Genomic DNA, 72089 nt, shown 5'->3' on the forward strand with positions numbered 1-72089 from the left:
CTTCTCCTAATCATCAATAAATTCATTACAAAACTAATACAGTACATATGCTATTTTGAATAGAGTTTATAGTTCATGTTACGTACACTTGTAAAAGGCTTACGTACTTAAATGCTAATAATGTACCCGTCAATATTTTCAAGAGAGATAGCAACCTATCGTATTTTCCACAACTCTTACAAGTTACAAGACTTAATCGGCTCAATTTGCATTTCTTCAACTTCATGTACTTCTTTTTGACCATTTATAAGGACCACTTGATTATTTCGACCTTCAATTATGACTTTGAAATCGATAAAGAAAAACACACAAATCTTTTATAAATAAGTTTTTAATCGAGTAAACGGTTAATTTCTTTTCAGAGACGGATTGAATAAAGCTTGTTAATTTCAAAAGGATGGACTTTGTAGTCTAAAAATTTGTTTTAAATTTAATAAACAATAATGAGTTAGTACGTTTGCTAATAAATTGATTGATTACAAGATACATAAATCCAAGATTAAAACTTTCAAAATGATATCACCAAAAGGAAATGGCACACAAATTGATATAACGAAAGGAAACTTATGAAAGTGACATAAAATGGATCAATCATTTTATATTCAAAATGATCTTTTCTATAAGTAAATGTTTCCTTGTTCGCGTGGGACATATTTATCTGTATAGCGACATTGATTTTCGTGTGGGACATGTTTACATGTGTAGTGAGTCGTGACATTGATACATTTCGTGAATATTCACAACTGTATTTACTATGAGAAAATATAAACATGTGCCGACGGATTTATACATTTTGAAAAGACTTGTATACACCTCAGTGAAGGAAGACTAGGATATTTGTGATCTTTAGTTTGATCCTGAGGGTGCTCGGGTTTTACCACTAGTAGCCTTTGAGCGGGTGGATTTTCTCAAAACTGGAGATAACTTAGAAGCGCGTAAGGGCTTCGTATGGCTGGATTGGGCTAGCTGGCGGTGTCTTGCCGTTGGGGGTCACCTCGTACGGAGTACATATGCAATTTCCTGATTGTTGGTAGGGGTGTTTATTGGATCGAATAATAGATTGTTCGGTTTATTCGGTTCAGATTGTTCGGATTTGAAATTTTTAGAACCATATCTGAAATCCGATCCAATCCGAATTAGAGGTGTTCCTATCTGATCCGAATTAGGGGTGTTCCTATCCTATCTGAATCTGATTCGAATTGATCTCGGATGAATTTGGATAACACGAAATAAACCGTATAATAAACATTCAAACAAACGTCTAATTAAATAAAATACTAAACCGGAAAATTAAATAAAACGTATACAAACAAAAGTCAAACTTCAAACCAAAGTCTAAATAAATCTATGATCTATCGTAATTCTAAAAATGAAAATAGCACATGAATAAAAACAAAACATCAAATAATTAAAACACATTATTTATTCAGATGATTCGGATATCCGAATAATCCGAAAAATCCGAAATTTTTTGAAATCCCAATTCGAATCCAAATTAGTTATTCGGATCGATCTGATCCTAATGTCCAAATAAAAATTCTGAACGGATTATTCAGGTTTCAGATTCGGTTTGGATTTTGTTTTTTTTTTCCGAATATTGGATTTCCTAAACGCCCCTATTTGTTGGCAGTTAAAAAAAAATCATTTTCATAATTTTCACATAGAAAATTTAATAATAAGCCGAACCAAATCAGGTCTCTTTGAAGTTCTCCAAAACCAACTTCGATTATGCTCTTTTGTTTGACTTGATATGAAGGCTTGAACTTATGTCCTAATATTTTGCGGCTCTCTTGACCTAATCTATAATAATAATAATGGTATAATGCATCTCTACATGAATATAGACGTTATAAGATAAAGTATGTAACTCCTATATGAAAGTGATAATATAAAAATATTCTTTTAATAAAACAAAATGTAATAATGTAATTGGTGCATGACAAAGAAAGGAGCAGTGTGGTCGGGTGGTGAAGAAACACTAAGTGACCCCGGCAGATTACGGATAATCTTAGGGTTAAGTAGATGTTTCCCACGAGGTTAGGTCCGGCAAAGATGGTTATTCTTCTGATGACATGCAAAACAGACACCGTGAGCTCGTCACTGAGAAGGGGGGGTACCTCCTTGTGACCACCCTCCGGCGTGAGAATCAGACTAGATTGCTCTGAATATAAGTGTATATTAAGAGAAATAGCTAAAGAAGATAAGATAAGTGATGATGATACCGTTCCAAGGTGTTGGAGTATTTATAGCCGAAGGTAGGTTTCCAAGCAGGTACAGCCAGCTGTATAATATTCCTTTTCTACCAACTGTGGGCTACGCACGTGCCATGCTGGTGGTTGGTGGGTAGGCAGCGGCTGATAGTGACATGGCCGGCTGTGTACTATTCCTTTTCCACCAACTGCAGGCTATGTACGTGCCACGATGAGGGTTGGTGAGTAGGCAGCGGCTGATAGTGACATTTTGTACTAGAGTGTGCTCCTCCTCGTACTGTTGTCAGTGAGCTGTCACCATGTGATTGGTTCATGGGCTGCTTTGGTCAGATCTTGTCTATTTTGTCCATACCTTGGCAGGTATAGTACAAAAGATCCTCCAGAAGCGTACAGACTGGCTCATTTGGGCGGGAGTATTCCCGCCTTGCTCATTCCTTCTTCAGGTGACATTACTGAATTATTGAGAGTTAGTGCCTTGTGCGTGTAGCCTTACTATTAGTGCGGGTAGCCTTCCCTGATGGCTTGTATCCGCAGCTGCGGGAACAGGCGGGGTACTTCACCATTGGGAGGCTTTTCCTGCGAGAACAGCTGGCGTACTGCGCGTAAGGTCTTCATCTCTCTGAGCATGGTGGGTCCTGCGGAACCAGTTGGTCTTTGCGCAGACGTCCCTCTTCAAGGTGAGTCTTGCGGGTCCAACTGGGCTCTGCTGGGACCTACCTCTTCAGGTGGCAAGGGAATGGGGGTGGGGTTGAGGTGCAATAAATGAGAAAATGCAGATGCGAAGTAGGTGTTTGTTGGTCGATTGGTATTCGGTGTGTCTTGGCTTCATGCATTTAATGCACCTCATAACACGTCCAAACCTCTTCTTTGTCTTCTTGAACATATCATTGGTTTAAGAATCCACAATGTTGTTTAACGTTAATGTGATTTGATCTTAAGATGGCTTAAAGATTGCACCGACGGATGTGTTTGCAAAATTTTATCTATTTTTTTAAGAACTAACAAGAACCAAAAGCATTTTTGGAGCAATGAGCATTCATCCATGCACGAAGCCTACATAGATAGGTTTGTAAAGACTAATGTATTAATGTATTATTATTGGCTTAATGAAGAACTTAGCGAGGTATTCACCCTCTAGTTTTCTATAACTTGTTTGATCTTTTGCAAAGTTGTTGGAATCTGAATGATTGTATGACCGAGAGTAATTATATAACTGGCTTAGTTGAGTCTATTTGAGCTGCCTCTATTTAAACATGTCGGTTGTTGGTTATGTATTTTTTTTTTCAGCTTTTAAATATACCATCATATAATAAACAAAAGGATCCAACTACAATAGAGAGGTGAGTAAGCGGACAACAAGCTGCGCCGCCACCCCCTTTTGAATGGCAAACCCGGTCCTACTGAAAACAAAGTTATAGTTCTTTGGCGTCGATAAGTTACTGTGCACGACCCGTTGAACTCTTTTAAGAAACGTAATAGCTTCGGGGGCAAGGGACTCAAATGTATCAAAAACATATTTTATTAAATTAACCAACGAAATAGACGTGATGGTTGGCATTGGTTTCACTTTTTTTCCTTTCCAAAATCATATTTATTTATTCATTTGCTAAGTCGGGCATACTTCATATATTATTTATTTCAGACTTCATATTTTGCTAACATTATAAATACAGACCAAAAGATAAATTAGTTAATTTTATTTTAAATAATATGGATGTAATATATACTATATCATTTAGATTTTTGAAACTGATAAATGATATATTTCATGATTAGTATGTCATAAAAACATTATATATTTTTCTAACAGCTAGCTTATTGAAACAACGACACTAGCTAGGTGCTAGAGCAAAAACTGGACACAGAGAAACAAAAACAACAAAAGGCTAATGGCTAACAAACACCATTTAAGCTAATACATTCGTTGTACCTTCGCCCAATTTACCTCCCACACAAACGTATTGATCTTGATATATTTCAAATCTTCTTCGCATTCACTGTTTCATCAATGATTCAATGAATAGAGTCGTGCCACGGGCCTTCCATATCCACCAATATAAAGAAAGTATAACCATAAACACCATCTATCTTCTTATTGTCTTGTGCACAACTTTCAAAACGTGCCGACACTACCACAAGTCACAACAATGTACGAAAATATTTCAGTTATTATAAAATTATTTTGAGACCTTTTTGGTTCGAACATATGTAGGATTCTTTATCAAGGTGACATATATAGAATAAAATTATGTATCACAAAATAATATTGAGACCTTAATTCCAGATTCCTCCCTAGTAATCTTACAATCAAAACGCAAGTTCTCTTGAGACTTTTCAACTTTGCGGACTTCCCTTTTACTATGAGTTTTGAGATTCAAAGGTTCACTTTGACAATTTGACGGTCCCATCTGGTTTAAACTTTGAACCGCTAATGAAACTATCGATTGTAACTCCTGCTCTATATATAAGTTATGCATATTTATCATAGTCGTGAACAATCTTTATAATTTAACATTTTTAATGCGAGCTACAATTAATAAAATAACTTAAATAATCAGTTTAAACTAGCAACACTAAATAGTAAACCACCATATCGGTAACACTGGTTCGTGTGGCCCACCCAACTCACATGTATATATAAATTATATTTATTTAAAAAAGATAAAATAAATAAAAAAGCAGTGCTTATGAATAAATACAAATAACTAAAAAACTATTACCCCAAAACACGTAAAATCATACAATATGTGTTCATTAGCTTCTCGGTCGTTAATGACTGATACATAGTCGCTATTGACCTTGCTTTATGTGAGGTTACTGTTTTTTCTCATGCATCACACTACCACAAGTCACAACGCTGTCAATGCATAGCCTAATGGGACATTGTGATAACCGGATCCAAGATCCAACATTTAGGTTGTAAAAGAAGTTACTCCTAAAATAAAGCAATGAATATGCCTTGATGTTCGGTTGCAAGTAGGGGTGTCCAAAATACCCGAACCCGATTAACCCGACCCGAACCAGGATAAGCAAACTCGGGTCGGGTTAAATAGGGTCAAAAAGTATTAATCGGGTTATTCGGGTTAACCCAAATAACCTGAATTGTTAATAGGGTTAGGTTTCGGGTTCACTTTTGGAAAAAAGTCGGGTTAACCCGAATAACCCGATTAGTGGTGATACTTAACTTTAAATACAATGATCAGAAGGTGAAATAAGCACTATAAAGGCAATAATGTAAGCTTTATAGAGGAGTTAATTATCTTATTTGTTCATGAACCGTTCAACGAAAATTTCATTTATGGTGTGTTCATTTATTAAACGAACGACCATGAACACATGTTTCACTCGTTCATCTATGTTTGTGAACGTTCAATTATGATCGTTCATTTAAGTTTGTTTACATTCGTTCATGTTCGTTTACATATTAATAGAAAATTATTAAATACTATCTACATTTAGTAATTATATCACCCTAATATGTTTTATATTTGTTTGTTTGCGTTTATTTAAATGTGTTCATTTATGTTCGTTAATGTATGTACATATATGTTCCTTCATGTTTGTTTATCTTTGTTTAATTATGTCCATTTATGTTCGTAAACTCTTCGTTTAGATTTTAAATGAACGAACATAAACAAACACGAACATGCTTAGTTTTTAACTAACTAATATGAACACAAATATTTGTTCAATTAAGTATTCGTGTTCATTAAAAGTTAAATGAAAGAACACGAGCATACCTTTGTTCATGTCCGTTTGATTCGTTTACAAGTCTATATATGTAATTATAAGATAATTGCTTGTAAAAGAAATTGAAAATTGAGTGGAATGAGAAATTTTGCGACATACAAGTTACAAACATAAAAAAATGACTTAAAATTATAAAGTAACATGGTTAACCCGATTAACCCGACCCGACAAACCCGAAACCCGACTAACCCGAACCCGACTAACCCGAACCTTAATAGGGTCGGGTTGCGGGTTAGATATTTTTTAAGGAAAACCCGACTAACCCGACCCGATTAACCCGAAACCCAATCGGGTTGACCCGATGAACACCCCTAGTTGCAACCATTAAGCTTGACTTACGCTGTGATCACGCTAAAAGCAAGTACAAGTACTTGGTATTTTATTTTCAAGTAATGCATTTGCTTTTAATTTAATACTTGTAGTAATGATTTTTGATAGCATTTATCGTGTAAATATTATTAAATTGTTTGTAATAGATAATTCTTATTTTAACTGTACTATTAACATTGGTTAGACTCGATTTTGATCCAATGATTAGGCGGTAACTACATCATATGTAAGTAAAAAATTATTTAGAAACGATAACTAGATACAAATTAAATTCTCACCCATAAAATATTAAGATCATTTCTAATATAAAATTTGACGTTTTTGAAAGGAAAGATAGTGAGTAGAGAGAGTGGTGTGGAGTCCTTGTGCAAGAATGCTATAAAACGAGTGTTGATACGAGAACAACTGGAAAAAAAAAGAAAAAAAAAATCCCACAAACACATAGAGTTTAGGTAACATCCAAACTTTATTAAAAAAATATAACTCAAAGAACTTAATATATGACTTTCTCTCATGTCTCTTATGCAACCTTTACTCGGTATAAACTATTAATAACCTAATATAACTTAGCTCACAAGTAATCTTAATACACCCAAACTTATTAATAAATGAGAAATTTACTGTTTGAGTCCTTGTGGTTTTAAGGCGGAGGCATAATGAGTTCTCGAAACATTTTTTGAACTAGTTAAGTCTCCGTAGTTTCAGAAACGAACCATTTGAGTCTCTGCCCTTACTTAACTTTCAGGGTAAAACTTTCATTTGACTGAAACCACAGGGACTCAAATTGTTCGTTTCTGAAACCACAGGGATTCAAATTGTTTGTTTCTGAAACCACGGGGACTCAACCAGTTCAAAAAAATTTTTGGGGACTCATTGTGTCTCCGCTCTAAAACCACAGGGACGCAAACAGTAATTTTCTCTTAATAAATCGACCAACACCTTAAGTCACGCCTTGAGCCCGCTTATTAAGGCCGGACAACAATTAACCGACACACCATCTTAACATATATATATTTTAGAACGATGACTTTCTTGTATTTGGGCTACCGGACTCTCTAAATTTGGAGATGCCTGATGCCCTACTCCGTCCAGACTATGTTATCTTAATTGGGCCCACGCTGGTTTCAGAGTTTGGCTTGGGCGTTCCCTCGGGAATCATACCGCCGACTGCCACTTGACAGTCATTGTGCCACCAAAAGAGCAGAACTCTCTGGCGTAGCACACGGTGGGACAAAAACACAGACGGGCTCAGGGTTCGAACTGACAATCTTTACATAAGGCCTACCTCAAATCCTTCATTGTCAATATTCACCCAAATATGACACAAGTGAGATTCGAACTTAAGTTTTCAATGAAGAACTCTTACCACTGGACAATAAGTGGGGCTCACCAATCTCAGCATATAAACGTATTTATAATATTGAATGAATTTAATACAAAAGATAAAATAAATTATAGTGTTCTTTCTAAAAGAGTTAGTTTGGGTAACGTGGTCCATTTGGGCTCTCATTTTAGTCTTGTTAACTTCAATTATTTGACACGAACTTCACTTTTCCATGGCTACGCATCTCTTTTCACAATTATTTGTTTGTTTGTGGATTTTGTTATTGAAATAATTCAAATACACGTCACTAAAAGATATGATTAGTACTACAAAATAATAATTATAAATATTTTTATTTTGTATAAGAAATAAATCAATCAAACATAAGTTTTTAAAATTATTTAATTTATTTAAAATACATAGGCATGTGAAACTCACGTAAAATGCCGGTTGCTAGTATAAGCAGCCATGTATGTGATTTTCGTTGAATGTTATGCAATTTTCTTTTATTCAAATGAGATGACATGTTATGTTGGCAAACTTTGAATATTTTAAAGGATAGTCAAACACGTTTAATAATTCAAACTACATATACTTCTTTTTTGAATGGCTATTTGGATAATTGACTAGCCATTAACCAATCCGATCATCTTCATTCCTTAAGTAGGGAACTGTGGGGTGCTAGGTTGGCACGCCCCGAAAAGATTAAGGAAAAATATTAATTAAAATTAGGCTAAAGAAGATATTTTCAAGCAGCACAAGAAAAGATTATTATGTTAAGAACTAAAAGAAAACATTCTCACTTTGAATAATTACTTTACTTTCCCATTTCATTTTCAATAACACTTTTCATGTTTCATGTCGATCGGGAGATTCTCTCTCTTATCCTTTTATGGGCCCACATTATTAATCATTAAGTTCATAAAAATCGTTAAAACAACTTTTTTTCAAATGATACGGGATTTAATATCATACAAGTTCTTATTATATATACATATTAAATAGCAATTTACAGTTATCTCACAAAACCACACTATTCATAATATAAACCATATTGTCACACGTTGTAAAGCATTACAAGTTTTAAGATTGTAGATAATATGACAAGCAACTGAAAGTCTGAAAGTATACATAATTTCATTTAATTTGTTTATATATGTTTAAAAAAAAATAATATTTGTACCTTTACCAAGTTGCATGCCACGTGTATGCTTTCTCTCTCTTTTAGTTTGTTTATATATGTTGTTTAAAAAATATAACATTTGTTTTACCTGCTTTGTTTGATGGCGGTACAAAACGGTAAACATCACAGAGAAATAAATCGATTAAATTTGAGGAGAATTTAACTTAATTTGAAATTTAATTTGATTTGTAATAATCATAATTATGGGTTGAAAAGAACCTGCATTCATAAATAATACGCTTATGTCCATCACATTTATGAATTTACAAACTCAAACCCGAGTTAAACCCGCCGTGAAGCACGGGTAATAATACTAAACCCGTTGTGATGCACAGGTAATAATACTAAACCCGTCGCGAAGCACAAGTAATAATACTAGTTTGATATAAGAAATAACTTATTTTAGTATATCAAAATCTTTTAACCTTTGATTAAAATATACCGTTTTGTGAAACAATAGTAAACATTTTTTCTCGTCCTATCTCCTGGGGTAGAGGACATTTTTGTTCTCGTCTTACTATTCACACATTATCTGTAAATTGTTATAAGTGAGATTTTTCTAAATTCATTTGTCTGTCTTCTTAATTTTGTGAAAACAATAGTAAACATTTATTACTAGCGTTAAGCCATGAAAATATGAAATTGTATATACAATATTTTACAAAAATCTTATAAAAAGGTTTTTAGTGTAAAGGGAAAAAAATATTTTGAACATTGTAGCGATGCCTCGAGTTACTTTCTAACTACTCCTGTACATGTATAAATATGAACTCGGGAAAAGTTTTCGTTAAAACATATATATTTTTTTTATATCGAAATAGTGGGCAAACGGTCAATAAGTTGTGCCGTTAGCCTCTTTTAGACTACAAAACCAACTATTTTATAAACTATATTGATAAATGTTTGAATCATGACATTATCATGCAAATTATCAAATGCAAAACAAATAAACAAGTGTTGGTTGTCAAGACACGCTTTCTCATGTTTGATCACTTTGCATAAATCATCTTTTAAGGCAGCCTGCCCCACAACAAAAACACGACTTCCCAAACTCATAAGAGGGGAAACTTCTGTCAGTTAAGAAATTTACAAGTGTTTATTTTTTTATCGATATCCCGGCACGCCTAAATATGTAAAAAAACGTCCGTAACCAAGTCGTCTCGATACTTTTAACCCCGGGGCCATGAGGTCCCTACAATCTGATAACAAGATTCCGACCCGAAATTAAGTAAAGTGACATTAACAATTTTTTTAAACCAGTGTGTCAATATCCTGGTTCTTTCACTTCATATATTTCCTACCTTTACTATCAACATTATTTTATAACGACCAATATATAGTGAAATTACTAGTATTAAAACCAAAATGAACATAACATGTAATAGCTTTCTTTTTATTATATTACACAAGAAAGTTGTGATAATTATATAGAATCTAAGGATAAACACTTATACCAAAAATCAAGATTCTTTAAAGTTGAAAAAGCCAAAATTTGGAGGTACTCCTATGGGAAAGATGGACTTTTTGATCTCCTATTTGTCTTGAAGTCTTCTATTATTTCCAGTTCCCTTTTCAAAGTCAATCTTCATAATTTCAAAGATAAAAGCCATTGACATTCACTTATAATATTATAGGATCAAAAACCTTTTTAACGTCTCACACGCAACCAATCATACTATTAAATCTATGTTATTATTGAGGGTAAATTCCCAAAACAAGTCAATCGATGAGAGAGAGTTTCAAAATAGTCCATTAAATTCAAAAATTCCAATAATAGTCCCTTGAGAACTCACAGCAACGATGCTTTTGGTTTCCCGCCGATGGTTTTCGTCCACCAATAAAACTGTGACGCGTGTAAAAATGCTAACCTCCGCCCATGAGATTTCAAAGGAAATTCGTCTGATCAGTGAGATTTCAAAGGAAGTCTGCCTGACCCGTGAGTTTTGATACCAAAATGTCTCCTCCGTGAGTTTTTGAAAAAAGTTGAATCCACCTCATTCCGCCATTGATTCACCACCAACACTACCACCGCAGCCGCTTGCCGGAAACCGAAGAAGACGACGAAGAAGACTGCAGAGTTGATGTTTGGAAGAGAGCAAGAACCCTAAAAGACCAATTCTTTGAATAAACAAAATGCATATACATCAATTATACAAACACCATCATATTAAGTGATCAAAGAACATGGTATCCATGTTATCTTCTCAAGAAACATAAAAACATGAATCAAAAGTATGAAAATTAACAGAAAAGGACCCTAAAGGAATATTGAATAGCCTATGAATGAATTGAAGAGATAAGATAGAAATGAATAAGTAATGAATGATATGGCAAGGTAAATTGAAGAATATGAATACCATATTGTAGCCATAATAGATGAACAAGAAGAAGATTACCAAATGGAAGGATAAAGGTAGAGAGAATCTTAAATGAAGAGAGGTGGTGGTGGTGGTGAATCAATGGTTGAATGAGGTGAATTCAATTTTTTTCAAAAGCTCACGGAGTAGACTGCTTTGGTATCAAAACTCAAGGTTTAGATGAACTTTCATTTAAATCTCACGGGTCAGACGAATTTCCTTTGAAATCTCACGGGTGGGGGTCAACATATTTACACGTGTCATGGTTTTATTGGTGGATGAAAACCATCAGCGGGAAACGAAAAGCAACGCCGACGTGAGTTTTCGAGGGACTATTATTGAAATTTTTGAATGTGATAGATTATTTTGAGACTCTCTTTCCTCAATTGACCTATTTTATAAATTTTCCCTATTATTTATTGTCGTAATTAAACTTTAAGACATCATTTCACCCGATTAGATACCTTTGGGTAAAAAATCCTTGAGTTAGAACATTCATAGTCCATTCTTTATTTAATTTAATATCCATAAAATTACACAAAACCATTACATTTTTTTTTCTATTTTTCTATTATATAATATTTTTTATACATTTATAATAATCTTTTCTCTCTCATCAATTCACAACCACTATCAGAAAAAATATTAAGAAATTATACGATCTAAAATGTGTATGTTCAAATTTAAATTTCCCATATAATATTTTCTCTCCACTTTACTTGCAACCACTCCTGCATTCTATGCTTTGCGAAACCCAGAGGTGGGCAAATAAACCAGTAGTTCCCGAAAACTGAACCGAAATCGAACCGGTTTAAAATCGATTATATAGAAACCGGTTTGGAACCGATTGAAACCGTAGGTTCGGAACCAGTTTGTAATTTTCTTCACCAAAACCGGTTCCAAACCGGTTAACCGAACCGAAATCGGCCAAAACCTGGCGAAAACCTGTCAAAAACCAAACCGAAACCGATCATAAACCAGTTTTGACTTTTGTTGACCAAACCGAACCGGTTTTAACCCAAACCGGTTTTGAGTTTTAACCCGGTTTGTGCACCTCTAGCAAAACCCACTCACAAAATATAGAAAGGGAAAATTCTGAAAATAGTCCTTTTTAGAAGAGAGAATCTGAAAATATGCTTTGAAATCTTCAAGTTCCCAAAACAATCAATCCAAAATCATCTGATCTGTGACATTGGAAATCCCAACGATAGATTTGGCCAGCCAATGAGATTATGACAAGTGTATATTACCTCACCTACCATGTGACTTTTGTGTTCAAATCAATCAGCCCATATAGTTTTTGTTAGAAAATCATCTCATCTAAAACCATCATCTCCCATATGAATTTTGATCTTCTTCACATCTCTTACGTGAGATTTCAAAAAAAGTTGAATTGTGTTTTTTGAAATTCATTTTCTCAGATGAATTTCAAGTGAATTTAGTCCTTTGACATAAAACCCATAACAATCTTCATCTTCCGGTCATGAACATAAAACCCACTTTCCGGCCACCGGCACCACCACCGTCACTCCACCGCCGGCACAAACCGACCTAAAACCACCACCACTCCACCCACCGACGAAAACCCACCACCACCACTCCACCATCATGACCTTCTTGCAAAATTCTTTCGATACATCCTGACCCATCTCAATTTTAAAAATTATCCAAATTGACCCAAAACAACCAATTTGGGTTTATTTTGCCACCCTTAATTACAATAAATGGTGAATACACTATCAAATCTTGAAAAAATAAACTTGCCAAGGTAGATGGTAGACGGCGGTGGAGGTGGCAGCTACGACTGGAGGTGGCGGAGCAGCGTGCGGCGGCGGTGATATCGGGAGAAAGGCAGCGGCGTCGGCTGTGGTTGGTGGAGGAGCAGTGGCGGTCAGCGGTTTCATAAATCGAATCCAACTTCTCAAACGCCGATTTTGTCCAAATAATAAACCTCCCTAAATGACCACCAGGAGCCAACTTCAACAAAATTCAACCTCTCAACATTCGCAATCTCAACTTCAGGTATGTTCCTAAACGCCTTCACAAGCTTCGTGCCTTCGGTCCTGTACACAATCAAAGGTCCTTTACGAGAGAGATACCTCCTGTTCCTTATCTTCCCTTTTCCCGGACGAATCCTGACCGAATCCTTCGCCTTTTCTGCATCTTGATACGCCCCGATCTGCTTCAAAACATTAATTGCATTCTGGGTTTTCTCCACACCTTCAACAGAATCGCTAACAACCAACGGTAGTTCCGGAACAGACTCAATACGGTGTCCACGCGCCATAACCAACGGTGGAGGTCGCGGTGGTGCGGCGCCAGTTGTGAAGGAGATGGTAGGGGAGGAGATGAGGGGGGGGGGAGATGGTAGAATGAAAGGGAGCTACGGTTTTGAATGAGATAGAAGACGCAGAAGACTTGAAAAGAGGAAGATCCATGTCTTCTAGGATAAGAGGGCGCGAAGACGTTTTTTAATGAAATGTCTTCAGAAAAACAAACAGTCTGCGACCTTAAAGGTCTGCGCGGCGCAAACATAAGAGGTCAGGAAGATCTTCAGACAAATAACAAACACCACCTAAGTCAGATGCATACATAAACTATATGCAACTATAAGAGTGTCTTTATAATAATTACAACGATACAACTAAACCCATATATATTTGAACGGGCCCATATACCATTATCTTAGTATATATGTATCCCATCCTGAAGACTTACCATTATTTGCATCCAAAAATCACTCTAGACAAGAACCAACATCTATGTAAGATGATTCAAACATTATAAACAATGTTTATCAAGCTTTTAGCAATACTTAAAGTGAGAAATTGATTGAGAAGAGAAATTGATTTCTTATGAATCGGCATAAACATCTCTTTAAATATTTGTTGTTTTATTCTTGTTTTCAAAGAAACTTAATTTGACGGCAACCATACAAATCGAAGATCTTGCGGTTTACTTCTTGCCAAACAACCACTTTTCATTAAAAGAAACAGCAATCTGGAAATGGGATATTCAGCTTGTACAAAAACAAATTCTAAATTTGGAAATGAATAAGTATTACTATTATTTTATTGAATAGTAAACTACGGTTTTTGTCCCTGTGGTTTGTCTTAATTTGCGTTTTTAGTCTAATAGTTTTAAAAATTTGTGATTTTCGTCCCTGTAGTTTCATTTCACTTACAATTAACCCGAATTCATTAACCCCGTTAATTATGGTCGTTAAACCCATCAGCATGCCCCTCACATGATGGGTAGTTTTGTCATTTTTCTTACCAAATAAACCCCGGTCCTAATTCGCAAGCTCCCTCACGTGAGGGGCTGGGGTGTCTTTGGGGGAAAAAGGACAAAACTGCCCCTCACGTGAAGGGCACACTGATTGGTTTAACAACCAGACTTAACGGGATTAGTGAATTTGAGTTTACTTGCAAGTGAATTGAAACAACAGGGAAGACAATCGCAAATTTGAAACTAGTGGACTAAAACCCTAGATTTAGACAAACCATAGGGGCAAAAACCAGAGTTTACTCTTTATTGAATTATTTATACCGACTTTTTTTTTATCGTAAACAAAATTATTCTTTATGATCAGAATTTAAAAAGAATTCTTTAAAAAATAAAAACCGTTTTTACCCTTATCAGGTTGGGCATAGAAAAAGTTCAACCGGTTGTACTGGGTGGCTCAATCGTGTTAACTAGGGGGTGTTTGAGTGAACTTTTAGATTTGCTTATTTGTTTATTTGAAAAGCAAACGCCACTTTTGAAAAGCTTCATCTTGAAGCTTTTGGAAGAGCTTTATTAAACACCTTTTGCTTTTCAACAAATAAATAGCAAATAAGAAAGTATTAAAAGTTCACCAAAACACCCCTAGTTAATATTATAATTTCATAAAAATACAATTTTAACTCAAAAAATAATACAAAAGTTCAAAGCTCTTCCAATTGATGCTATACAAACTGAATCGATGACAATGTTTTGGAACTAGAGTTCGATGGCCGCTAGGTTAAACATGGATTGGTAGGTAAAAACCAAATGTTTCGCCACCAAAAAATTTCAACTTTCAGTTGGACTTAGATTGGTACTCCGGTTCGAACCGGTAATGCTGTATTTCCCGACGGTTCAATCTTTAAGCCATTCGACCTATTTACTGGGTTATAACTTACCGGACACTACCCTGGAATCTGGATTACCAGTCGGTATATACCGGTTTTCAAATCATTGCTGAATAATAGAAAAACTTTAAAGAATATAAATTGCCACAATAGGTCGATGGCTGCCAAAGTAAAATATTGTTGATAACAAACTTTAAAGAATTAAAGCCAGTAAACAAGTAGTATAGAATACAGATAATGTGTAGTGAAGCTTGGGATTTTTTAAAATGTGTCACTAATATTCGGTGCATAGATGTGTATCATTCGATTATATAATTTTCGGACTGGTTCTATAGTTTGGGTCGGGTTAGATCACACCAAAAAAATATAATATCAAATCCGTTGGAATATATAAAACATAACACTACATTACGCTTACATAATATAAATATAGAATTAGAAAATTTATAACAAACAGACAATGTCCTTATAGTTGTTCACTATGGGGTTTTCATCATTTGAGAACTAACTATTATATTTTTCAAAACGAACATTTTTAAATAACTCTTTTCTGTGTAACGAACATATAAAACATAACACTAGTACTTTATTCCATTAAAACATATTTAACACTTTTCTTTTGGACTAGTAAAACGAATGATAACTACAATACAAGATAAACCAATTTTATTCTCTTCAACACCCAAACGCCTTTCCCAAATTTTTTGAGTTTATACGCCATTGTGATTGTTTGCCCTCTTTACAATTTTCATAGTATTATGTAACGACACAAGCAAAATCCTGTATTGATTTTTAAATTATATTCTGACCAAGTTTCATAATTATCAAAATCAAATGGACAAAAACATCTTAGTTACATTTAATCACTTGTGGAAAATCCTGACCTCTTGGTTAACAATTAACATGTACGGAATCTACCTATATATTAAAGCAACACATTCTTTTCACATGTCATTCAACTAGACCCTCCACATAGATGCCAAGTGTATAAGTTTTCATTTTTACAATTTCCATTTAATGAATGATAAAATGAAAAATATGTTGTTGGTGGAAATTGAACTCACTACCTCAATTTTAAAATATTTGTGGTTTATCAACTCAACTAGGATTAATTGATGTTAACTTTATCTTTTTCTTAATGCTTATAGATTCACAACCTTTCATTTTGATTTCTTTTAAAATACAAATATAAAATATTCTTACTAATATATGTATTTTAGAAAAAAAAATTATTTATATCTTATAAATCCATAAGGTATGTTATTATGTATATTATTAAATTTAACTTTTTTGTTTACTTTTTAACCACCCGTGTATCACACGGGCTATATCCTAGTGTACTATATATACAAACATGTGCATTTGATTTTGATCTATTTGGTTAAATTTATAAAGAGGAAGTTGGTATGCTATTGCACATTAATTATTCGCTAAACACAACTTTTCTTTGAAAGACCAATTATATTGGTAAAAAAGGATCACTCACAACGACCAAGGGGACCAAGATTACAAGAAAAGATATAAAATTAAACGAAAACTGACAAAATACCCAAACCCCAATCAATCATTTACACGAAGAAATTGACAAAGTTGAAACGGCTCCATTTATCCCACTCGGGTACCATTCTCTTGTTCCATTGAACCATAAAAGAAAAGATATGGTCTTGATATCGTTTATTACTCTCACTATTGAAAACACTTTGTTATTAAAAATCATGTCATTCCTCGTTAACCACATCGTCCACCATGTCACCATCAATATAGCTTATACCACCTCGGCTTATTCCTTTTTCCTTTTGCATTTACTTGGATATTCTAGTATCACCCTCTCAAAACCAAAGTGTCATATACCCGGTAACTTTACCCAATCAAGAATGATGGCCCAAACCCATCTCGCCACCCTACAATGAACCATCAAGTGCAACGATGATTCAGGCACCATATTACACAAAACACACGTTGTCCCACCGACACTTATACCCCTTACTAAACGCAACTATAGGATTACAAAACAGGCTACGTTTAATTAATTGGTTTGAGAACTTCACAACCACAAGCAAGACTCGGATAAAAGACACAATTAATTGGTTTTGTGTGATTTAATTGGTTGTGGGCTTTTTGTTGCAGCCCAGCCCATCCCAGCCAATTCGGTATTATGATCCAGAATCCAGGCATAACTATATTTTTATTATTTGAAATTTTGAATCAGTTGATTACTTAAATACATTTTCGTCAGGGCCGGCCCTTGGGGTGGCGGGTGGTCGACGGCCACAGGCCCGAGTGGCGTATAAAAAACCCGAACTCGGAACCGGACCCGAAAAATACATCCGGAACCAGTTTTTTTATACCCGGGTTTTTAATACCCGACCCTACCCGTAGGGTCCGGATAGGGTATGCATTTTAGTACCAATACTCGTACCCGGAAGATTTATACCCGGTAGTACCCGAAAACCGGAACCGGTTTCATACCTGGAACCGGTTCCATACCCGGAACCGGGTTTTTCCAATACCCGAAACTGGGTTTTTCAAATACCCGATCTATACCCGAAATTACCCGAAAAATACCTGAAAAATACCAAAAAATACTCCTAAAAATTGTAACCCTTTAAAAAAATCCAATCTATACCCGAAAAAACCCCAAAAAAACCCAAAAATAGGGTTTTTTCAATACCCGAAAATAGGGTATTTAAATACCCGGTTCTATACCTGACCCGAACCCGATGCTTAGGGTATGGTTTTTAGAGACAATACCCGGATCCGGACCCGAACCCGACCCCGGTATTACCAATACCTGATTTTCTAATACCCGGTCATACCCGAATCCAGTTTCATACCCGAACCCAGGTATTTGAAAAACCCGATTTGTGCACCTCTAGGCCTGGAATTTTTTTTTTTGAAAATAATTATATGTATTTTTATTTAACACAATTACATAACTACTAGCTTAGTCTAGTGGTAATTGGGTATTACTCACAACCAAGAGGAGTCTCATTTGAGACATGTTTAATTCTTTTTTATACAAAAGTTTTTTACACAACTCAAATTATAACCAAGTAAGCCTATATAAAAATTAATCTGTTTAAACCCAACAAAATACTCCTTTTACTTAAAGACAAAAAAAAAAATGTCGCCTTCGGCCCAAATGTTTTTTTGCTTTCTCGGAGCCAGACTTGAATTTTTCATGTTATATATATTTGTTTTTTTACATCAGTTCATTGTATTGTTAATGACATTTGGTTAGTTATATTTTAGATCATCTTGCATTTGATTGCATGCCTGACAGAGTTGATTAATTGCAATCACGTTATACATAGTATGTTATTCGGTTCAAAACTATGCCTAGATAGCTTACTAGTATACTAATTAAGCCATGTTACACATTGTATACGATTGCTTGTTTCCATTCTCGTATTTTTGTGGACTGCTTGTTTTGTCTTTCGTAATTTAATACAATTTGCGTTAGTTTAGTCCACACCAATCAAATCTTTGTGTTATACTTTTCACAATCTAATTATCTAAACATAAAGCAATTCAACAATCAAATAATATTTAATTATCTAAATTTGAAGCAACTAAAGAATCACTTAAAACACATGATCTTGAAACAACCTAACAATCAACACATAAATCCTACACAAAACATTATATTAGACTACTAGTTACAAAACTTAAACATATAGAAGAAGCATACAATAACACATAATCTTGAAGAACAATATTCCCCATGTCAAATCATACATTCATTCAAATGAGGTGACACCATTTCTATCAAAAAAGCACCCGGAAGGACCACCTTTAGGAGTCAACGCAACCTTAACCGGAACTTCTGCGCCGTCTTCAACACTCAATATCCCGGTATTATAGTTGATGTATGTTTTAACAAAGCCTGGACACACACAATTGACGGAAAAACTCGGGTATTTCTTGGCCAAATATCTTGTGTAAGCATTCATGGCTGCTTTTGAGATAATATATGCTGACATTAAAGGAGGCCAGCCTTTGGATTCTAACAACCCATCTTTGTAATCTTTCAAATATTCATCAATTACTTCATCTATTTTCTCTTCTGTTAAGCTTTCAATATCACTTAATATGCCTTTAGCCCATTCATTTTTTAAACCCTGAAACACAATAATAATAATAATAATAATAATAATAATAATAATAATAATAATAATAATAATAATAATAATAATAAAACAGGTAACCAAATGTTTTCTATGCGTGTGTCGTTTGGATAGCGTACCTTTGGCTTTCCCATGGACGAGGAAATGTTTACAATCGTTGGCGAATCGGATGATTCGAGAATAGGAATGAAATGATCTACCACTCATTTCGCTCCATAGTAGTTCGTTTGTATACATTGTACTGCCAACTCATAAGACTCGGTTAATATCTTATTCCACTCGATTTGGCCTCCTGCCGCCTGCATCAAACCAAAAATTATAATTATAACAACAACAACCACAACCACCACAACAACAATAATAATAATAATAATAATAATAAATTAATAATAATAATAATAATAATAATAATACAGTACAAATGATCCCCTTACTAAAAAACAATTACCTCTTTGCCACTAGTTCTTGAAGCCCTTAAAGCTTCTTCATCTGCAATAACACCACCAATTCCGGAATTGTTAACCTACACATTTTTTTTGTGAACGAGTGGTCAAAAATAAAAAATGTAATATTGATAGAATTGAAGAGCGCGGTTTTGGATCGTACCAAGATATCAAGTTTTCCAAATTGGGATTTCACAAATTGAGCTAAAGAAGCAACACTAGCAGGATCCACCACATCAAGTTGATGAAATGTAACAAGATTCGAAAGATGAGTCTCTTTGAATTTGGCAACTGCATCGGTCCCTTTCTTTTCGTCTCTAGCGGTCAACACTACTTTGATCCCATTTGAAGCTAGTTGCTTGCTGTAGGGGTATGGTACTAAACCCGGTTTTACGACCCTAAATTTATTATGTTTGGCTTATTTTATTATACGGACTAATACAATGTTATTGGGCTGAGGGGGTTTTGTGGAGGTAACCCTAACTGGGCTAGGCCCATTAGGGTACCATGATGGTGGCCATGAGGCTCTCTATATAAGGAGGTCTTCACCTCCTTATTATGGGGGCGGAATGCTCAGTAAGAGCCGCCATCATATATTTTTGTGTCTGTAAACAAGAGATCCTTGAGATTTCTTAGCAGTCACCTCCACACCCCCAAAAAGCCATTGCAGATCTCAAGCAACCGGAGAAGAAGATAAAGGCGTGGTTCGTTCATCTCAAAATCCGTGGAAACATCGTCATGGATCAGGTCAGATTCATTTCATGCTTCGACATTGGCGCCATCCGTCGGACGGCAACGAACTACCCTTCGATTTTCGTCTCGGTCCTCAGATCTCTCCCAAGAAAAACCCAGATCTGGAAGTTTACAGAAAGAGGCTTCAAGACTTGTTCTATTAAAGCTCAAAAAGATCCATAGATCTAAAAGAGGCTTCCATATTTGTGCAAAAATGAAGCTGAAAAGGATTTGTAGATCCAAAAAAGAAACTACCTGATTCGGATGATCAAACCTCCGGATCTGTGATGGTTTTAAATTCTCTCAGCTCCGAGCTTCAGATCTATCTAGATCTGATTTACAGATCTAGATCTGGATTACAAACATGGATTCTATGTTTAAAATTACAATCTAGATTATGGAGACTCCCGCCGCCATGCACGCGCGCCAGCGAATTCTCACTCCGCAGAAACCACCATGTGGGTTTTGCGCAAAAGACTCGCCGTCATGCATGCGCACTGCCAAGGAGCAAGCTTCGCCACCATGCATGCTCGCCCGCGAGTCACGACTCCGCCGCCATGCATGTGCAAGCCTGATTTTGACCTTTGCATACATGTTTCACACTTCCTTTTATTAATTTGAGCAATATGACAACATTATATTGACATCAAACTAAAAATAAAACGAAGTAAAACATACATGCGCGAGCTTCAAGCTCAAACGCGTTGACGAGTTTTAACTCTAAAACGTCAGGGCCTTAGCCCAATAATATGAGCCTTAGCTCAAATTACTCATAGCATCCATCCCGCGTATTGCGCGGCTCGACCATAACATACCTAAGAACAACTAAGGCAAAGCACATGCCAAAACACAGTTGTTGAGGTTTCAGGTCGGGGCCGCGCATGGGATTATAATGGATGCGCCAAATATAGACGCTCAAAGGCTAAAGAACTCATTCATAATTCCCTATAATAAATGCACGATAACGTCGCGCAAAAGAGGAGTAACGAAATGCCAAGACACGTGTTAGCATATTCAAAATATCGCAAAATAGCCTGAAATATGATAACTATTAAGGAGTACTTAATAAATTCCTTACAACCTTGTTCAAATTTCAACGTGTAAGCATACCTTATATTCAACAAGCACACGCGCGCGCTATCGTGCATGCGCCACCATGGTTCGATGTACCGCCATCACGCATGCGCCGCCGCGATTCAATACATCGCCACCACGCATGCGCCACCACGATTCAATACATCGCCATGAAGCAGCAGCGCGCATTCACTCATGCGCGCTAGCGCCGAGCACCGCACCACCGCGATCCAACACCAACCAACCACGTGCATTGACGATTCGTTTTCACCAGAGGGATGGAATCACGCGCAACGCGCGTGCAAGAAAAGAAAAAGAAAAAACAGGCCCTATTGAAAAAGCAAACTTGTCTAATATCTATCTTATCTCGCTCGCGCGAGACAAGACACATTAGACTGGGGGGCTTGAAGGGGGTATGCACCCGCCCTACATCGAGTGAGGCGGGTCAACCCACAAAATATAGACGAGGCTTAAAATCAGGATGTCATGAAGACACAAAGCCAAAACCTACACGTATGCTCACGCATATGCTCACGCATCACGTATGGTCACGCATAGGCTCACGCATCACGTATGCTCACGCATACGCTCACGCATCACGTATGCTCACGCATACGCTCACGCATCACGTATGCTCACGCATACGCTCACGCATATCACATCCGCGCGTGAAACATCTGCGCATGGCGCATATCACATCCGCGCGTGAAACATCTGCGCATGGCGCATATCACATACGCGCCAAACTTAAAGGTTGGGAATCCTCATAAACCCATAGGCCACGCGCCAAACTTAAAGGTTGGGAATCCTCATAAACCCATAGGCCACGCGCCAAACTTAAAGGTTGGGAATCCTCATAAACCCATAGGCCGCGCGCCAAACCAAAAGGTTGGGAATCCCCAAACCCATACGGCTACACGCCATATTCAAAGGTTGGGAATCCTTATAAACCCATATGGCGACGCGCCAAACTTAAAGGTCGGGAGCCTAATAATATCCCACATGGCTACGCGCCAGCTTAATTATTCTTATAGCTCGTAAGTCGCCTCTCGCGCAAGCTTTATTATTTTATAGCTTGTAAGTCGCCTCACGCGCCAGCTTTATTATTTTATAGCTCGTAAGTCGCCTCACGCGCCAGCTTAATTATTTTATAGCTCGTAAGTCGCCTCGCGCGCAAGCTTAATTATTTTATAGCTCGTAAGTCGCCTCGCGCGCAAGCTTTATTATTTTATAGCTCGTAAGTCGCCTCACGCGCCAGCTTAATTATTATTATAGCTCGTAAGTCGCCTCGCGCGCAAGCTTTATTATTTTATAGCTCGTAAGTCGCCTCACGCGCCAGCTTAATTATTCTTATAGCTCGTAAGTCGCCTCGCGCGCAAGCTTTATTATTTTATAGCTCGTAAGTCGCCTCACGCGCCAGCTTAATTATTTTATAGCTCGTAAGTCGCCTCGCGCGCAAGCTTAATTATTTTATAGCTCGTAAGTCGCCTCTCGCGCAAGCTTTATTATTTTATAGCTCGTAAGTCGCCTCACGCGCCAACTTAATTATTCTTATAGCTCGTAAGTCTCCTCGCGCGCAAGCTTAATTATTCTTATAGCTCGTAAGTCGCCTCACGCGCCAGCTTAATTATTCTTATAGCTCGTAAGTCGCCTCGCGCGCAAGCTTTATTATTTTATAGCTCGTAAGTCGCCTCACGCGCCAGCTTAATTATTCTTATAGCTCGTAAGTCGCCTCGCGCGCAAGCTTTATTTTTTTATAGCTCGTAAGTCGCCTCACGCGCCAGCTTAATTATTCTTATAGCTCGTAAGTCGCCTCGCGCGCAAGCTTTATTATTTTATAGCTCGTAAGTCGCCTCACGCGCCAGCTTAATTATTTTATAGCTCGTAAGTCGCCTCGCGCGCAAGCTTAATTATTTTATAGCTCGTAAGTCGCCTCGCGCGCAAGCTTTATTATTTTATAGCTCGTAAGTCGCCTCACGCGCCAGCTTAATTATTCTTATAGCTCGTAAGTCGCCTCGCGCGCAAGCTTAATTATTCTTATAGCTCGTAAGTTGCCTCCCGCGCCAGCTTAATTATTCTTATAGCTCGTAAGTCGCCTCGCGCGCAAGCTTTATTATTTTATAGCTCGTAAGTCGCCTCACGCGCCAGCTTAATTATTCTTATAGCTCGTAAGTCGCCTCGCGCGCAAGCTTTATTTTTTTATAGCTCGTAAGTCGCCTCACGCGCAAGCTTAATTATTCTTATAGCTCGTAAGTCGCCTCGCGCGCAAGCTTTATTATTTTATAGCTCGTAAGTCGCCTCACGCGCCAGCTTAATTATTCTTATAGCTCGTAAGTCGCCTCGCGCGCAAGCTTTATTATTTTATAGCTCGTAAGTCGCCTCACGCACAAGCTTAATTATTTTTATAACTCGTAAGCTGCCTCGCGCGCAAGTTACATTACATTATTATCGAGACGTGCACTCTATCTTTTATCAGGCACCACGCCACTATTGTTATGATGCGTGCTATATCTTATTCATGCTAGTGCACCATCATTATCATAAGGACCACAACATGTCACCATCATGGAGAAAACTCCCAAAACTCAAAGACAATAAAGACAAGGCCGAAGAAAAGGAAAAAAACCGCCTCACGTCCTAACACACCTTATAAAGTCCAGCGCTCCACCTAAACGCTTACACGCCTAGGAGCAACACTGGACTTGGGGGGCTTGTAGGGGTATGGTACTAAACCCGGTTTTACGACCCTAAATTTATTATGTTTGGCTTATTTTATTATACGGACTAATACAATGTTATTGGGCTGAGGGGGTTTTGTGGAGGTAACCCTAACTGGGCTAGGCCCATTAGGGTACCATGATGGTGGCCATGAGGCTCTCTATATAAGGAGGTCTTCACCTCCTTATTATGGGGGCGGAATGCTCAGTAAGAGCCGCCATCATATATTTTTGTGTCTGTAAACAAGAGATCCTTGAGATTTCTTAGCAGTCACCTCCACACCCCCAAAAAGCCATTGCAGATCTCAAGCAACCGGAGAAGAAGATAAAGGCGTGGTTCGTTCATCTCAAAATCCGTGGAAACATCGTCATGGATCAGGTCAGATTCATTTCATGCTTCGACACTTGCATATTTCAAATCCTATACCTTTGTTTGCCCCTGTTACCACTGCATATCTATATATACAACATTCAAAATTACAAATGCGACGTGTTGGTTAAGAATAACAAACATAAATGTAAACATAGAGCCAATGTGAATTGATCTGTGTATTATAAGTTTAGTCATTTTAATATAAGTAGGCATGTAAATCATCAAACGATTAATTGTTTTAAAATCAAAATGTAACTTACCTTAGAAAGGTTCACCTACAAAATTATGAGTTGATGGGAAAAATAAAATAACAAAGAGAAGTATGTTAAGTTATTTATAATTACTAGGTTGGTAAATATTTTGAAACCACGTCATTTGGTAAATAATTTTTTCAGCAACTTGTTTGCCTAAAAGCTCCATATGTTTAGTTTTGTACCTAGTAACATTATATAGCAATATTTTAAAATTGGAACTATATTAGTACATTGAAAAAAATTAAAATGATGAAAATAAATTACATATTTTCTGTCTCCCTACAATAACATAAGAACATTAGGAGAAAAAAAATGAAAGACATCAGACTTGAATTTATTAAAATTATTAGGATTCATTCAATTTAACTACTGCTTTGGTGGGGGTGGTAAGGTGGTTTTGGTGTGAATATTTAGCTGTTAGGCCAAGTATAGCTGGCGAATTGTTGGGGGTGACAAGGGGTGATTTTTGGAGGTACCCCCCCCCCCCCCCCCGGGATAAGGGGGCATACCTATGTCGCTGGTTTTATGAAGGAAAATAATAATAAAATAATAACATGATCGTTGGTAGCCCTCCACGTGTAAAAATCGCCCCTACAACATCATTACACCCTGAAAATCGTTCATTTGCTGATGTGGCGTCATGTGTCAAAAGTCACCCACATTTTATAGCCCTCGACTGAATGGTCTTAGAAAAAAATATATAAAAGGATTCATTCAAGTTACCAATCATGAGGGTGCAGAACTTGTTCCAAATTCCTATGATCCTACCTAGTATGTTGGTCAAGAAATCTAAAATTTATAGGCTATTTTGACTTTTTATAGTCACACAGTCTTATGCTACAAAAGTAGTATTAAATATTAATTACTGAAGAATTTGACAACTATATTAATATTGGAAAAAAAATCTTATAGTTGATATTGATTTAGAAGAATACTATCATTATGTTTAAAAGTTGATAATCAGGGTTATAAGTTATGAACAGATGAGATAGAACAGTGTGGTTGACTTGTCAAACAAAGAATATTAATAATATGCTAGGTTGAGGTGATGAACAATTGAAGAAACACTAAGTGACCCTGGCAGATTAAGGATAATCTTAGGGTTAAGTAGATGTTTCTCACGAGGGTTAGGTCCGGCAAAGATGGTTATTCTTCTCAACCTGCAAAACAGACACCGTGAGCTCGTCACTGAGAGGGGGGGGGTTCCTCCTTGTGACCACCCTCCGGCGTGAGAATCAGACTAGATTGCTCTGAATATAAGTGTATATTAAGAGAAATAGCTAGAGACGATAAGATAATATCAGATGATCTGTCCTTACCGTTCCAAGGTGTTGGAGTATTTATAGCCGAAGGTAGGTTTCCACCTTTAATAATATCATAAATAAAAAAACCATATTCCAAGCCATTATAAAACCATAATATACAGCCATATTCAACAATAACATATATTATTTAGCAAAACATGGAATTTATCATACAAGAATGCATTAGACGGGATGAAGGAGCGTTATAGCCTGTGGATTAATACTTGTGTAGATTGAAGAAACATGCTCAATAAATATTAGTTTAAATACATACTATTTAAGTTTTTGAATTGAAGATACATTCTCAGCATGCTTTATGGTCATTAATACATTGGGATGTGATAGATCCAATATTAATTGGAGTCTTGAGAACAACCGAACAATAATATGTAAGGTCACCGTGCTACTTCACCGCTAAACTACCCTATAAAATTAGGGATACATGCATTGATGTATTATACTTCGGGTTATTCGGGTCAACCCGAATCTGGGTATTTCAACCCAAATGCCGAACCGAATATTTTATCTCGGGTTCAGGTTGGGAGTTTAATCGGCCCGTGTGAATTCGGGTTGGGTTATTTGGGTCTCGGGTCACTTCGGTTTGGGTTTGTTATTCGGGTACGGTTAAAAAACACACCCCTACTTTAGACTCCTAAAATGGTTGGATCACCCCTGCCTGACTTGAACCTATCTGAATATTTTTATAACTAATTTGATATTGAAACATTGAAAAATAGTGAACCCTTTAAAAAAAAATCTTGAATCTGTTACTAGATGATAAAATATCATATTGGTTTAGATCACTCTTATTAGACCTTAAAGAAACACTAAGTGACCCCGGCAGATTAAGGATAATATTAGGGTTAAGTAGATGTTTCCCACGAGGGTTAGGTCCGGCAAAGATGGTTATTCTTCTTAACCTGCAAAACAGACACCGTGAGCTCGTCACTGAGAAGAGGGGGTTCCTCCTTGTGACCACCCTCCGGCGTGAGAATCAGACTAGATTGCTCTGAATATAAGTGTATATTAAGAGAAATAGCTAGAGACGATAAGATAATATCAGATGATCTGTCCTTACCGTTCCAAGGTGTTGGAGTATTTATAGCCAAAGGTAGGTTTCCAAGCAGGTACAGCTAGCTGTATAATATTCCTTTTCCACCAACTGTGGGCTACGTACGTGCCATGCTGGTGGTTGGTGGGTAGGCAGCGGCTGATAGTGACATGGCCGGCTGTGTACTATTCCTTTTCCACCAACTACAGGCTATGTACGTGCCACGATGAGGGTTGGTGGGTAGGCAGCGGCTGAGAGTGACATTTTGTACTGGAGCATGCTCCTCCTCGTACCATTGTCGGTGAGCTGTCACCCTGTGATTGGTTCATGGGCTGCTTTGGTCAGATCTTGTCTATTTTGTCCATACCTTGGCAGGTATAGTACAAAAGATCTTCCAGAAGCATACGGACTGGCTCTTTTGGGCGGGAATATTCCCGCCTTGCTCATTCCTTCTTCAGGTGACATTGCTGAAGTATTAAGAGTTAGTGCCTTATGCGTGTAGCTTTACTGTTAGTGCGGATAGCCTTCCTTCTCAGCTTGTACCCATAGCTGCGGGAACAGGCAGGGTACTGTACCAAAGGAGACTTTCCTGCGGGAACAGCTGGCTTACTGCGTGTAAGGTCTTCATCTCTCTGAGCATGGTGGGTCTTGCGGAACCAGTTGGTCTTTGCGCAGACGTACCCCATCAAGGTGTGTCTTGCAGGTCCAACTGGGCTTTGCGGGGACCTACCTCTTCAAGTCCCCCCAGTCCATTGTTCTTCTCATGAATTAGTGAGGTGAACTTTTGGACTTTAAGCAAGGGGTTTTGAAAGAGGTTTTTGTTTTTTAAGGTTTTCCGTGGGGATTCTTCCCGCGGTTTTCCTAATGTCACTTGCAGAAATTCCCGACTTTTCTGCCTGATCTTTGGTTATGATGCGGGTAGGTGTTTAACCTCTCCACAAGTCGGGAGCGTTAAGTTTCACTTGTATAGGCTCTCCACGAGGTTTTGGTAGTTTTGGACATAGTGATCAGTATGTTAAACCACCAATTCCGCCTTGAAGTTTCAAACAAGCTAGTTCTCAACGTTCTCGCTATGCGGAGGTGTTATTTCCATTTCCGCAAGCACGGCCCATAAGATCCTTCTTGGCTTCAATTCCCTGCAAGTGCTAAGTATGTGAAGGGTTTCGCCTTGACACTGTACCCGCACTTGTCTTATGGTTTTTTACTTCCCAAGGTAAGGGGGTATATTCCCTCTTATTTTTGAGTCTTTTTGAATCTTTTTTGAAATTCGAAGAGTTGGTGAAAGGATAAGAACAGTCCAAACTGTTGAAGGGACGTTAGCGTCTTCCGACGGTTTCTTCTGACAGTTTCAGGACATGCAGGAAGTTATGGCGACATGACATCATATGGTCATTCCAGACGCTTTTTCAGGCGTGTGGGCGCGAGTTTTCGGGCGCGTGGGCGCGAATTTTACGGCACGCGTCCTTACGGCACGCGTCCTGTCGACAGCTGTTGCCGGCTTGCTTTTCACGTGTCATCTTCTCATTGCTCCTGCGCTTTCCTCTCTCCTCCGCATTAAATTCATCGCATTCATTGCGATGAGTATATAAAGGGAGGAGAGGATGCATCTCAACTCACACTTTCACTTCCTTCTTCTTCTAAGCGATTTCCGGCGAATACTCTAACTTTTGTCGAGCATTCTCCTGAAATCGTTCTTCTTTCCATCCCCAACATGTCTTCCCTTCACGATCCAGAAGTTACCGCCGAAGAGTCCGACGTGTATATCGAGAACCCAACGTCCACTTCTGACAAGGACGATAAGAGTACTGCTGGCGAGTGCCAGTGTGCTCTTTCCGTCGACCTTTATCAGTACATCGTCAAGAAGTTCATGCTCGAGCCTTTCGAGCCTGAGTTTCCTGAGCCTCACCAGACGGTGTACGATGCCCCCAAGGGCAAGATAGGGGTGTATGCTGCATTCTTCATTTATGGGAATTTCAGGTTCCCATTGACGAAGTTTGTGTACCGTGTTTTGGAGAAACACGGTGTACACTTGACGGAGGTACACCCAATGGCGATCGCCAAGATCCGTCATTTTGAATGGGTGTGCCTCATTCTGGGTGTTGAGTCCCGCGTCGACCGCCTGATGACCTTCTACTCTTGGAGGTGCATCCAAGGCTGGTACACCTTGGTCACTCGGATCAAGGGTTTGAAGATCTGTGCTACCAAGCGCAGTCTTCGGTCTTGGAAGCGGGAGTTCTTCTATATCTCTGCCCGTGTCGTCCCTATTGCGATGACATTCAAGAACGGGAGAGCACTCCCCAACCTTCACGCCTCCAACTACCAGGAGGCGGAATGGTTTACCAAGATCTCCCGGATCCAGACTCCGGTTTACCGATTTGCGGAGTCTAGGATGGTGATGCTCGGTATGAGCCGGGTGTGGAAAGGTGCTGGGGCAGAGGCGCCACAGATTCCCATCGTCCTCGAATACGGTTTGAACTCTATCCCTTACGGTATGCTTCATATTATTTGCTAATTTAGGGTTTTTGCTCTAACCATTTCTTTCTTTTTATTTTCAGAGGGAAACAACTTGCAGTCGCTTCTGCAACCGCGTGAGAGCGGTGGTCCCGCTCGGCTAGGTACTCGTGCTCTTGATGAGAACGAGTTGCCCATCCTGGAGCAAACGGCGGATCGGTTTGTGGAGGTCTACCCGCCAGGCCACGAGATTCTGAGCGCCACGCGGCCAGGTAAGGGTTTCTTTAACCCCCGCCCTCTCCATGCTCAAACCTCTGCTGGAATTCCTCTAATTTTGTCATCTTCTGATGAGGAATCCGCAGATGGTCCTTTCTTCGTGAGGAAGAAGAAGGCTGCTGGCGCGAAGGGCAAGTCGAAGGTTGCCTCCACTGCCGATCAGGGGAACCGGTCTGACTCGGAGACCCAGAGCGAGGAGGCAGTGGGGAACCCTGGTGATGGTGAGACCACTGTTCCGGAGGTTGAGACAGCTGTCACATCCGGGCAGCCCAGTACGACGACGGTGACCGACATGAAGACCCCGGCTCCATCGGGTTCGTCCCCGCCTGTCAGAACCTTCAAGCTCAAGAAAATTCGTAAGTATAAATTATATTCAGCTTAACTGCATATCTTTCCGCCATCATACTTATATATCTTGTCTTCGTGCAGGCGTGGATGCAACCGCATTCCAGAGTGGAGCGGGAAGGAGCATCTCTGGACCCATGACGGTAGGTTTGGTCAACCTACCCGAGGCGATGACCCAGGCGGCTGCGCCTGTTTGCAGCATTGGTTTAGTTGCTCATCCCGTTGAGGCAACTGTTCCAACTGTAACATCACCTCCGCCGGCTGTCAGTGCCATCTTCACGGAATCCTTCACTGAGCCGGCGGTGGTATTCATTTGGTCATCTGACCTTCTGTTTTATAATATGTTTACAGAAAGGCGTTTTTGAAGGAACTTGCGTTATGGCAAAAGTTGCGTCACCCGAACATAGTGCAATTTCTTGGTGTTTTGAAAGACTCGGACCGGCTTATTTTCTTAATGGAATATCTAAAAAATGTGGGTATTTTTACTTTTGGGTTCATTGATTTAGCGTTTTACTTAAAAAAATGTGGGATTTTTTTAGGGAAGTTTGTATGATATTCTAAAAGAGAAAGGAAGACTTGATCCATTGACTGCTGTTTCTTATGCTTTGGATATTGCAAGGTATGTCATTTCTCACTTCTATTTGTTGTTAACCTCATTTAAGATTGTACACTATGACAAAATAATTGTACCAAATGCAATATTAAGATTTGAACATTCATTGTGGTTTTATCTTCATCCAAATTCATCCCAAAGAGTACAGTTTGACTTTTATGAGGTCAAACATATTGTTTTTTCTAACCCAAATTTGATGTGGAATTTCTTTTCAAACTTAACACCAAAAAGTTTTGAAATTTTTAGCTTTTATCAATTTCATTTTTAGCATCTACATTTTCTTGAAAAGTTGAAGAATCCGCTAAAATTTTTGAATTTTCACACATGAAAATCGATTTTGTATGATACAGGGGTATATGAATTATCTTCATCAGTTGCAGAAACTGAGGTCGAACTCTTTTACTATTATTAAGTACTTTATAATATTATAAAAACAGGAATTAAGGCGGTTTCCGACCGTGCAATCGGCTCTCGCTGATGCTGCAGGTAAAGCATTGGAAAAGTTTTGTGACGAGAGTAAAAGGAGTCTTCATATCTGACTGTCGATTTCTTCCAAAAGATTCCATATGAAGTCGACAAAACGGGGACTACTCCACCTGGTGACCGCATAAACCCACCTGGTCCAGACCCGTTAGTTGAACGATATGCAGAAGCACATTTAAGGACCGGGTCAAACATGTCATCTTATATTGGTATGGTATCGATACGCTCATGTGCACGATTCCCAAAGTGGTTGTTTATTGTCAAGTTAAAGAGGCTAAGCAAAATCTATTAAGTTACTTCTACACGCAAATAGGAAAGAGGGAGGTAATTATAGTCAAAGTCAATCAAACTTGTAATGTTTGACTAATGAAAGTCAAACTTATTCTTATGCGTAAAACTTTATAAGAAAACATTATTAAGTTCAAACGAAAAAGAAAACATAGTGTTCCGTGCATTTATCCAAAACATATATCAACTTACAAGAAGATTCATTAATACTAATGTTCAACAGAAAAGTGTTAAAAGTCGTGGACCTGTTGTCTCTTGGCATACGAGCAAGTACTTTCATTTCTGAGGACCGTCCGGCGTCCACTGTTTTTTTTGCATTGGCCTACCTAATAGATCCTAGAACAGAAAAGAAAAAATAGACTGACAAAATCAGTGATTATAGCAAAGAATTTTGCAGGTTAAGATTATCTTAAAATCAATAATCTCAAGATCATTTAAGTTATTCATCCAGTTATTTTTTTAGTTTAGTTAGGATAAGAGAAACAAATATCTTGCAAGAAATGTTTAAACATGCGCTAGCCAGAAATAAGTATAATATAATGTTTGAAATTAGATTAAATTCAAAGAAAATCACATTAGTTTGACTTTCCATGATGGTCAAACTGTGTTCGTAAGTTTAAATAGAACAGAAATTTTATGTATAAAAGAAGCTTTGAGCATAGAAGCAAGCGATCTGTGATTAGTTTAGCAAAATTAGATCATCTGAGCTAATTAAAAAATTATGAGATCAGCGACATTAGAAGCACAGGTAGCATGTTACACATTCAGATCGATTGCATAATATTTACAAACCTGCACCTTGCACCAGTTAAAAAATCGATCCAAAACTGAAAAACTGAAAATACCAAAACTGAAATAACCGAACCGAGGCAAAATCCATCGCCCGATTTGGTTTTGGTTTTGGTTTTGCGTGAAAGTAAAAGCGAAAAAACAGAACCGAACCGATTCACCGAACCAAACTAATAGATTTTTTATTTTTCTTTTAAAAGTTAAGTTTTTTTATAATAGTTTAATATATAGTTAACCCAAATATATAATAATCATAATTATTTTTAACTAACAAAAGAATTTAAGGCCCAAATTCATTATTTTTGGCTAAGCCGAGAAAACTAAAACCGAACCGAACCCAAATCAATAACCGAAACCAGTTTGGTTTGCTTTTAGTCCAAAACTGAACCAACCCATGCACACGCTTCTACTACCCAATTTGCTAATTTCAGTACAAAATGACTGTCAAAAAAGTTTTGTTAAATAATGTTCACACTTCACACTAGCTGGCTTTATTTGTATTTTATCCATTTACATTAAATTAAGGCAACTAAAATAAGGCAAGTGAAAGTTAGCTGAGAGAGAGAGTGAGATGACCTTCGTCAGATGTATCATCTTCTCATTCAGATTTGTGGATTTTCAGACCTTTAATCAAAGAAATGCTTTGTGGAAGATGAGTTATGCCGGTACCACTAATATGTAACAACTGTAAACATCCTAAATTACCCAGTTCCGCAGGCAATTTCTCAATATTCTCACATGCTTGAAGATCCAACTCTCTGAGACGTTTCAACTTACAGATGCTGCTTGGAATTTCTCTTAAATTATAGCAACCATATAGATTCAGTTTCTTCAACGACTCTAATTCACCAACATCCTCAGGTAATTTCTCAAGACTATGACAAAATGGAAGAATTAGGGTTTTCAGACTTTTCAACTTACAGATGCTTCCTGGAAGTCTCTTAAGTCTCCAGCAATTGATGAGAAGTAGAGAGACAAGGTTATGAAGATTTCCAATTGATGAGGGTATTTCTTCTATAAAGTAATTACTTGAAAGATTCAAAGAGACAAGGTTATGAAGATTTCCAATTGATGAGGGTATTTCTGATATATTGCGGTTATATGAAAGATCCAGCACTCGCAAACTATTGCTGTAGTGCCCTGTGACTATACAACCCGGGAATTCCAACTCCTCGATAAAAGATACAGACTTCAAACTGATGCAGTCTTTTAAGTTTAAGTAGACAAGGCTTTTTAGGCATCCCCCGTCCACGTCAACTTTTACCAAATCCCGACAATATTCAAGATTTAACCTCTCGAGTTTGGGAGTCAGCCCAAGGTCAAGGCTCCTCACCTTTGATTCACTCAAGTCAAGGAATCTGAGCTTCTCCATAACCTATTACAAGATGAAAAACAAACAAAAGGCGTTAATATTTTGTTGAGATAACCAAGTCAAGGAATTTGAGTTTCTTCATAGCCTATCACAAGATGAAAAGAGAACAAGAAAAGGTAAATGTAAGTTGTTAGCTAATAGATATACCATTAAATAACAACCAATCAACCATATTACCTTTCCTCCTTCCCAAAGATGTTCGATTTTGCTGTTAAACATAGCAAGTGCAACAAGATTATTTGCTTCAAACGTTTTGGGTAAACACCAGTGGGGGTAGTTGTACCAAAACAAATATCGTAACGAATTTGGAAAGTGTAGGCGAGCTTCGTCAATCTTCACACAGCCATTAAAACCATTTGTGAACACTCCCCTGTCCACAATCAGGCATCTAAGTTTCTTCATGTTTCCAAGACCTTCCAAATAAATACTAGGAGTGTTTTCAAGATCTATACATCTTACTGCTTCGTTACCCTATAATTCAAGAATGACCGTAAAAGCTATGTTATAACTAATGAAAAAATTGTGAGTATTTCATCTCCATCTTACAAATAGATTTGACTCTTACCGTGTTATCAGACAAGACATGTTCGATTTCTTTCTGAACCCATAATCGATTATGTTTGTTGGGCTCTTCTGGATGCTCACGACGTACAATATCCATGCCCAACTCTACTAAGTGGTCATGCATGGTTATAGTAGTTGAACCATCAAAAGTGTCTTCTGAAATTGTTATTAGAGATTTTTTCTCAAGAACTCTTAAACCGCTTCTAGCATAAAATCCGGAGCTTTCAAGCATTCTTATTGCATCGTCTTTCTCCCAACCTCGAAGGAAGCACGCCACATCCAGGAATATTTCCTTGTAATCTTCCTCAAGATTTTCATAACTTAGCTCCAATATTTTAAGAGTTTCCTTCAACGGAATTGTTTTGAGTCTCTCTAGTGCATCTGCCCATTCACTAGCATCTTTACCACACAAATCTGAACCCAGAACTTTGATTGTTAAAGGAAGACCAGAAGCGTAACTTAAGACTTTTTGTGAAAGCTTTTCGAACTCTTTAGTTGGTTTATCTTTCCCAAATGCATGCCTATTGAAGAGGCAAATTGCTTCCTTGTTCGTTAAAAGATTGATATCAAGTATCCATTTCACTTTGTGTGCTTCAAGCACCTGCCTATCTCTAGTTGTGATTATAATTCTGCTTCCTGGCCCGAACCAAGAAGTATCACCAACTAACATCTCAAGCTGCTCTCTATGATTTACATCATCGAGAACGACAAGAACTTTTTTGCCACGCAACATCTTTTTCATCAACCTTTCCCCTTCATGAACACCACTTAAACTAATGCCTTTATTCTTTAATACATCCCTAAGCACTTGTTCTTGCAACTTTTTCAAACCGGACCGCAAAGCATTTTCCCTCACATCCTCAACAAAACTTTGACCTTCGAAGTTAGATGCTATTTTATCAAAACTAGCTCGAGCCAAAGTGGTCTTCCCGGCACCTCCCATGCCCTTGATCCCTATCATGCGTACATCATTTGAACCAATTTCTAAACACGAATCAAGATCTTGCATCCTTTGTTCAATGCCTACTAAGCTTTCATCAAAGTTCATATCAATGGGACGTAACTCGAGTGAAACCTTCTCAATAATTAATTTTATGACTTTAGCTTCGTGCCTACAGATAAATTTTTTTTTTAATTATTAGATTGGTTAATAACCCACACAATCAATCATTTTTCAGGTCGGTGTAATTCAGAATGTATAAGTGTAACATATTTCATGTTTCAGCTACGGGTGTATAGTATTTGAATTGGACTCGAGGAACTCAAAATTCGATTCCAGTAACATTCGAATTTGAAGGTTCGAATTTGGTTCCCAGTCATTCGAATTCAATTCGGTTCAAATTTGATTTGGTAATCGAGACTCGAAACAAAAACCAATTTATGATTTTAAATTCGAATCAAATTTCGAATTTAAACTATACATTTTTTTATTATAAATATTCATATTAATAAAGAGATAAATTACAAAAGTTTTTATACTTCTAAATATTAAAAATTAGAAGTTCCTCATTCTGGCTATTAAGTCATATGTTACTGAATGCTACCACTTTAAATAAATCATTTAAAGTTTTTATAACTTTAAATGATTTATTTGTTTTATAAACTTGTACTTTTTGTTGTTTAAAACACAAGTTTATAGTCGTTTTGAAATTGGAATTAAAAGAAACGATTTTGTGACTTAATTCGAATCGAATCTATTCGAATTCGATTGGGATTCAAACTAAATCGAACTTCGAACTAGCCATTTTGAATTAGAAACGAACTGACTTTGTTGAAGCTATTTCGAATTTGAATACAACTTTAAAATTCAAAATTCGACGAAATTCGAATAATTTGAACACCCCTAGTTTTATGACTAACTTTTACTTTTATAATTTGACAGTAGGTACGTCAGATATTGAAGGATTACCCATCAGCGGTCTTTCTCAAATCCCAACCAGACAAATTGGCTGCATCTTTAAGAGCCTCTCTCCACTCTCCAACTTCTGACTCATTCTTGTTCGTATGTATGGCAAAGGCTTCTCCGACCGATCCGGTTTGTTTTCGGACTTCAGAGGGATCCACATCGTAGAAAACGGGGAAAGCAATACGCCCATTCGTCTTATGACACTCCATGATCTTCAGTAGCTCGTTTAAGCACCATGATGAAGATGCGTAGCTTTTGGAAAATACAATAATGTAGACTCTCGAGTCCTCAATGGCTTGTAAGAGCTCATCGTTGATCCTTTTTCCTTTCTCGAGTCTCTCGTCATCTTTGAACGTGAAAATACCCCATTGATCAAGGGCAGCATAAAGATGATCAACAAAGGTCCTGCGGGTGTCTTCGCCACTAAAACTCAGAAACACATCGTACTTGTTGTTAGCAGATGAACTTGAAGAAGCCATTAAAGGTGTGCTTGGGATGAGATACTGAATTATCAAGTCTCTTTGATTTTTGAGAAAGAAATGATCACCAGCTGATTGCAAAGAAAGTAGGATATATTGAATTATTGATTGCAAGATGTGAACCACAGACAAGAGCTGTTAAAGTCAATAAAATTATGTATTATTATTACAATATTTAATTATCATAAATAAGATTGTTTTAGGAAGTGTTGAAACTTTCAAATCTGAGTAAAACGACTCAAATAAAAAAAAATCAATATTGCACGTTGTGGGGCCAAATTTCATTTTTAAATGTTAATAATAATAATAATAATAATAATAATAATAATAACAAAAGCAACAAAGAAATTTCTTTTTTATTTTGAGTTTACTTTTCAAAGGTTATGATTCACGAAAGGCAACAACTTGGATAGTAAATGGGTCACCTCTCTTTTTTATTTTGAGTTTACTTTTCAAAGTCTCCTTTAATCATATTAAACAGAAATATTGAATGAAGATTTGGAATGATTGGATCCGTTGTATCTTATACACCACTTTAAAATACCCTAGGCCGGATAAAAATCAGAGTCAAATTATTCTATAAATAGGGATATAAATGACAAAAATAAAAAGGATTTATAGCATAAAAAATTCCCTTAAAAATTAATAAAAATAATAATAACTCAGAATAAAAAAAGAAAGCAACAAAAAAAAAGACTGAAATGTTTCACCAGTCTTAGAGCATTCTCATCCAACCACTCATTTTATGTGAGGTGTGTTTTTATAATTTAGAGAGTGATTCACGGTGTTGTGAGTGAAGAGTTTTTATATTTTAGAAAAAGTAGTGATTTTTCTGTATATTTGAAAAGTTACCGTTCATCTGCTATAATTTTTTAATATATTTTAAAAGTGGTTGTGAGTGAAGGAAAAAGAAAAGGTAATGATAAAAGGTATAAAAAGTATTATTTAATTGAAATAGAGAGAGAAAATATAGTGAGTTTTAGTGTAATTTTTGGTTTAGGGATAAGGGGTGGGATGAGAATGCTCTTAGAGCATTCTCGACCCATCCCTCATCCCTATTTCTATAATTAAAATAAATACCATTACATTTCTCTCATTTTCAATTAAATAATATTTTTTTATGCATATCATTACAGTTTTCTTTCTTCTCTATTCACAACCAATTCAACAAATATTAAAAAATAAATAAGGGCAAACAAAGTTTCCCCAAATTTACAAAAAAAATCACTACCTTTATCCAAACAGTTTTCAAATGACTTGATTTTTGTTAATTGGAAATTCAAACACCCGAATTGAAACATTGTTTCGTCGTTTGAATAACCGTTTCGAGATAAGTTTTACATCAGTCGAATCATATCGTTCTTCCGATCAAAAGCCCTAAAACATCATTTGAAATTCAGGAAAAAAACATAACGGCGTTAAGTGTTTTTTAACGGAGGTCCATTGAGACAAAAATAGTTGAAAGTTGAGACCAATTGTAGTGATTTTTAAAGTTGGGATTATTATCAACCAATACACAAAAATTAGGATTATTTATTTCCAATTTACCTTGTTAAAATTGTTTACAATACCTAGGGACCCAAGTCACTCACTCTATTATTGAAGCATACCATATAGACCTTTCGTGTAATTAACTTTTTTCAGTAATAAATTTAAATTCCTGTCTTTTTTAAGTAATAAATTTAAATTCCTCAAAACTAATCAAGTTCAAACAATCCAGGTGACAAAATTAAATAGCAATATTATTTCCATGAAAGCCCCATGGAGCAACTTGGATTTAGATAGGCCCTATCTATTTATTTTTGTTTTACTTTTAAAAGTCATGATGTCAAGAAAACCGCATGCAACAACTTGGATTATAAATAAGCCCTCTCTCTCTTTGATTTTGGGTTTACTATTCAAAATATTTTAGAGTTTCCTTATATTACACACGATGGAACAGAATAAATGATGTAATGAGTTTTGGAATGTGTTAAGTTATATATTCTTTCGTTTCTACTTTTTAAAATTATATATATAGAGAAAGCAAGGTTTAAATAAAAATACATAGTTTTCTAAGAATAATAACAAGAGTATAAAATTTGAAGTTAAGAAATTATGTGAGACTATGGGGTGTTTGGGATTTATTATTTTGACCTCCTTGTGACTTTTAACTCTTTGAAATGTTAAATGATGTTTGGGAATCCTTATGGTAGTTTTTTTCTCAAAATGGGTGATGGGAAAAAAATATTTATCAAACTAGGTTTTTATATTTTTTACTTATCAAAAAGGAAAATTGGTTTTAAATAATCCAAACTATCACATGTTGGTAAGTAACAGACCCAACTTTGCACTTGGCTGGTGGCGGTCCCAACTAATGGGGTATTTGTTTTTAACGGGCCGCGACTAACGGATGTTAACCCTGTTAGTGATTTGCTGACGTAGACCTTCTTCTCCGGTCGGAAACCTGCAACTCGTCTCCATTCTCCCTAATATCGTCACACCGTCTCCCTTCCTCTTCAAAACTCATCGGAATTTGAAAATGAAGTACATTACATCTTCTTCCATGGACAATCCCTAGATACCAAACCCGATCTTATTTTCAAAAATTCAAAGTCAATGTCTCACGATTTACAAAATAAGCATAGGGCTTTTGTTAAAGGGGTCAAAACGAGTCGAATGAAGTGTCAATTACCTCAAATGACGAACGATTGACGAGGGTGGACTTCGCCGGAGACAACAACGGCGACATGTCGGTTAGGTTTCGTATGAGGGGAAAGATAGAGAGAGAGAGAGACGGTGTGACGATATTAGGGAGAATGGAGGCGAGTTGCAGGTTTCCGGCTGGAGAAAAAGGTCCACGTCAGCAAATCACTAACGGGGTTAACATCCGTTAGTCGCGGCCCGTTAAAAACAGATACCCCTTTAGTTGGGCCCGCCACCAATCAAGTGCAAAGTAGGGCCTGTTATTTACCAATAGATGATAGTTGGGATTATTTAAAACCAATTTTCCTATCAAAAATGAATTGAACAATACTTTTTATGATTAACAGTATTTTTTATATCTCATGAAACTAAGATATAATAACTGAACAAAAGGATCCAATTACGATAGATAGGTGGGTAAATGTGCAACACGTTGCGCCGCCACCCTCTTTTAAATGGCAAAACCGAAACCTACTGAAAACAAAGTTATAGCTCTTTTCTGAAACATAAAATGTATCAAAAAACTTATTACAAAGCTACCATATCTCTGGCCGGCCTACATTTCACCATTGTGCTTTCGGCCAGCCATCATCAACGTGCATCACCACCATCTCCATCTTCATCGTTTTCCAGTTCAAAAGACCGTCTGACAATAGGCAGAAAGTTGAAAACAGAGAGGGAGAGATGGTGATTGTGTAATTCAGATCGCTAGTAGGTTGATTTTCTTGTTTTATGCCTCGTTTTTTACGGGCGGTTTAGGTGGTTTTTCGGCAATGGGTTTCTGATCTCGGTTCATGTGGTTTAGATATCTGTTTTGATATATTTTTCCCCTGCCATGCGATGGGTTTTAGATCTTGGTTTGTTGTGAAAATCAATCATATATGTTACAAAGGATTTTTATCATCTATGTTTGTCTAAATTGTCTTGAAACTACCCACAATACTCGAGTAAGAATACCCATGAGTTTGATTATTTTTTTTAACAGTGTTTGATAAGTATATAATACTTGACTCAAATTCATATGAAGCGTAAGACGTTAAGAGTTTAAATGTGTGTATACTTTATACACATGACTCTGACGTGTCGCACTCTGACTGCTTAAATGTAGGGTAGACTATAAAATGTGAGTTTGACTTTTTTTTAATAGTGTTTAAAATTATTCATAATACTCGAGTAAGTATTCTTTTGACACGAGATGCAAGTATATTTTTTTCATCTATTTTCCCTAAATTACATAGAAAATAGAAAAAGACGTTCCAAATGTAATCAAGTGGGCATAATAGATTGGCCTATAACCCTATACAGTACTCGAATAACATTTTGTTTATTTCTTCTACATTCAAACTAAAAAATATATCCATATTTGAAAAGAAAATAAAAATATATTGTTTAAAAATAATTTAAAAGATGTCTAATAAAGGTGCATAGCTCACGAGTCGTATAATCTGATACTGGTTGTATGATCTAAACCAATCCGACATTCCATAGTGACATATTAAGGAATTTTTTTTAAAGAGTTTATTATTTTTAGATGCTTCAATTTTAAATTGGTCAAAAAAAATTATTCGGGTAGATTCAAGTCGGGTAAGGGTGGCCCAACCATTTTAGGCAGTGTTTTAAAAACTGGTTCAAACCGGTCGGTTGAACCGGTTAAATCGGATTTCGTATAGAAGGCAGGTATTTTGAGCCCGGTATTTTTGGCCGGTTTGCTAGAACATCGTACCGGCGGTTTTTTCTAAAATACCGGTTTTTACCGGCAAACCGGTTTTATGTCCAAAAAATTTTTGATATTTGCGACTCGTATTTTATCAAAATTACTTTTAACTCAACAATTTATATTCAAACGTGTAAATTTTAGGACTGTTTTTTTAAAATTGAGTGCTTTTATATTGTTTTTTCAATTTAGATTAACTTTTTGATTATTTTTTGTTATGAAACATTTACTTTTGGGTTATTTTCGGAGTTAAAGTTGTATTTATAGAAAATTATAAGGTAAACTATTCAACCGGTTGAACTTCCCGGTATAACCCGGTTCAACCGGTTGTACTATTTTTTAGCCCAATCCGGTACGACTAGAAAACCGGTTTTTAAAACATTGATTTTAGGGGCCTAAAGCAACCTAAACTCTAAGGCATTTGACAAAATACATATTTTATCCTAACACATGCAGAATTAGCTAATAGGATTTTATGTGGAATGTAATTTTAGTTATTACAGGTCCGTCTAAAAATAGTCTTTGATTTAGATCATGATGGGTTAAGACAGGTCTACCACAAAATTTTAAAGATTAACATAATAGTTACAAAATATTCATTTGAATGTGGTATGCAACAATTAGTTAAAGCTCAAAACCAACAATGCAAGAAAGTTCAAAACAAGTCAAAATTAAAAAAAGATCTATTAGTTGCATATATATGTGAACATTGATCAAATTAATGGGTCAAAATTCAAATATTGAAAACTAATTAATAACTTATGCAACCAAAGAAATCTAACATATATACAATCATACACTAGCAAGTGAGCACTAAAGATGCTAAATTGTATGCGGAATCAAACTTGTATGCGGCGGGGGCCCATAAGGGTCTTTAACAAGGTTATGCAAATTGCAAAGTCAAGGTGACTTTGGAGGCTAATGAGCTATATAGCCAGAAGGCTAAGGAGGAGCTCAAAAAGGCCGTGCGTGAGTGGCAAAACGTGCAATACCCGTATGTGGTAGCTTTGTCGCAATGCACGAAGTGTACCCTGGATGAGTTGAAAGTATTGGAGCTGGTGGGAATGAGAAATGAACTCGACGAGAAAGGAAATTAACGCAGTGTGAATCCGTTTTATATGTACTTTTGCATTTGGTACTTTCACAGATTAATTTGTGTGTAATCAATGGTCTTGGTAACTTTCGAGTCAAAATGTCCAACTGGAGTATGTGATTGACGAAGATGGAGGTTAAAAGTCTTCTTTCGGCTATTGATACTTTAATAGGATACAATCCCAATCTTTATAGTATCTTTTTCATGGAAAAGTACTTGCTAGGATAGTAGAAAACCCGAATAAAGTGTGTGGCATAGTCCCATAATATACACCATGAAGATACTTACCGGTTATAACAAAGCAAATAATATTGGTTTGGATAAAATAAGCTCAAGATGTTTTAAAAAATAATTTGGTTTGGGTTAAAACATATATCGGTAAAAATGGAGTCGGGTTGAAGTGTGCTGGATTAGTAAAAAAGCACCAAAAATAACAGTGGTCCAAATGACTAAAGGATGCTTCAATACCGGTGTTTACACTTTTAATTAACAAAAATCAAGCTACTTGAAGCACCATTTTGAGGTAACTTTTACATCAATCGACTCGTATCTTTATTCCAATCAAAAGCCCTAAAATATCAGTTTGAATATTAGAAAAAACTTAACGTCGTTATATTTTTTTAACGGAGGTCCAATGAAAACAAATGGTGTGCAAGTTGGGATCGGTGACAACTACTTTCTAAGTTGGGATTATTATCAGCCAACTGCATTAAGTTGGGATTATTAAATAACTTAATGTAATTTTAGATTTAGAGATAGTGAAAGGGATGCTAATGCTCTTATTCTCACAACCCACCCCATAACTTACAAATTTCCCCTCATATAATTTAGATGATGAGTTGAAAATGTTCTTAATGTAAATAATGACTTATGGCAAATTAAGGCAAATTGGAAATAAAATAATCTCACCTTTTGTGTATTGACCGATAATAACCCCACCTTTAAAAATCACTACCAACGGTCCAACCTTTCAATTATTTTTGTCTCAATGGTCCTCCGTTAAAAAACATTTAACGTCGTTACATTTTTTTCCGAGTTTCAAACCGATGTTTTAGGGCTTTTGATCAGAAGAATGATTCGGGTCAACGAATGTAAAACTTATCTCGAAACGATGCATTAAATGGATTGATTTTTGTTAATTGGAAATTCAAACACTCAAATTGAAACAACGTTTCATCGTTTGGATCACCATTCCGATAAGTTTTACATCAGTTAACTCGTATCCTTCTTCCGATCAAAAGCCCTAAAAAATCAGTTTGAAACTCGGAAAAAAATGTAACGGCGTTAAGTGTTTTTTTAAATAAGGACCGTTGAGACAAAGTAGTTAAAAGGTTAGACCGTTGGTAGTGATTTTAAAGGTGAGATTATTATCGGCCAATACATAAAAGATGGGATTATTTATCTCTAATTAAATAACTTTGTAAAGTTTTACTAAATTTTCCTTTCATATATTTCATGTAACTAAGATTTATATTCATATACTATTAATTTGTATAATGATGAAAAGTGATATCTTTGAGCATTCTCATTCCATCCCATCATCTCCATCTCTATAATTTAACAAAAAAACACACTTTTCTCTAATATTTGATTATCTTCTAAAAACCTCCCACATCCTATACTCTATATTTATCTCTATATAATTTTTTTATTAATTCTTTTTCTTTCTTTCACATACTATCACAACTACTAACTATTTTGTCTTATTATATTAACAATAAACAACCCATATTGAAATATCCATTTGCATAACACAAGATAACATAATTATAAATGTGCACCTATAAGGACTCAAATTAGCCATAAACAAGGTTCTATACCCGCACGTTGCAGCGCACGTGCATGCTTGGCTCTCTAACATCGATTAGAATGGATAACAATATTACATACAACAAAGCAAGTCAATCATTTTCCGACACTGTTTTAATTTTATCGACTCCTTTACCTTATTCATGTACCCGTTTTCTACATGCTCCTTTTTCAACCAATGCAGCCTCGAACACTTGCTTCACTCTGTGCAATTTGCCTCTTAAATCTAGCTTCTAAGTCAAAGTCAAACTCTGCTTATGTAACCTGCAAAACAAACAACAAATCAAAAAATGTTAAAATGCAACAAACAGATTAGCGCTACTTATAATAAATACATTTAAAGGTGGCATATTTGGTTAGAATGTCACATGTTCATGAGTAATGACCTGCAATCTCTTTTGTGTTCTTGCCAAATAACACAGGTCATAGTCATTAAACATGTTATGTGTTCGTCTGATCCCATCCAAAGTAATTTAAAAACTGGTGCAGGAGAGGGCAACCAACAACCAAAAAAACCACATGAACAACTTTAACTACATCATTAAAAAAACCAGCAACTACATAATTTATACATCTGATCTCAATTTTAAAGAAACTAACATATTAAAATAACATTGTAAACACAATAACAAAGCATAATCATTTCAGCTTCTAAGCAAGTACGCAACACGAACTCGCATACAGTATCATACCTTTCCATCCTTGTAATATCCATTTCGCGTCTTCATCAAACACGAAATCTTTATGTTGCCCGGCCCGCTTAGAAAGCGGAGAACAAAAGGTAAGAATGTTTACTCATTAGATGCAACTGAACGGATTCGTTTTTGGTTTAAGATTGAACCAAAAAGTGGCACTGTATTAAAACTGTTATTGGATATTAGTAAAGAAGAAACTAGAAAAATCACATTTGTTATTAGCTTTCAACCAGATTCACATATTATGAACCGCAACCAAACTATAAATCACATAATGAATTCAGATTTCGGTTCAGTCTTAGAACGAGCTTGGTTCGATCTTTAACAAAATTCAGTTTCGGTTAAAGACTGAACCGAAACCCAGTTTATAATTACGTCTATAACAGTATTATCCACAACATACACAAACATGAGCAAAACAAAGTCGGATTATGACCAAGCATAAACCAAATCAGGCAAAACAGAGTCGAATTATGAAGCCTTGCAGGTCTAAGCAGATTACATAATTTAAAGCAACACACATACATTGCAGAAACATATAAGGCTAGAGACGGCTTCGACTAAAGCAGCATTTTAACAACACTTAATTAAAACCAAAATAATACCATCAACATATATGATACCAACATGACTCAAATTAACAATAAATTACAATACCCTATCAAAGAATTTTAAAACCCAGCATCAAAGCCTTTCAAATAAACATGCCATGTAAACTACAACACAAAAGTTAAGTTAAAATGTGTTAATTTTTCATGTTTAGTTAGCCAATATTATTTATGTGTTTTAACCCTCTGAGTTAAAGGCTTTGCATCTCCCTTTTATCTTAATTCTGCAATATAATTTATAAAACTACTAAACCCTAAGCCCTAAACATACTAAAACTGAGAGATATATACGAGAAGTACCTGTTGCAACTTTTGTCTTTGATTTTGATTTTGATTTTGATTTTGCCTTTGATTTGCTTTAGAGGTAATGGAGAAGGCCGATAAACCCTACTTGAGAGTTTTATAAAAGAGGCAGGAAGATGAGCGGGAGAAGAGATGAGGTGAGATGAGATGGGCGGGAGATGGTGAATTGGGCGGGTGAATGGCGATGTTGTTAAGATAGGGGCGCTACAGTGGCTTTTCAAATATAAAAAGTTAATGTACCAGGTCTTTAATATATAGAGTTAGGATATAGAAATAGGGGATTGGATGGAGTCTATTTTTACAATATTTTTTTTAAATTTTAAAGTTAAGGAGTGTTTTGATGAAAGGAATGAGAATGCTCTTAGAGCATTCCCAGCCCATCCCTACCATATATCCTTATATAACATATAATTACACTAAAAATTATTGCATTTTCTCTTTTCTGTTCAATTAAATAATACTTTTTATACCTTTATCATTATATTTCTCTCTTCTCCACTCACAACCACTTTCATAAAATATTAAAAATTTATATGATATCTATAATGAAACCCCAAATATAACTTTCTCATATAACATTTACTCTCTCCTCTACTCACAATCACTCATAACCAAATAATTTGCAAATCGCCTCACATGTTTATAAGGAACGGATTAAGAATGCTCTTAGGCCCTATCATGACATGATGAACATTATACTCTACATGCATATAGCAATCATGATGATACATAAAAAAAGGATTTGTTTGCAATTTCCACATAATCTGTATGAGCATTCTCATCCCATCTTCTATCTTCGAATCCAAAATTACACTAAAACACACTATATTTTTTATTTTCTTTTCAATTAAATAATATTTTTCATACTTTTATTATTACATTTTCTCTGTCATTTACTCACAACCACTTTTCAATAATATTAAAAAATTATATGGGTGAACAGTAATTTTTCAAATTTATAGAAAAATCACTACATGTCTTTTTTCTCCACTCACAACACTCTAAACTATTCTTTATATTATAAAAACATCACACTGAATATGGTAAGGATGTGAATGCTCTAAATTAATATGTTGATAATTAGCCTATTCGTTACATGGCCGAGCTGGCGGGTTTTACCATCAAATATCGTGTCGCAATTATGGAGGGGCGACAAGAGGGCATCCGATAAATATTTAATGGTGCGGCAAGGTGAAAAGTGGTGAGCTAGGGTTGTTCTCCTCCAATGGTTACATGATCCTTTCTTTTTTTTTAAAAAAAAATTATTTGTTTATATATAAAACAAACACTCTTTTTTCCAACAAACAAATCAAATCCCCAAAATTCTCCAACAAAAAAATCAAATCCCAAAATTTCAAGCATGAACCCAAACTCAAACCTGAATACGAATACGACACGGACCCGAACCCATGGTATCCGATGCACGCGTATTGACGATTCAAGTAACCCCTTCTTTCCCTAACTAACAAGGGGTTATCGATCAGCAATGCCACCCCCTCAAAGCCTGCAACCATTCTCTTATATGCATGGATTGACTTGTCTGAAGACTTTGTTCAAGGTATATTTTTTTGTATTTATATACACTATATGGGTGCCCGCGCGATGCTGTAGGGTATGAGCTCAACACGACATTTGACGCACAACCATTTTAGAATTGAGAGAGATATCGAGAGAGAGCCAGTACGCGCCTAACCTAACAACAAGACGTGCGTAACCTAACAATAATATGTGTGTAACGCGATATCGAACGCGTAACCGGCGTCAATAAACGCGTGACACAAGGATTGCATTCAATGCATAACTGGTCCCAACCCAGCCCGAACCAAATTAACTCTTTTTGTATCACTTGTTTTGACCTTAACCACTACAAAACAACTTAAGTGAGCTCCTTCTAAGCTACTGGTCCTTTCTGTAACATCTCAACCGAAACGGAAAATGTCACGCTGATACATTGATAGCTCATAAGGTCATGACACTAATTATTTATTAAGTTTATTATATATTCCAAGATACTACACAAAAACAAATTAATCAAAACAATTCAATATTCCATCCTTTTGAAATCCGAGGGTCTACTAGATGTCTTCATAACATGGCAAATCTTCACACAAAATAATGTAGCATATATAAAAATAAAATAGTCAACTGAAAGTTGGTGAAAATTACACAAGTTTTATATATATTTTATAAGGCAAAAATCATACAACCCACGTGCATCGTAGATTAATCATAAGTATAAATAAATATGAAATAATGTAAATTAGGATCCGTTTTATTTGGATAAACCAAACTAATAGGATGATCATACTAAATGAAGCTAGTGAGGATAATAAGACCAATTAGCAATTAAACTCATAAAACATAATTATTTAAGGCATAAACAACCAACAAGTAATGAATCACAAGAGAACATGAGGGTGTGTATTTGAAATTTGAGATATGAATAAACATAGTTCGTTTGAATAGGTGTATACATGCTAACCCTAAAATATGTAAATACGGAAAAAGGGTTGTTTAAACTTAGCAATATGATAACATTTGCGTGATTCTGTTTATGATTTTGTTGAAGGGGTATTAATAAGAGAAATTGAATATGGATTTATTATATTTTATTTTTAATTTTTAACCGTTCAATGTTCATGAGACCGTTTGATCCATCTCTATGCACGATACCTCATTCACGTGCAATCTTTCAAATGATAATAGAAAACCAAGATCCCTTTATTATTATTTTTTTTCTGAACAACGATTTACATGCTCGTTTACTTTCTACTTCTAAGCTACACAAACCCAAAAAGATAAAAAATAATAATAATAATAAATTAACTGTTCTTTCTCCACCAAATTTACCACTACTCCTTTCATTTGCTAATTCCCACCAATCAAACATGGCGACTTACTCAATGTTTTTTCTTTTTCTCTTAAACAATCAAACCATTTTACATTTCTTGGTGACTCGGTTTTTCTGTCTTTTTATTTGCATCTTCCTTAAAACCATCGGCCCATATTATTATTTATAAATCTTCAATGCTCATCTTCAAGCTGTTTACTTTCATCTTCAACAAAAGAATCTTGGAATCATGGATTCCTCAACATCACCTTCCATGGTCAGTTTTAATCCTAAATTCAGATCATAACATTATTGTTTTCATGTTTATATATATTTTGTCTGAACTTATGTTTATTGGTATGCATGTAGCGTTTGAAGTTTTAAGAAGCATGCTTGTGAATATGGTATATATTATATATACGATCATGTTTTTGTAGTTGATTCATTTTACCTATTTGAATTAATAAGATAACGTTTGAATCTTGTGGTCAAACTAGGATTCTTGTTGTAGGAATTTTTATTTTTTTTTGGCCCATGACTGTTAGGAACTTAGGATTAAACCACACGAACGCTATACAAAAGCAATAATACGACACAAATGTCGGGGATTTAACGTGGTTTGGTCTACAGGTGGTAACTTGGTATAATTTATTTAAGTGATAATCAATTACAACTACACGAGATTACAATGTTAATTAATAATATAAGCAGGATAACAAACGAGCTAGGGCTGGCTGCCCCAACCCGTCGTCGCCCCCTTTCACTTCTTGCAATTGTAGATGAACCCAACAATGAGTTCATTCTACATTTTTTAGTGATTCTAAATTCTAACCTGTCTTTCATTTGACCAAAAAGTCAACTTTTCAATCTTCCCTTAAGTTTAGAAGCTGTCTCTTTAAGTCAATATAAGATTGTGCAGGCTTACAATCCTTTATATGTTTGGTGCAGTTGGGGAAAATAATCAAAATATGACCCGAGTTCTTGTTGTTTATGCATTTTAATACATCCACTTCTTTTCTTTTGAAATAACATGTTCATAATTCAGACAAGCAAGTCTCCATATCCAAACCAGCATAGTACCAGTGTTAGTTTTTAAAGATTAAATCTTTTTTATAACATTTTATGCGCAATTCACACTAATAACCTTGTTTAAGCCTTTACTTATGAGTCCCAGTGGTAACTTGTTTGACAAAAAAAAGTCAAACCACATCTCTAGTTTCCAAGTCTTATCAAATTTAGTGCATTCAGTGATACTAATTTCTAGGTATAATATATAGCAATCTTTTTCAGTTTTTTACAACATTTGTCCTCTTTTTGCATGATTACTAATTCTATCTTATGTTTGCAGCAAAGTCAAGTGCAAAAAACCGACTCAGACGGGCCCTACCGTCTTCTTTACTGCTCGGGTAAGGACAACAAATGGGGAGTTATGCAAGAGCTTGATAAGGGTGTGGAACCTAATGTAGGAGATTATGATAAAAGAACCGCACTTCATTTAGCTGCTTGTGAAGGTTGTACCGAAATTGTTCTTTTACTTCTTGAGAAAGGGGCGGATGTTAACTCTACTGACCGATGGGGTCGGACCGTAAGTGTTATTCTTTTAACAAGATCATGAAATTGTAAATTTAGGTGGTGTTTTGATGCGCATTATTATTATTGTTGTTGCTGAGGTTGGTTTTGATTAATATTTGCAGCCACTTTCGGATGCACTTGGCGCAGGCCATTTGGATATTTGCGAAATCCTTAAGTCGCATGGAGGAATTGATCCGGTACCTTATTTTCCCTTTATTGAAAACGAGTCAATGAAAATGTCTGCCTTGTAGTCAAACCTATTGTTTACCAGATGCAAAATGGACCATGACTTTTGTTTGATAAATGTTATGAATGGATAGTTTGAAACACTGTAAATTACCATTTTAGCCTTTTGAATGATTTGATTTTTATGAAATGTGACTAATGGATAAGTGTTTTAAGTATATGGAACTGATAATCTAAATAGTAAATGTTAATGAAACATAATGATATAAGTTTAATAATATTATCACAACATCAAAAGTAATCTTAATATTTGTAGTTCAAGAGTATCTGTTTGACCTCAAAAGTCAAACCATATCTTTCTACAGATTGTAGCTGATTCTCAGACTCCATGTTACTGGATTCATTACACTGAAGTTCAATTGAAAGAAGCAGTTCTTATTGGCGAAGTAAATACTTCATCTAAATCGTTAAAATATTATATTTTGAAATTAGTTTTATGTTAGAAACTTGCTAATGTCAGCAGGGTGCATATGGTGAAGTTTATAAAGTAAAGTGGCGCGGTACAGAAGTCGCTGCAAAGACAATCCGGTCTTCGATTGCATCAAATGAGAAAGTGAGGTTAGCTTTGACCAATTAAAGTCAAACCTAGTAGTCTGTTTGACTCTCATAAAGTCAATGAACTCATTGGTATTCATTTGGTCATCTGACTTTCTGTTTTATAATATGTTTACAGAAAAGCGTTTTTGAAGGAACTTGCGTTATGGCAAAAGTTGCGTCACCCGAACATAGTGCAATTTCTTGGTGTTTTGAAAGACTCGGACCGGCTTATTTTCTTAACGGAATATCTAAAAAATGTGGGTATTTTTTATTTTTGGGTTCATTGATTTAGCGTTTACTTAAAAATGTGGGATTCTTTTAGGGAAGTTTGTATGATATTCTAAAAAAGAAAGGAAGACTTGATCCATTGACTGCTGTTTCTTATGCTTTGGATATTGCAAGGTATGTCGTTTCTCACTTCTATTATTTGTTAACCTCATTTAAGATTGTACACTATGAAAAAAATAGTTGTACCGAATGCAAAATCAAGATTTGAACATTCATTGGGGTCTTATATTCATCCAAAATCATCCGCAAGAGTAAAGTTTGACTTTTATGAGGTCAAACAGATTATTTTTTCTAATCCAAATTTGATGTGGAATTTCTTTTTAAACTTAACACCAAAAAGTTTTAAAATTTTTAGCTTTTATCAATTTCATTTTTAGCATCTACATTTTCTTGAAAAGTTGAAGAGTCGGCTTAAATTTTTGAATTTTCACACATGAAAATCGATTTTGTATGATACAGGGGTATGAATTATCTTCATCACCATAAACCGCATGCCATAATTCACAGGGATTTGACACCGAGGTACACACCAGACAATCTTTGTTTTCGAGTATGAACTAAAATAACAATCGTTTAACTTCCACACAAAAATAAAAATCTTTCAGAAATGTATTGCAAGATGAAGCCGGACGTTTAAAAGTTACAGACTTTGGTTTAAGCAAAATTGCACAGGAGAAAGATGTTTATGGCTACAAAATGACTGGAGGAACTGGATCATGTAATAAAATCTGATATTTTATCATAAAAATGAAGTCTTTTTATTTTTTTTTTATCTTTTTTAACATTTTTTTGGATTATTTAATCCTTTTCCTTTTGTGCTTCTTTCAGATCGATACATGGCTCCTGAAGTATATCGTAGGGAATCATATGGCAAGAGTGTTGATGTTTTCTCGTTCGCTTTGATTGTTCACGAAGTAAATCACACTCACTTCTTATTGCATAGTTTGACTTTTACCTTTTGACTTTTATAGTCAAAAGTTTGCAAAGACTTGATCTTTGTGATTTCATTGAAACTGCTTATTATTTATTTATGGTTTGCATATTAAAATGCTGTGTCTATATGTGGCATTAGATGTTTCAAGGCGGGCCATCTAATAGAGAAGAACCACCCGAACATGTGGCTGACCAACGAGCATATGAGGACTCGAGGCCACCATTATCTTCGTATCTATACCCTGAACCTGTGAGGATGTAAGCTACTTCAAATTTACTTCATAAAATTTAAATCCATTTATATGAAAACGGGTCGATTAGGGATAGTTATAACAATTAGCTAAAAGTTTGTTAGCATCTTAATAATATCAATTTTACAGGCTCCTAAAAAGATGTTGGCACCGGAATCCTGATGTGAGGCCAAAGTTTGAAGACATAATAACCGAACTTGAAAACATTTTGGAGAATGAGCATACGAAGGCGGGCGTTGGATTGTGTCGAACCTGTGCAATCTTATGAGTTGTTATCATTTCAAGACATGTTTTTGGCACTGTGTGTATGATATATTCATACATACGTGTATACGTTTAGGTTCTCTTGCTCTTAATGATGGTGCATTATGTTGGTGTGTGTGTTTGTATACATGATAAGATATGAATTATGGAATGTGATGCTTCATCTTAAGATGCATTTATAAATAAAGAATTTTTTTAAGCATTTAGCTATTTCTAAGTTTTCTTGATTTCATTATAAATTTATAACTACTGCTAAAAAGAATTAGTTTATATGGCAAAGAGTTCAATTTGACTTTTATAAGGTCAAACGTTTTGCATTCGACCAAGCCGATGATATTCCATTACATGCATTAATTGATCCACTTGAACCAAATTCAAAAACAAACAGATGCAAACTGCACAACTACATTATCTGATTACCACCAACCGCAGCTTCATCATCTTCCTCCATCTCTACAGGCTTCAACGCTATTAACTCATCAAGCGTACAGTGCACATTGCGACAAGGCTACAACATAGGGGAAGCGCGTGTGTTCCAGCTCAACAACGGCCTTGAGAAACTCTTCATGCGTCTTAGACTTATACAGCAAGACATCCTCCAACGCCACACCAGCTTTGCAGCATTCGTAACCTTGTTCAACGCCATAGTGAGCCCCTGATTCCCATAATTTTTTTTGCACAGCCGCCAACAGTCGATTATATTCCCCACTTTTGTGCAATCTGTTTATCACATACTCGAAACCTTCCTGGATCAACCACCGTCGCTCAGACAAAACCCGCTGCAATAAATTCTCTAACGACACGCTCTTGCGTCCTGCCAGCTTTCTCAAGCTCAATCTTCGCGTTCAGCTTATCCACCGTTTCATTCTTTAGCTCAAGCTCCGCATTCAGCTTCTCAACCACCTCCCGTTGTAGCTCAAGCTCCTCATAAGCCTGCTTCAACTTCTCCTGCATTACAGTATATTTGTTAATTCAAAATTAATATTCATTAAAATCAAGGTTGCAAAAGTCGCTAGGCGGACCCTAGGCGGCCGACTTGGGAGTTGGGTGTACTCGGATTACTCGGAGAGTACTCGGAAATGGTAAATATAAAGCAAATTAATTTTTGGAAATTATATGTATGTCAAATATGATAAGTTTATTAATATTTATAAGAAACTAAGTGGATATCAATATAAATAAGAGAAATACATTTTTAAATACTAAATTATTCTAAAATTTGATAATCATTAATTAAAAAAAATGATATTTTTTCTTTAATATTACAGAAATGCGAATTATGTTTTATTATTTTAAGTCAAAATTGGCCAAAGTTAACCGACTATATGTGATTCTGGCTGAGGTTGACCAACTTTGAGCGATTCTTAGTAACTAGACAAAGTTAATGAAACTTGCCTCGACGCCATGCCTTGTAGCGAGTACTCGGCCTTGTAAACCTATTTTTACAACATTGATTATAGTAATTTATAACCAATAAAATTAATATTTGTTACCTCACCCTCAGCAACCTCTTTTCCTTTATCCAAAATCATCCTCCTCAGTTTCTTTAATTTCTTCACCTTCTTCGCCAACTTCACATTCTTCGCATGCTCAAGTTTCATTTGCAGGCGATACCGAGAAATCTGATTACGCAAACGGACTTCCTTCTTCGTTTCTTTCTCATGCCACTTGCGAAACTCCGGTACCGACCCTACAAGGTGTTTCACAAAACCTGCCTGGTTTAAGCAATAGACATCAGGCTTCGGGTCATCCTCTTCCTTCTCGTCACCCGGTTTTGATATAACAACCTTTTTTCCTTGCTTGTCATGACTAGATACACATACACCCACGTCATCTTTATTTTCATGAGACCGGCTATCTTCACTAGAAGTCGAAACCAAAACTACAAACTTCCTTTTCTTTGAAGAAGAAGCCGATACCTCCGGCTGCTGTTTCTTTCCACCTTCACAAAGGGTCTGTTTCTCCGGAACATCTTTCGTGTTAGAAACCACCATTGGATCCAACTCGGTTTCGTGACCCAAAACCGATTTTTCAATGTCGGGTTGAACACGACTTGAGCCACCTTCATAGCTAACACCGATTGTTCGGTCCAGAACATTGTCTTCGTTTTCAGCAAGAGAACGCGTAGCAAGATTAACATCCCCTAGACCCTTGATCTGGATATACTTGAGCAAACCCATTTCTGCAGTACGAATTTTAACGAATGTCACACAAACACAAACTATTAACAATTTACACAACCAAATTAACCATATCATACCCTCATCGCCAAGTTTCAAAATAGGTTCGGAATTCACATACGGCCAGTTTCGACTTAACCCGATCATGACCAAAACATGTTCAGGAAACGTTTGCAAGGAGTGTTGGCTCATACGGATCAAACAATCAGATCAAACAAATGAACATACGAAATATTGGGGTGACTGTTAAAATTAATCATTTCAATTTCATAATTCATAACATTACTCTAGTTGCCTTCATTTGAGCTATTGGCCTATTGTGTACTTGGGCTTGTTTGGATATGGATCTACATGCTTGTTCTTTGCTCACACATAATCTCTATTGATCGTATCTCACCGTCTACAAACGGTCGGTTGCTTCAAGCCCTAATCACATATGGAAAGGAGCCATTGATTGAAGGACGCTCCCTTGGTTAGAGTTCAAGTATAAATACAGGCTCTACGATATTTAAGATTAAATAAGCATTCGTCACAATAAATCTTATTCTTGGTATTCTTATTCATCGGTAATCAATCCGATGAGAGTCGTCTGAAGTTCCATGTAATTCTATTTCGATCAGTGTGTAATCATTTGTTCTTTTTTATCAATTTCAGTCATTTGACTTTTCATACAATTAAATGTTCTTAGAGAATAAATAGAATATCACATTTTCTGACACAACCCTCAGACTCTTTTCATATAATCAAAGGAACTTAACGAATATACGAAGAAAAGAGACCTCTTGACATACAAAACAATAGCCAGACCCCTATTTCTAGATCTACTAAACTCGCTCTCCAAGACTGATGCTAAACTTTCTCTCAAAAGACAACACATTTCCTAAACCTATTATAATTCTAGTAACTAAAATAAAAATATCAAAATAAATATTAACTTTATTAATAATTCAAGAGACCGGGTGCTTCAGTCTTCCCATTATTATAAAGATGAGAGAAGACGCACCTGGTAAGAAAGAGATTTGATATCCTTGGAAGCAGGTGGGTTTATGATTTGAAGTTTGAACCAATCAAGATGAAGAAGAAGAACAATTATGTGGTTTAACTTTACCAGCTGTATATGAGGAATCTAGTTCAATGTTTTGCCAAATATGGAAATAAGGTGACAAGCTGAGTTCTGACTTTCAAAATTGAACGTGTGTATAAATGTGAGAAAACAAACAAAATCTAATGTGGAATTTAATAGATCGGACCAATAGAAAGTTTGAAAGGAGCTGAGCATTATCGTCTTAAATAAAGCTTATTTAGTTATCGAGTCTGAGTGTGAGTCTTGTATGAAAAGATTATATAGGCTTGCAGTCACGAGCCTTAGCAAACCTAGTGTATGCTTAAGTTTAAAGTTTAAACTCCTTAATAACCTCGAGTCAAGTTTTTGTTTGTTTAGCTGAGGTTAGGCTTATTAAGGTCCCATGCTATTGTGATTTTAACTATTTAATTTGAGGTCATAGTGGCAAATGTGTATGAATTGCAACTAAGGTGTTGTTTGTTTTTTAGACAAAAAATTGTCTGCAATCTAAGTTTATGTCTGCAACCGAATATGTGGTCTGAAGGTCTGCAATCTGAAAATATAATTGTTTGTTTTATAAACTAGATATCGTCTGCATAAGCTGAAAATTAGTTACCTGTCATACATATCACAGTAGATAGAAGTCATTTAACATCTGCAAGCTGCTAAATAATTGGTGGTGGTGTACGAATTGTGGAAGTGGGTGGTGGTGGACGATTGGTGGCAGACGATTGTGGTAGGCGATGAACGGTGGTGGTGGACAGTGGGAGGTGGTGATGGACGGTTGCAGTGGTGGTGATGGACGATGGTGGTGGGTGGACGGTGGTGGTGGGTGGACGGTGATGGTGGGGATGGACGGCGGTTGATTTTTTATTATTATTAAATTTAGCATCTTTGTTGCTCGCTAGCTTGTGTATAATTGTATGTATGTTAGATTTCTTTGGTTGCATAAGTTTTCAATGTTTGAATTTTTACCCATTTGATCAATTTTCACACACATATATATATATATATGCAACTAATAGATCTGTTTTAATTTTGCATTGTCGGTTGAGCTTTAACTGATTCTTACATACCACATTCAAATGAATATTTTGTTATATTATGTTAATCTTTAAAATATTACGGTAGACCCGTCTTAACCCATAATGATATAAACCAAAGACCATTTTTAGACGAACCGTAATAACTACAATTACACCCCACATAAAATCCTATTAGCTAATTTTGCGCGTGTTAGGTTAACATATATATATTATCAAATGCCTTGGGTTTTAGGTTGCTTTAGACTAGGGGTGTTCTTCGGGTTATTTATTCGGGTTTTGGGTTGTTTGGGTTCGGTTGTTCGGGTTTGAGCTCAAAATAAATTGACCCAAGAACCGACCCAAAAAAGTTTGGTTTGTTCGGGTTTCGAGTTATACAGGTCGGGTAAACTCGGGTTGGGTTTTGGGTTTAACAAATTTAAAAAAAAAATTCCACCTTTAATAATATCATAAATTAAAAAACCATATTCCAAGCCATTATAAAACCATAATATACAGCCATATTCAACAATAGCATATATTATTTAGCAAAACATGGAATTTATCATACAAGAATGCATTAGACGGGATGAAGGAGCGTTATAGCCTGTGGATTAATACTTGTGTAGATTGAAGAAACATGCTCAATAAATATTGGTTTAAATACATACTATTTAAGTTTTTGAATTGAAGATACATTCTCAGCATGCTTTATGGTCATTAATACATTGGGATGTGATAGATCCAATATTAATTGGAGTCTTGAGAACAACCAAACAATAATATGTAAGGTCACCGTGCTACTTCACCGCTAAACTACCATATAAAATTAGGGATACATGCATTGATGTATTATACTTCGGGTTATTCGGGTCAACCCGAATCTGGGTATTTCAACCCAAATGCCGAACCGAATATTTTATCTCGGGTTCAGGTTGGGAGTTTAATCGGCCCGTGTGAATTCGGGTTGGGTTATTTGGGTCTCGAGTCACTTCGGTTCGGGTTTGTTATTCGGGTACGGTTAAAAAACACACCCCTACTTTAGACTCCTAAAATGGTTGGATCACCCCTGCCTGACTTGAACCTATCTGAATATTTTTATAACTAATTTGAAATTGAAACATTGAAAAATAGTGAACCCTTTAAAAAAAAATCTTGAATCTGTTACTAGATGATAAAATATCATATTGGTTTAGATCACTCTTATTAGACCTTGAAGAAACACTAAGTGACCCCGGCAGATTAAGGATAATCTTAGGGTTAAGTAGATGTTTCCCACGAGAATTAGGTCCGGCAAAGATGGTTATTCTTCTTAACCTGCAAAACAGACACCGTGAGCTCGTCACTGAGAAAGGGGGGGGGGGGGTTCCTCCTTGTGACCACTATCCGGCGTGAGAATCAGACTAGATTGCTCTGAATATAAGTGTATATTAAGAGAAATAGCTAGAGACGATAAGATAATATCAGATGATCTGTCCTTACCGTTCCAAGGTGTTGGAGTATTTATAGCCGAATGTAGGTTTCCAAGCAGGTACAGCCAGCTGTATAATATTCCTTTTCCACCAACTGTGGGCTACGTACGTGCCATGCTGGTGGTTGGTGGGTAGGCAGCGGCTGATAGTGACATGGCCGGCTGTGTACTATTCCTTTTCCACCAACTACAGGCTATGTACGTGCCACGATGAGGGTTGGTGGGTAGGCAGCGGCTGATAGTGACATTTTGTACTGGAGCATGCTCCTCATCGTACTATTGTCGGTGAGCTGTCACCCTGTGATTGGTTCATGGGCTGCTTTGGTCAGATCTTGTCTATTTTGTCCATACCTTGGCATGTATAGTACAAAAGATCTTCCAGAAGCATACGGACTGGCTCTTTTGGGCGGGAATAATTCCGCCTTGCTCATTCCTTCTTCAGGTGACATTGCTGAAGTATTAAGAGTTAGTGCCTTATGCGTGTAGCTTTACTGTTAGTGCGGGTAGCCTTCCTTCTCAGCTTGTACCCATAGCTGCGGGAACAGGCAGGGTACTGTACCAAGGGAGACTTTCCTGCGGGAACAGCTGGCTTACTGCGTGTAAAGTCTTCATCTCTCTGAGCATGGTGGGTCTTGCGGAACCAGTTGGTCTTTGCGCAGACGTACCCCATCAAGGTGTGTCTTGCGGGTCCAACTGGGCTTTGCGGGGACCTACCTCTTCAAGTCCCCCCAGTCCATTGTTCTTCTCATGAATTAGTGAGGTGAACTTTTGGACTTTAAGCAAGGGGTTTTGAAAGAGGTTTTTGTTTTTTAAGGTTTTCCGTGGGGATTCTTCCCGCGGTTTTCCTAATGTCACTTGCAGAAATTCCCTACTTTTCTGCCTGATCTTTGGTTATGATGCGGGTAGGTGTTTAACCTCTCCAAAAGTCGGGAGCGTTAAGTTTCACTTGTATAGGCTCTCCACGAGGTTTTGGTAGTTTTGGACATAGTGATCAGTTATGTTAAACCACCAATTCCGCCTTGAAGTTTCAAACAAGCTAGTTCTCAACGTTCCCGCTATACGGAGGTGTTATTTCCCTTTCCGCAAGCACGGCCCATAAGATCCTTCTTGGCTTCAATTCCCTGCAAGTGCTAAGTATGTGAAGGGTTTCGCCTTGACACTGTACCCGCACTTGTCTTATGGTTTTTTACTTCCCAAGGTAAGGGGGTATATTCCCTCTTATTTTTGAGTCTTTTTGAATCTTTTTTGAAATTCGAAGAGTTGGTGAAAGGATAAGAACAGTCCAAACTGTTGAAGGGACGTTAGCGTCTTCCGACGGTTTCTTCTGACAGTTTCAGGACATGCAGGAAGTTATGGCGACGTGACATTATATGATCATTCCAGACGCTTTTTCAGGCGTGTGGGCGCGAGTTTTCGGGCGCGTGGGCGCGAATTTTACGGCACGCGTCCTTACGGCACGCGTCCTGTTGACAGCTGTTGCCAGCTTGCTTTTCACGTGTCATCTTCTCATTGCTCCTGCGCTTTCCTCTCTCCTCCGCATTAAATTCATCGCATTCATTGCGATGAGTATATAAAGGGAGGAGAGGATGCATCTCAACTCACACTTTCACTTCCTTCTTCTTCTAAGCGATTTCCGGCGAATACTCTAACTTTTGTCGAGCATTCTCCTGAAATCGTTCTTCTTTCCATCCCCAACATGTCTTCCCTTCACGATCCAGAAGTCACCGCCGAAGAGTCCGACGTGTATATCGAGAACCCAACGTCCACTTCCGACAAGGACGATAAGAGTACTGCTGGCGAGTGCCAGTATGCTCTTTTCGTCGACCTTTATCAGTACATCGTCAAGAAGTTCATGCTCGAGCCTTTCGAGCCTGAGTTTCCTGAGCCTCACCAGACGGTGTACGATGCCCCCAAGGGCAAGATAGGGGTGTATGCTGCATTCTTCATCTATGGGAATCTCAGGTTCCCATTGACGAAGTTTGTGTACCGTGTTTTGGAGAAACACGGTGTACACTTGACGGAGGTACACCCAATGGCGATCGCCAAGATCCGCCATTTTGAATGGGTGTGCCTCATTCTGGGTGTGGAGCCCGCGTCGACCGCCTGATGACCTTCTACTCTTGGAGGTGCATCCAAGGCTGGTACACCTTGGTCACTCGGATCAAGGGTTTGAAGATCTGTGCTACCGAGCGCAGTCTTCGGTCTTGGAAGCGGGAGTTCTTCTATATCTCTGCCCGTGTCGTCCCTATTGCGATGACATTCAAGAACGGGAGAGCACTCCCCAACCTTCACGCCTCCAACTACCAGGAGGCGGAATGGTTTACCAAGATCTCCCGGATCCAGACTCCGGTTTACCGATTTGCGGAGTCTGGGATGGTGATGCTCGGTATGAGCCGGGTGTGGAAAGGTGCTGGGGTAGAGGCGCCACAGATTCCCATCGTCCTCGAATACGGTTTGAACTCTATCCCTTACGGTATGCTTCATATTATTTGCTAATTTAGGGTTTTTGCTCTAACCATTTCTTTCTTTTTATTTTCAGAGGGAAACAACTTGTAGTCGCTTCTGCAACCGCGTGAGAGCGGTGGTCCCGCTCGGCTAGGTACTCGTGCTCTTGATGAGAACGAGTTGCCCATCCTGGAGCAAACGGCGGATCGGTTTGGGGAGGTCTACCCGCCAGGCCACGAGATTCTGAGCGCCACGCGGCCAGGTAAGGGTTTCTTTAACCCCCGCCCTCTCCATGCTCAAACCTCTGCTGGAATTCCTCTAATTTTGTCATCTTCTGATGAGGAATTCGCAGATGGTCCTTTCTTCGTGAGGAAGAAGAAGGCTGCTGGCGCGAAGGGCAAGTCGAAGGTTGCCTCCACTGCCGATCAAGGGAACCGGTCTGACTCGGAGACCGAGAGCGAGGAGGCAGTGGGGAACCCTGGTGATGGTGAGACCACTGTTCCGGAGGTTGAGACAGCTGTCACCTCCGGGCAGCCCAGTACGACGACGGTGACCGGCATGAAGAGGCCGGCTCCATCGGGTTCGTCCCCGCCTGTCAAAACCTTCAAGCTCAAGAAAACTCGTAAGTATAAATTATATTCAGCTTAACTGCATATCTTTCCGCCATCATACTTATATATTTTGTCTTCGTGCAGGCGTGGATGCAAACGCATTCCAGAGTGGAGCGGGAAGGAGCATCTCTGGACCCATGACGGTAGGTTTGGTCAACCTACCCGAGGCGATGACCCAGGCGGCTGCGCCTGTTTGCAGCATTGGTTCAGTTGCTTATGCCGTTGAGGCAACTGTTCCAACTGTAACATCATCTCCGCCGGCTGTCAGTGCCATCTTCACGGAATCCTTCACTGAGCCGGCGGTGGTTTTTCCTGCGGGTTCTTCCGCAGCGACGGCCACGGTTGTGAGTTCACCTCCAGTGAGTTCACCTCCGTTGGTTTCTACCACAGGGGCCTCTACAATGCCTCCTCCGGCGCCGGCGACTACGGCCGGTCCCTCAGGTACGTTCAGGGTTGGGGCTTCTAGCCCATCTTTGCCTCCTTCCCATCTCCTTGACCTTTTGGATGGATATCCTTTGGGTTCAGGTGATGGGTTTGGTGCCTATCGACCTGTAGTCGACCCTACAGGTGCGTGGGGATATTTTGGCCTTATCCCTTTTATCATCTTTTTTTTTATCTGTTTTTTTTATTGCAGTTCATGATTCCAACGAGGTGTACGCTCCTCGGTGGAGTATCCGCCGGGGAACGACCCTCCGGACTGCTGCGGATTGTGTCGAATGGGCACGCCACGCCTCCCCAAGTGGTGCGTTGGGGGAAGCCATGTCTAGCTACCAGGAGGGTAGGCTGACGAATGAGCTTCAGATTCTTCTTGCCCGGATGCAGCCGCGCATCGAGTTGCTTTGTCGTGAAAACGACAAGTTAAAGACGGCGCGTAGCCAGGAAGTGGCTCAGGCGCGGGCTATCCGGGAGGAGAACAGGAGACTTGCCGCCATTGCTGCGGAGAAGGAAAAGGCCTTCAAGGCCCTCGAGGTTGAAGTTCAGGCCCGGCTCGAGACCCGTTCCAAGGCTACCCAAGCTGTTAACGAACAGCTTAGGTTGGCTAAGGAGACTGCACGGAACGCAACCGAAAGGGCCACCAAGGCTGAAGCTGTTGCTGAGCCTCTACGCACTGAAGTTGAAGAACTTAAGGCCAGATTAGAGAAGCTCCAGCAGGCTCATGATTCCTTGGCCATGGAAGACGCCAATAAGCTCCAAGAGATCTTGGACCAGAGGGGCATGCTTGACCACACTGAGCGTAAGCTGAAGGGCGTTGAAGAGGCTGCAGCTAAAGATGTGTTGCTTGCCAACCTTACTAAAAACGAAGCCGAACGCGCCCGTGATGAAGCTCAAGCTGCCCTCCAGGAGGCTCTGGTCACCAAGGAGTGGCTTCTACGAGAAGCGTTGTCGCATGTATGCGTAGTTCCGTAGTTTCTTCACGCTTTTCTTTATACTTAGAAAAGTTTTTAATATATTTTTATTTTGTAGGTTGTGCATCGGGTTCTCACGAACACATCCTATGACGATGCTATGAGCGCAGCCCTCAACGCTTCTCATGAGGATGGGGAAAAGGCTGGGTTCCTGCTTGGTCTAGGGTTTGTTGAACAAGGCATCCCGCCTTCCAACTTCCCTCTTTATGACGTGGATACTGAAGCTGCTTATGACCAGGCAGTGAATCAGTATGCTGCCTTCCCGCATCCGGTGGTGGGGAAGGTGAACGAGATTGCTGCTGCTGATGATGGGCTAGCTATTCTCAAGGCTTTCCTTGAACCGCCACACTCAACTGATGGTGCGGGTTCAAGCGGGAGTGGTCCTGAAGCTTGATCCTTTAGATCCCTTCCCACTGTTAGAATAGATTTATATTTTTGTATGCGGGTATATGCCCAGCAATTCTTGTAATATTTGAATTTTGATGGAATATAAATTATTTGTTAATGCCTTGCCTTGTAAACCTTATATGTTTTGTTTCACGCATATTTTAGTTTAACTTAGCAATTTCTTGAGTACTTTGGATAAGTTAACCTTTCAACGTGGCAGATAATAGGTTAAAGTTTTGCTTCCTCTTTCGTGATTGTGCGGGTAAGACCGTCACTTTCACTTAGTAGGATGGCTAAACTTTACCTATATCTGACCTGCGTGAAGGTTTTCCTCATCTTTTCCTTAGAAATTTTTACCGTTTTTAAGCTTATGTGGGTTTTGCCGCCTTTCACACACAACGACTTACTTCTTTTCACACTTATTTATGCGGTGAATACCGGCATATCAGTGTGGAAAGTTCATAAGTATAAAGGTAAGGCTATCAACACAATGTGATAAAGGAGAATCATTTCCATTAGAAGCGGCTCTAGGCCTTTTCTTTACAAGTTTGGAATTGATCTACATGTAACATTTGCGTAATTGAGCTCCATTCCATGTTCTTGGGATGGGGGTGCCATCGAGCCTTTCGAGCCGGTATGCGCCCTTTCCCAAAACTTCTTTGATAATGTATGGTCCTTCCCAGACCGGGGCCAGCTTTCCTGGGCGCTCTTGGTTCGAAGCCTCGTTGTTACGCAATATGTAGTCTCCTACATTGAAGTTGCAGAGTTTTACCCGCGTGTTGTAGTATTTTTGCATTTGTCGCTTGTAATTCTCTTCACGCGCTGCGGCTAAATCTCTGCGTTCTTCGGTTAGCATAAGGTCTAACCGTCTTTCTGCATCATTTTCTTCTGGCTGAGTCAAGACCCTTGGTGAGGGTAGACCAATTTCGACCGGGACCATGGCTTCAGTGCCATAAGTGAGGCTGAACGGGGTTTCTCCCGTACTTGCCTTTTTCAGCGTTCTGTTTGCCCAAAGGACGTGTGGAACTTCGTCCACCTAGCCGGATCTGTGTTCCAAGAGTCTTTTCTTTATGCCGTCGACGATGCTCTTATTTGCTCTTTCCACCTCACCATTACCCTGCGGGTGCGCCACTGAGGTAAAGGTGTGGGTGATTTGAAGTTCTTCCAGCCACTTTTGTAGCTTCTTGTCAGCAAAGTTGGTGCCGTTATCGCTCAACAAATTCTGTGGAAGTCCAAAACGACAAATAATTAATTCCCAAATAAATTTTTTGATATGTTTTGCGGTTGTTTGGGCTAAGGGTTTTGCTTCTATCCACTTGGTGAAGTAGTCGATGGCTACCACTAGAAACTGAACGTTCCCTGCTGTTGTGGGAAATGGGTCTGTCACATCGATGGCCCACTTCTGAAATGGCCATGAAGAGGTGACTGGAACAAGTTCATTCTTCGGGCGATGCGTGTTGGGTGCGTAGAGTTGGCAAGACCTACACTTTCTGATGTATGCCAGCGCATCCGTATGCATCCCCGGCCAAAAGTATCCCGCGTTGTTTAGCTTAGCTACAACAGCGCGTGGACCTGCGTGTACTCCACAGATGCCCTCGTGTACTTCCCTTAGGAGGTAGCCAGCATCTGGGTTGTCCACGCATCTTAGGAGTGGGCCAAGAAATTATGTCTGTAAAGGATGTCATCGATGAGTTGATAGTTCAGTCCTTTACAGCGTATTTTTCTTGCCTGTGTTTTTGACTCTGGTAGTATACCCGCCGCAAGGTAATTTATTATTGGTGTCATCCACGTTTCTGTGCCGGTTTGGATGACACAGATTTCCTTGTGCGGGACTGATGGTGCTCCAAGGAGTTCAATGCGGATGTCCTTTCCCAAGTGGGTGAAGGCTAATGATGCAAGCTTGCTTAACGCATCCGCAGATTTGTTTTCGCTACGCTTGACGTGTATGACTTTACAATCGTTAAAATCGCGCATAAGGGTTTTTGCTTGTGCGAGGTACAGGGCCATTGTGTCGTTCACGGCCGTGTACGTCCCGTTTATTTGGTTGGCTACTAACATGGAATCCACGTGGGTTTCCAAGTTTTTCACTCCCATCTTACGCGCAATTCTTAGCCCGGCCAAGAATGCTTCATACTCCGCTTCGTTATTCGTACTTGGAAAATCCAGTCGAATAGCGTAAGTGTATTCTTGGCCTGCTAGGTTGGTTAGTTTCAACCCTGCGCCTGAACCCTCGTTGTTGGCTGCTCCATCAGTGTAGAGTCGCCAGACATCATCGATGTCCTGTGCTGGAGACGGTTGAGCCTCCTCCTGGCACTCTTTCTCTCGCGAAGCGGGGACTTCTGCAATAAAGTCGGCCAAGACCTGGCCTTTTATGGCTGGTCTTGGCTTGTACTTTATCGCGTATTCTCCCAATTCTATTGCCCATTTGGCTAGGCGTCCTGACAATTCGGGTTTGCCTAGAACGTTTGCAAGTTTGAAGTTGGTGAGAATGGTGATTGGGTGACCTTGGAAATATCGTCTTAGCCTGCGTGAAACCTGTACAAGTGCTAAGACTAATTTTTCCAGGGTAGAGTACCGGGTTTCTACGTCTGTTAGGACACGGCTAACATAGTAGATTGGCATCTGGATGCCTTTTCGCTCTACTAGCAGGACTGCCCCGGTTGCTCTATCTGTGGCGGAAAGGTATAGGATTAATTCCTCCCCCGCTTCTGGTGCTGTGAGCGTTGGGAGTTCGATCAAGCGTGACCGAATTTCCTGAAAAGCTGCTTCCGCTTCTGGTGTCCAGCGGAAGTGCGTTTTCTTTAAACAGTTTCTCAATGTTGACACGAATGGGAACGACCTATCCGCATGGTTTGCCAAAAAGCGGTTAAGTGCGACTAGTCGTCCATTCAGTGTCTGAGCTTGCTTGATGGTAGTAGGTGATTCCATTTTGATAATGGCTTTGACCTTTTCAGGGTTCGCTCTGAAGCCATCTTTAGTAACAATGACTCCTAAGAACTTCCCTTCTTCCATCCCAAAGGAACACTTGCTCGGATTGAGCTTCATGTTTATCTTTCTGAGCATGTTGAAAGTTTCTTCGATGTCTTTCAACATCGCTTCTGGCTCAGGGCTTTTGATGACCAAGTCATCCATGTAGACTTCCAAGTTCCTCCCAATTTGGGCATGAAACTCTTTGTCCATCAGGCGTTGGTATGTGGACCCGGCATTCTTAAGTCCGAATGACATCATTTGATAACAAAATGTGCCATCGGGCGTCCGAAATGCGGTTTTGTCCTGATCGTCAACGGCCATGTGGATTTGATGGTACCCCTTATACGTATCAAGGAAGCATTTAAGGCGAAACGGTGCTAACGAATCTACCTTAAGGTTAATTTCGGGTAACGGGTAACAATCTTTGGGGCATGCTTTGTTTAAGTCTTTGAAATCTATGCACATGCGCCATTGTTTGTTAGATTTCGGTACCATGACGGGATTTGCAACCCATGTTTGATATCTTTAACGCGTACGATGCCCGCGTCAAGGAGTTCCTTGACTTGGGTTCTACACGCGTTAGCTTGTTCCGCCCCCATTACTCTGCGCTTTTGTATGACTGGCGTAAAAGCCGGGTCACACTTGAGCTTATGCTCTGCCTTACTTCGAGGTACACCAGTCATGTCAGCTGGTGTCCACGCGAAGATGTCAGCGTTTTTCTGTAGTAAGCGTTTGAGTAAGGTGCGCGTAGGATCAGTGACTGTTGGGCCAATGGTAACAGCCTGATCAATGTATTTGCCATTGAAGGCCCATTCTTCTGGTTCGGTGATGGTTGGTTTAGCCATCTTTGGTTTGGGTTTAGATGAGACAGATGCGATGCATACCTGGGGAATACCGGTGATCATCGCTACACCCTCAGCTGTTGGCCATCCCATCATGCCGTGGACTGAAGATACCACAGCATTGAATCTTGCCATCCCGTCTCTCCCGAAGAGAATGTCGTATGTGTGGTGTGGACCTACCTCTTCAACAATCAAATCATAGTACCTGTTGTGCCCAGATTCCGCCATTTAATTTGGCTCAGTTCAACTGCTTATTTGGCGATGAAGATGCAGAAGAAGCAGCAGCCAATGGGCTAATATTAATGGCTGTAGAAAGCTGCAACATAACATAAGCATAGGAAAACACGTGGAGACAAAATCCACCTACTATTTTTGTTTTATTTATCTTTTTGAAACGGCATGAGGCATCTACTACTTTCTAGTTCTTATTATCAAAATAACAAGGTGTTATCTCGGCCGCGGTTACGCCGGTGTACATTCGTTGTAGTTGTTTCTCTGTTTAGCTATTTAGTTGGTGTGATTTATTAATTGTTACAAAAGTTCATTCCATTTATGGTGCTATGTTTAGCTAGGCAATTTGGTATACGCTTAACACCAACGCTTATCGTCTATCTTCCACCTTGCAACAATCGCATCCATCACACGATTCAAACACTCATAAAACATAGTAGTTATAATAACTTTACCACCACATCACCTTTTATATTACTTGATTTAGTAAGAAATCTATAAATACAAAAATCTATTTCTATTTTAAAAAAAAACAAAAAATTAAACCAAAAAAAAAAGGCTATCGGCAGGATCAAACTCGCGACCTACAATTCACCACAATCCTACACTACCACCACAACAACTTTCATGGTTGTTATCTTTGTTGCTTTCAAATATTAAATACTAAAACAGATTTCAAAATATTGAAAAGAAAAAGAAACTTAGTGTGACAGCCATTGATTGGACCTCACCAAAATCATCGTAACACTTACTTTTCCTTTAATATATAGTATACTTGTTTATTTTTCTATTTTAGTTTGTTTTAAGGTTGTTAAGGTATGCGGTGAATAATACATGATTAGGTGAAATTACTTATGCGGGTCATTTTTAATTTGGCGGAAGAAATTCTTGAATATCCAAGTAAGAATATATAGAATAAGGAGATGTGTCTTGCGGTGCAATTTATATCAGTGATAATATGTTGGATGATATAATCTAAAAAGTAGAAATTATTGTATTTTCAATAATATTCCATTCGTATTATCAAAGTCGGTGAACCATATTAAATTGGCATCCTTCATGTGAATGAAGCAAGGAAGCTAAATAATGTGCTTGAAGTAGGAGAACTGAAGCCGGCTCAACTTCATGAATTTTTCAACTTAATATAGGTTGTATATTTTGATTTTGTATCCTGTTTTTGCTTTTATTTGTTTTTTTTTTTGATGCTTGGGTCGTGTAATTAAGTGGTCATTCTTTTGGTTTGATAAAATTGACATAAAAAAAAAGCTAAACCAATGATCCTATTTACTTTATAATTACAATATATTGTTTGTATAATCTTAATATTTCATAAAATTAACTGCTAACTATTTAAAAACATTTAATAGTGTAAGGACCCGATCTCGGCGTCCTACATTGGGTGTTGGATTTACTCATAAACACAGTTCTGAACATCAGAGTGAATTAAAACTTTTCGTGGAATAATAAAACGTCGATCATTCATACATAATCATTCAAATCTTTTCTTTAACATACTCAATTGTCTTAACATAAAACATAAAATAAAACATCGGGTCTTCCTTCTCTAGATGTCAGCAACTTAGTCCATACCATGTGTCATCCTCGAGTCAGCTCCTTTAATCTATTTACATGCGTGCATACTAAAAGTCAGCTACACTGATTGAGTTCTAGTTATTCAGGCGATATACATTACATTCACATACTTACATATACGCATCCAAAGATACATATTACATACTTAACCTACTTACCTTTCATTCATACGTACTTACATACATACTTACTTTCGTACTTTCATACATTCATACTTTTATTATTTAGTACATACATAATCGTTCTATGTTTTAAAGAGCCTTTCACCCTATAACATTCGTAGATATTATTAGGGTCTGCAACCATTTATTCTTCGCAATTATCAGGGTCTGCAACCATTTGTTCTTCGCAGTTATTATTAAGGTCTGCAACCCTTTAACCTTCGCATATATTATCAGGGTCTGCAACCCTTTAACCTTCGTAGATATTAAGACTTAAATACCTACAACTAGGATGGGTGGGTAAGGTCGTCTCCATAAGGAATCAGTGAAAAGTACAAGTTTGACTTGTGACTTAAATTAATAATTAAGCGGACAGACGATGTCAAGCAGTTTAGAAAGATGTATTTAAAACACACGATTACTTTTAAAGTTTGTAAACAATTATGAGAAATAAGTGATTCACTTCAAGTTTAGGTAATGCAATAACCAACTAGTCACGGATTCAGTTAAATTGATTACGCAATAATTACTAGACCCAGTAGTTTGGTTGTTATGACAAACGAAACCATATACGAACTACTAACATAACTGAACGTGATCTACCCAATTACCAGTTTTATATTATGAAAACTAAATATTATGCAATGACTAATGGTTTTCGGATCAATGACTTAAGAATCTAGTCCTAAATGTTGATAAACACAACCGAACAGTTGATGCAAGACTTGATAAACAAAAACACAAACCATTTAAATAATCAATTGATAAAGCAAACAAGATCAAATAATATATTCAACCAAGTCTTAATCAATAAAGCACATAGAATCCAATCAAAGTCAGTTTACACAAAACTCTAGCCTAAAGTGATCACAAAGATTTTTAGTCTGACATTGGCACAAAGATTAACTCGCTTGTCTGATGAAAGGATGGAAGCATGGACTGATTGGACGAACGGAAAGCTCGGAGATGTTGCAAAATCCTCCCAGGGCTTGTTCTTGGCTGCTGGAATGGAATATAGCTCGAAGGGGGTGCTCAAAACTGATTTTATAAGATTTAGGTTATTTTCCCCGTTTTTACTTCCTTCACATAGCGCGAACTGCTTCCATTTAGGATTCTTCGCGTGCGAACAATCACCTTCTCATCCTTTTGCGTATCGGGAAGGGCTTCAGTAACAGGGATTTTTGGCTTTTCCTTGTTTTCTGCATTGGGATGCGTGCCACTCAATTCCGCTCTTCTAAGTCATCATTCCAAGCTCGTAAATAACACCAATAAGCATTCTTAACGTCCAAAGACTTAAAACACATATACATGCTGAAGTACCAATGTTCACACACTAAATAAACTAAAACGAACATATTAATATAATATTATACATGATTATACCCAACCATCAATGACCCAATGGCAAAAAGCCACTGCTAGCTAGCTCAACCCAACTGTACGGAGCCCTTAAGCACCTCCAGGTTATCTCCAGTTCTGGGGAAAATGCACCCGTCCGAAGACCCACTTGTGGTAAAACTCGGACGCCTTGCTTGATTGAGCCACTCATGCCCCTCCCAAAGTGTTGTATGTGGGGATTGAACCCGAGCCACTTTCAACTACACCATATTGGAAAGGACTAACCCAAAAGAAACCGTATTAGTTTAATTTGTTTTGTTTTTTCTTTTCTATATTTACCCGTTGGTTTGTTTCGTGTTTATATGATTTTTTTATTACATTAACTCGTTTGACATGTTGGCTTGTGTCTTTTTATCTGTTTTTAACATTTGGCCCGCATCATATTTAAATGTTGTTTAAGAGTTGTGTTTTGAGGATTTAGGTAAGAGAGAAAACAAAGGACGTGTTGAAAGAACAAATTACATGAATTGTAACTAGAGTGTGTCCACGTGATATGACAGGGAACACAACACACCAACACATACATCGATGAAGTATTATATAAATTTAAAGGTTTATGAACATAATATATATAAAATCATATAAAATAAAAACAATTTTTAGAATTTAGTTACACAGAAAATTGTCATAATCAGATCTCTACTTGATTTTCGTTTGATAACTGCAAAGTTGAAGTTGCATTCTAACTAATCTACGGTATTTATAAATTATAATCGACTGTGTATTTTTTTTTATTTTTTTGTATTTAATCACATAATTGACATATATGGGTAAAACTAACTAAGGTTGTCAATTCATTAGAGATAATTTTGTACCCATAAGCTCTTAAAAAAATAATATAAAAAGACAATCCCGTTTATGTCATATGTATTATTATAATATAATATAGATACATTAACATATAAATTACATTATTTAATCATAAATACGAAACACGTAAACTACATTAAACATATAATAAATTACATTAACAAAGCTTTGTATATAAACATTTATGGTCATCTTATTACATTAGCATACAAAAGTGACCATTGCCCTTACTCAAATTCTATATCTCATACACATTCATTAAAACGACGTGACACCACTTCCATCGAAGAAACACCCAGACGGACCGCCTTTGGGAGTCAACGCAACCTTAACCGGAATTCCTGCACCGTCTTCGACACTCACTGTACATGTATTATAGTTCATGTCTGTTTTAACATAGCCCGAACACACAATTAATGGAAAAACTTGGGTATTTCTTGGCCAAAAGTCTTGAGTAAGCATTCAAGGCTGCTTTTGAGAGGACATATGCTGACAAAAAGGTGGGCCATCCTTTGGCTTCTAACAATCCATCATTGAAATCTTTCAAAAATTCATTAACTACTGAATCTATTTTCTCTTCTGTTAGGTTTTCAATGTCACTCAATATGCCTTTAGCCCATTCATTTTTGAAATTCTGAAACACACTTACACAAGTGAAATATGTTAAAAAGAAATATGTCATGACTCATGACCGAATAATTAAAAGGGTGAGTCGTTTTTGAAAAGAAAAAATAAATAAAAGTACCAAAATAAATTCATCCGCT

At 37.5% G+C, this 72089-nt stretch overlaps 2 protein-coding genes and 3 pseudogenes across 4 annotated transcripts in view; 1 reads left to right on the forward strand and 4 right to left on the reverse strand.

Annotated features, from left to right (window-relative positions):
• Positions 1-13075: 13075 nt before the first annotated feature.
• LOC143629022 (large ribosomal subunit protein uL4 pseudogene) lies at positions 13076-13441 on the reverse strand (annotated as a pseudogene).
• Positions 13442-19006: 5565 nt separating this feature from the next.
• Positions 19007-20426, reverse strand: LOC143629023 ((+)-neomenthol dehydrogenase-like; annotated as a pseudogene). The gene is made up of 5 exons (XR_013152862.1): positions 20386-20426; positions 20000-20234; positions 19842-19916; positions 19513-19692; positions 19007-19387 (listed from the first exon to the last, which is right to left on the reverse strand). The product of XR_013152862.1 is annotated as a (+)-neomenthol dehydrogenase-like (transcript).
• A 12758-nt stretch (positions 20427-33184) lies between these two features.
• On the reverse strand, positions 33185-37049 carry LOC143628970 (TMV resistance protein N-like). The gene is made up of 4 exons (XM_077098391.1): positions 36432-37049; positions 34524-35634; positions 34136-34429; positions 33185-33961 (listed from the first exon to the last, which is right to left on the reverse strand). Exons 1-4 carry the CDS (start codon positions 36905-36907, stop codon positions 33185-33187), a joined length of 2658 nt encoding a protein of 885 aa, XP_076954506.1. The 5' UTR covers positions 36908-37049.
• A 12980-nt stretch (positions 37050-50029) lies between these two features.
• On the forward strand, positions 50030-52829 carry LOC143628971 (serine/threonine-protein kinase VIK-like). Its single transcript, XM_077098392.1, has 11 exons — positions 50030-50229; positions 50339-50413; positions 50768-50848; positions 50926-51020; positions 51136-51256; positions 51322-51401; positions 51747-51809; positions 51893-52005; positions 52116-52201; positions 52360-52478; positions 52601-52829. Exons 1-11 carry the CDS (start codon positions 50074-50076, stop codon positions 52737-52739), a joined length of 1128 nt encoding a protein of 375 aa, XP_076954507.1. The 5' UTR covers positions 50030-50073; the 3' UTR covers positions 52740-52829.
• An 18656-nt stretch (positions 52830-71485) lies between these two features.
• The window catches only part of LOC143629045 ((+)-neomenthol dehydrogenase-like), a 2472-nt pseudogene continuing 1868 nt past the window's right edge, over positions 71486-72089 (reverse strand). The window contains exon 5 of the transcript XR_013152865.1: positions 71486-71959. The product of XR_013152865.1 is annotated as a (+)-neomenthol dehydrogenase-like (transcript). The remainder of the gene's footprint in view (positions 71960-72089) is intronic.

The sequence above is a fragment of the Bidens hawaiensis genome, unplaced genomic scaffold, assembly GCF_021521415.1.
Source record: "Bidens hawaiensis isolate Kalapana, Puna unplaced genomic scaffold, B.hawaiensis_p1.1 tig00005142_1, whole genome shotgun sequence".
NCBI classification, from domain to species: Eukaryota; Viridiplantae; Streptophyta; class Magnoliopsida; order Asterales; family Asteraceae; genus Bidens; species Bidens hawaiensis.

Excerpts from the sequence above, each read along its gene's own strand:
- LOC143628971 (XM_077098392.1), top strand. The coding sequence starts at position 50,074 with ATGCAAGAGCTTGATAAGGGTGTGGAACCTAATGTAGGAGATTATGAT. Across the intron at positions 52,006-52,115 it reads GACTGGAGGAACTGGATCAT|ATCGATACATGGCTCCTGAA; the intron begins GTAATAAAATCT and ends TGCTTCTTTCAG. Across the intron at positions 52,479-52,600 it reads TACCCTGAACCTGTGAGGAT|GCTCCTAAAAAGATGTTGGC; the intron begins GTAAGCTACTTC and ends TCAATTTTACAG.
- LOC143628970 (XM_077098391.1), bottom strand. The coding sequence starts at position 36,907 with ATGGCTTCTTCAAGTTCATCTGCTAACAACAAGTACGATGTGTTTCTG. Across the intron at positions 35,635-36,431 it reads TTGAGAAAGACCGCTGATGG|GCACGAAGCTAAAGTCATAA; the intron begins GTAATCCTTCAA and ends ATTTATCTGTAG. Across the intron at positions 33,962-34,135 it reads ATCTTTGGGAAGGAGGAAAG|GTTATGGAGAAGCTCAGATT; the intron begins GTAATATGGTTG and ends ATCTTGTAATAG.